The 72,089-nt window shown below is 38.5% G+C and overlaps 1 protein-coding gene across 1 annotated transcript; it reads left to right on the top strand.

Moving 5' to 3' along the window:
- Window positions 1-37,352: 37,352 nt before the first annotated feature.
- Window positions 37,353-46,930, top strand: LOC105209719 (T-box protein H15). The gene is made up of 4 exons (XM_011180292.3): window positions 37,353-38,198; window positions 41,304-41,712; window positions 44,493-44,778; window positions 45,339-46,930. The coding sequence occupies exons 1-4, from the start codon at window positions 37,946-37,948 to the stop codon at window positions 46,143-46,145; spliced, it is 1,755 nt and encodes a 584-aa protein (XP_011178594.1). The 5' UTR covers window positions 37,353-37,945; the 3' UTR covers window positions 46,146-46,930.
- The last annotated feature ends 25,159 nt before the right edge of the window (window positions 46,931-72,089 follow it).

The raw sequence follows: 72,089 nt of genomic DNA, 5'->3' as shown, positions 1-72,089 counted from the left end.
TTTAGGGAGATTTTTTTTTGCATATATCCCATTTCAGAAGACACAAACATCCAAATAATGATTGAAAATCCATCAAAACCTGGAACAAGAGGTTATGTTTCGGCAAAATCGAAAATAAAGTATACGTAAATCATATAGCAAGTGTCGAAATAGAGATCTGTCATCTGGTCATATGCTTAGTTGGGACCGATTGCATTATATTTGATACGGTTTTACCTTAAGGCAGTAGTCTGTTTTAGAAGCCTAAAAAATCGTTTTTTAGCAATTTTTTTTTGGAAGGGAAGGAAATGATTGCGGTAAACGGAATTTTAATACGATAGTGTACTACATTTAAGGCTTAAAAAACAATATGTATTATTAAAAAATATTGAAATTTTTTTAAAGTTGTAAGTATTTTTCTGGAGCGCCTGGAGTCTGCACTTGTAAATCGATGCCGGTGATGGAGGTCGTATGATGTATCTGAAACAGTCGAACCAAATTTTTTTTAATTTTTATAAGTTTATTTTCTTTATGAACTAAAAAAATACCGAAGAAGTTATAAAATTCCAATTTTTTCGAAGTTTGAAATAAAAATTCACTTTTTTAAGAAAAAAAAAATTATTTTAAGTTGCAAAACAAGTAGTTTAAATAATACTTCTGTTCAACTTTTTTAGTTCAAATGGAAGATAATTTAATACTGAAGCACCGTTTTCTAACACTTGTGAAAATGAAAACTCGAGAAAACGCGCTTTAAAGTTATCGGTCCAAAAAAAAAAATATATCGCACCTGCTCGACGCTCGGCCACTAAAACTGCTCTAGCTTCGAAAATATGTCGAATTTTAAAGACATATTCTTGGATAGTTTTGGAAGAGATTTAAAGCAAAACAAAAAAATCGATTTTTTGAAGCCTGTAAAGCAGACTACTGCTTTAAGGAGGTCATCGGATTTTTTTCTTTACATTTCATTTTTCGAAGATCTAATTTTGACTCGTCATAGCATCTTTAATATAAGCTTAACCGAAAAATTTTATAGATTTTATATTAGCTATGTCCTGTAATTAATAATAATTTTTTTTTAAATATTTTTTTCGAACTTCGAAACCAAATATTACGATTTTGGCGGCCAGCTTCACATTTAATTAAATGCATTATATCTAGGCTAAGGTTTATACGGAACCATTCTGATCTATTTTTATGAACACATCTTAGATCGCAATCGAACAGAGATACCGAAATGATTAAATTAAGTTTTTAGGTAATATAGGGCAAATTCGTGCATGTTCGGACCGCATTCGGCATGCCACAGTCGTCGATACGATCGTTTTAATAACTTGTTTACCATTATCTAAATATATGACTCCCAATGATGGTTCAGAACTCGCACCAAATTTAGAAATATTTGTATAGAATATTATTTGAACCAAAATTGTCAAATTTACTTTTCGAATAAAAATTTCCCACATGTATATTTTTAGAAATCTAACATCCTTTAATATGGCAACAAAAACATTAAAGATTTTAAAATTTTTTAGACTTTTTTATTTTGTTCTGTACGTCATTAAATCGCTTTATGTGGTTTCAATAATACCAGCAGCTTGCCAACGAGTTGAACTGCTTAATTTTGTCTATTTTCATATTTTTCCAGTTTTCATAGCCAAAGCGATGGTGATTATGATGCTTATTCATCACATGCCAGCAACAAAATACTCACATTTAAATGCCGTTGTTAAGTAAACTCAGTACAGTTGTTCGATTGCTTAATAAGCAATAAAGACCTCACTTTTATGGGCCACTATAAAATACAATTGGTGTAGTGCATTGGTATTTAGACAATTCCAAACAACTGCGCACTTAGTATCGAAGCCAAGCGCACAACAACAATGGCAGCGAGGTAAACAAAGAGTAAATCCCTTTCGACCGGAATTGAAACATAAAAACGCAAGTAAATCCTGCTGCAACAATAAAAAGTGTCACAATATTACACTTTCACAGCAACAAAGGCAAAATGCCACAAAGAAAATTCCAAAACAAACAAATCATAAAATTTTCGGAGTGAAAGAATATGAAAAGACTGTGAGCAGAAGAAAGCATTGAATAAAAAAATATTGTAAGAAAACTGAACTCAGAACGCACGATATTAAGACATTATGTTTACGAGCGATGCAAACAGATTCCAATCGGTCGCCGTGATTAAGAGTAACATTTGTTGGACAATGCGAAGAAAAGACGACCCAAGAACCAAAGAGAGAAAGAAAGCAGAGGCAATGCATTGCTCGAATCAATGGATCGATTTCGTAGCAGCAGACAATAGGGCGCGTCCAGCACACGGCAGTTAGTATCTGTGCCCACACTACGGGCGTACAACATGCGGGCCTTATCACTTGTGGAAATCTATATCCGATGGCTTAAAGTCACACCTCGAATGCGCGTGCCGCAAGTGTAATGAATATCTGTTGATGGGTGTGTACGGGAGAAGCTGATCGCCGCGATCGCAGGAAGTAGGAAATCATTAGTAAATGTCAGCCGGGTCTTACACTGATTGCACTAGTAGACGAGCGACTAAGCTAATTTCGTTTGCAGAAAAGAACAACTGACAGAGGTTCTCTGAAGAACTGAGTTGAATCAGTATCGATCCAACAGACTCTGCTTATATTTAAGCCATCGCTGTAGCGCTCATTTACGGCTTGAGCTGGTGCTGGTGTTGGTGTTGGTGGCAATGGTGTGTTGAAAAATGTGATGTTTAATTTCGCACATTAAAATCAGAAAATTATCAGACACGACAAGTCATAAAAATCGGTATTGAACAACGGCAACAACACCTTAGCAGGACAATTACAAAGCAGGTCTTGCCCAAGCGCAGCTGAGGCCAAGCAACGACAACACAGACTAACAAGCAGCAGCGGCGAAGATGGGCAGGTGAGCGGCAGCCGGTGTGCGGTGCGGTGCGACTGAGGTGAAATCAGCAATTTAGTGTGTGCAAAACGCATTGATTGCCGAACAAACTGTGAACGTGTAGAAGATTAAAATCTTCTGGGAATTTGCCTGCCAACAAAAACAAGCGCACACATGTGCCACGATGTAGTTGTCTGTGTGGCAGTGGCAGCACACGGTGAGCTGGACAAGTTGGACGGACACGAAAATGAAAATGATCACAATGGATGCGTTGTATGCAAATGACACACAATAAAACGGCAGCAATAACAACAAACAACTGAAAGTGCATCAGACAAAATAGCAACAACAACAATGATCAGCTTAAATGGGCACTCAAGTGAAGCGACTGTGTGTGCAGCTGAATGAATGAGGAGGCAAGGAGTCAAATCGATACAAAACACAAATCGATTTGTTATGTTGATGACACCAGTCAAACACACACACACACACACACACATGTGCATCGATGGCATTTAGTAGCAGCGTTGTATGTGTTATGGCGTGTTATTTAGCGAAACGTCATAAAGTTTATGACTTAAGTCTTTTGTAGCGAGTTAGTCAGTAACCTGCTGCCGAGCAAAGCCGCTGGTGAGTTGGTGAGCAAATGAAGACAGTGTTTAAGAAACGTAAGAAATTTAATTTAATTAATTTCAGAATATTATCAAGGCAGACAATCAGGCTGAGCTGAGTTTTGAGTGAGTTTAATCTTCAAACAGAACCAAATTTTATACTAACAATTTTTAATAATTTTTTATTAATCAATTTTCGGCTCAAAAAAAAATTCTTGAACCGCTTCCATTAACATTCTTGACCAAATTTTTGATCTATCGGACACACTGTGCCATGCCGCGTAGGAGTCGCACTGACAAACGTAGGCCATGCATATCATTATTAACTGTCAATCGTTGTGAACATGATTTTTCTTATCATTTGCAGAAGGTTTGAGCTTGAAATGGCGATTGAGCTTCAACTCACCTCCGCACATTGCTACAAAATCTGGCAGCCAAATTATGCATTTTGTGTTGTTGTGCATTTGGCTTAAGCAGAGAACTCTACGCTTAATGTGCTTGCTATGCGTTGCATTTTGCATTTCGCATTCGTATTTGCATTTGCATTTTAATTCTCGTATTCACACCTTCAAAACTGTCAAACAGCAATGATTTTATACTCGGGCAATTTGAGCTTGTTGTCGCCGTTGTTATTCCCGCATTTTTGCATACTTCGCATTTGTGGAGACAGAGCAACACAAATTTTACGATTAAGACGTGTTAAATTGTTAACAAGCCACTTGAAATTATTGGTAATAAGCTGAAAATTTACGACGATGCTCAGTGTCAGCGTCAACAACGCGCATGCGCACACACATTGTTTTCATCCAAAGATCTTGCCAGTGTTTGTATGTATGTAAATAGACGCAGGTGTGTGTATGTTTGGCCGTTTGTGTGCCATATGAAAAAGAAAAAGTCTAAAAGGCTTAAGTTTGTTTACTAATTCAAATACAGATGAGTCTAGAGACACGTTCGATATCAAGCATGCCAGAATCTTTTCAATTGTTGTTGTATTATTGCCTTGCAATAACATTTACTATTTTTGAGCAACTTTTCTAGTTTTCAGCAAAGTTCAAAACACCAAAATGAGCGGAGTTCATGTTCATTCGAACGAACGGCCGTACAGCCAACCGCTCAACGGCTGGACCATTAAGGAAGCTATTCATTTGGATTAGCATTCTCTAGAAGTCGTTGTGTGCAGTGCAATGGCAACGGCTTAGAGCCCACACTATGATTTTACGATGCGCATTCACCATTTAACCGCCATAAAATGCACCTACCACTGCAGCAAAGTGTCTGCCCATATAAACTGACCACTTGCCACACAAACGCGCCTTCGTTCGGTAGTGGTCTCCAACAATTGCATGCTCATGTTGGTTCAAATGCGCTTCTTGGCCGCCCAGCAACTCGAGCCACAGTGACGCTCAATTGTTGCTGTTATTGTTATTGTTGTTATTTTCATTTACATGAAAATGTGGCTCATTCAACATTTATCGTTTCATTCATCTCCAAATACGCAGCTTTCGCTGTTCTACCACACACCACACGCACTCCCCTCCGCAGCCAGCTACTAGCAACTAAATGCCATCGGTGACACCCAAACACCGAGCAGCGAGTGAAGACAACAAAGCGCGCTTTAGAAGACTCTGTGATTTACATTTTGTTTTGTAAATATTTGGTTGGATTCAAAGAGCAAGAAACTTCCTGTTGCGCTTTTGTATTTATTGTCGTTTAATGAGTCGTCGATGGTGGCTCAGAGCCCAGTATCAATTTTGGTTCATTTCACCAAGCTGTCTTTTTTCTTTCTTTAAATAGTAACTCTATACCAACACACCGATGGCTATATGTGGGTCTTATAGGTATGTAAATAGAACATTATAGCGACTAATGAGTTGCAGGCGCGATCCATTTGTCACACATTTTATGAGCCGCTTCGTCTATTGACGCGCGTTGTTTTGACAATTCGCTTTGTATTCCTACCAGTTTTATTTGAAAAACAACGCTTTTGTCAGCGCTTTGACTCTCAAAGCGAAACAAAAAGCAAATCATAAACTGTTTGTCGATACATTTGTTACGGCTTTTGGAAATCTAAAACTAGTGTAATCCAAGCGCACAATGGGCGCACGATCGACAAATTCATGTTATGGCCCATTCAAACGCTTCCAAATATAGTTATTACAAGCGTTTTGTAAGCGCAGAAAAATGGTTTTATTCAAGATTGTGTAAATAATACTGACTTTGTATAAATAACTAAGTTATGGAATCATAAAGTATGAACAAGTTCAAAGCTTTACATATAATACACACATATCTACCATCTACGCGAATATAAAATCAGATAAAATCGGATTACGCTACATAAACATACACATAAAACTCGCATCTGAGCGTGTTAATGTAATTATTTTCACTAAATTGAGACACATTTAATTCGGCTGCCTATTCAAGGCGGATTCCACATTTGAGATCCGTTAGTAATATTCATGAAACATTTGTACTAATTCCAATGACTTTTTGTTGTACCACACCTTTGGGATATATTTAGAATATATATTTCTTTATTACTAAATTTTTGAAGATGTTCAGCGATGGTGTTCACTTGTAACTTATTTGATTCGTGAAGAAATTGTATTTTATGAAGAATCCTAACTCCGAGCTAACCTTTCGGAGACAGCTCAAGATCTATAGCAACCACCATATGTTGGATAGCATATGAATATATAGTAAGTATTGACCTTACTTCCATTAGAATAAGATTACCGGCAGTTATGTTCCATGAAACCAGAAAAAATACTACTGCCGAATAGCCAAACTTAATTAAAACCCTATGGCACCAAGTCCAACAGTATCGATAATGTGCACGTATGTAAAAACGGCGCATTTGCAAGGCCATTAATCTTGTAACACCAAAACAAACAACTCTATTCGAAAACCGAAATTACAAAATACACACAAATTATGTCCAAATTAGCAAACAACAAGCACTTGCTGTGCCACAAAGCACACCCTTCACCACACACACACACTCACATAGCGATTAGCTTACAAGCGGTACAAGGCACAAGAACTCAATTACACACCAGCAAGTGCTTGCAATCAGAGAATGAGCAATTTTTACGGCTGAATCTGTGTATCTGGGTGTATGACACAATTGTTGGCAATAAATATTAACCGCATAAAGTGCGCTAATCCGCGCCGGCAACAGCGCCACCAAGCTGTGATTGCAACCCCTGAGTGCGGCCAGCCAACAGTGACTGGGTGGGTGCGCAACCCCCTTTCATGAATGCTCGCTCTAGCTGTGTGCTGGTGGCCAATTACTCAACATAATTTCAATACAAATGGCAAACATAAGCGTATTACATAAGTGTAATGGCACAGCGACTCAAAGCAAACAAACAAGCGGAGATACAAAGTTTCGGTTGTAAACATTACACAAACAACACACACAGGCGTAACAATGTTATCAATCTCAATAACAATTCATAATTCATGTTTAACACAATGCGACAACCCCGGTGGCCCACCCCCGGCCGGACGGGAGGTGGAGAGTGAATTGCATGTCATATGGTTGATGTACCCCAAATTGCTTGCCGCTCCGGTGCGATGCGGTGGATGAGCGGCAAGTGTAATGCTTTGTTGACTATATTATCTTTAGTAAAGCGTTATTGTTGTTTGTGTTGTTGTGAAGCACCACCACACCGCACACACACCTTACACACAGCATCCTCAATTGCTTGATTGCTTTTGTTGTTTGCTTAAGGGTGTGAGTAGTGGACCACCCTCGAGTCAGTTCATCTACACTTCTGCGCGCACATAAATTGTTTATTGTTTGCATATCCTGCGCTGCCAATATGCGAGCGTATCCTGGCGAAGCTCAGAAGCTGATCTGGTTGTTGCTTGTTTACTTGCTTGTTTGTTTGTTTGTGGATTTATGACAAGCTGCACTCCATGCCACAGGCGCGCAACAACAATACAATTACAACGGTACAACATATCTCGACGGCGGCGGCAGCAGCAACTCGGCGACTAGAGAAATAAAAAATGACACCCCAGGCGACCCCAGAAGTGGCGATGATCATCCCTAATTGGTGTTGAATTGACTTTTACAACAGCCACCCCCACCCCCTCACCCTCTCTCTAGCTGTACACAGCCCAATGCGACCCACAATGAAGTAATATTTTGTTTTTTTTTCCTGTTTGACTAAATTTATGTTTCCTTCCGCTTATCGTTCAACTTTTCCACACAAATGCTTCTGAACTTTTGTTGTTGTTGTTGTTGGGTTTTAAGAGTGAGGAGGTCCATCACGAAACTGTTTGCCACAGTTGTTGTTGGCGAAGTGCTGCGAAGAAGTGTTTGTTTGTCTGGTGGTGGTTAGGGTGGCTGAGTGCCCCGGCTGGTGGAAGGTGGATATTTGTGTAATTGACTCCGGCAAAGTTTGTTTTCGAAGGGCGTGTGACTTATTAACATAATTGAGCGGTTTTACAATGCGGAACTTTGTTTTTCATTTCGGAATTGATAGACAGCAGGAATAAGCAAACAGACTAATGCAAAATTAGGTAAAATCAATTTATGGGAAGTGGAGCATACGCTTCTCGCACAAATATACACTCTGAAACTGAATAAAAAAAAAAATTTTTCTAAATTTAAGTTTATTATTGTAAACGGTGTAATTTTTGGGGATAAAAAAGTTTAAACCAAATTTTAACATTTATTTAAGTATTATTTTGTAAATTAGGAGACTTTTTAGGAACATTACCAGAAAGACGACACTTGATAGATCATAAAAACAGAACAGAATGCAGTTTCCTAATTTTAACAACTGAATTTCATTATGTAATTAAGAGGCAACAACAACAAACTCTCATAGTTAAAGGTTTCGGATAACAGAAATAAATCTGAACTTCTATCTATGAACTCAAGCAACGCCACTCTCGCCTCCTTTAATGCAGTCCTGCACTCTCAGATATTTCGCGCCTACTAACGCTATTTTCACCTGCCATATGTCAGTGCAAACCTGCCCTTCAATCACTCACGGCACATAAATCTTATGTTGTTCATCAACGAATGCAAAACCAACAGCACATCAATTCCTTTCCAACACTTTCGGCGAAATAGAAAGGTAAGTGTAAAAACAAGAGTACTTTCCTAGATGTTTTTCTTTCGCTCCCCCCCACCAGCCGCCAGCATCTTCGTGCTAACCACAATCGCTCTGTAACGAAGCTGCAGCAAGAGGGCTAGGCGAAGGTTAGATGCGCGTAGCCAAACTTTTTCGTTGGACATGACAAGTTGTTAGTCGGTCTGGTGACAAATCGTCTGCGGATACTGCTGCAGACAGGCGTATTTGACTTGTCGATTGCGCCGCCACACTGACTGCCGCGTTACCTCGAACGGTACAGCAGCTCGTCGAACTAAAGCGCGCTAACCGCAAGCTACAAAACCACAACGCACAAAACCTGTGTGTATTTGCATACAACAACAAACAACAAAAACAAAAAAATGTATTGGAGATTCCATTTTAATTAAAAAAAAAATATTGAAAACTAATGATCGTATATTTTAACTGCTTTGTACGTAAGTAAATGTTTTGTTGAATAGCTGTGAGCTAAGTAAGTCAACGCTATAGCAGTGTTTTTTACTCCCCGCCTCGATTGAAAACCAATCGAACAGAGCACATTTAATCCCCAACCGCTGACAATAAAATGTTCATTTTTACAGCCCATAAACAAAAACGCCTTCAACGCCTGTACCGCGACCTCCGCGCCTCACCACTCGTCTGCCCCTAAGCCCAGCTCAATTATTGTGATGCCCAAGCCGAGTGGCTGCGGCTGCGGTTGTGGAGCGCGCTCATGTGTCATATTTCACGATATTATTAAAAATTCCGATGAGCCAAAAACAAAGCGCCAAGACGAAAACGCGGTTCACACTAGGTCGCAGCGTCGGCCGACAGTGGAACAGGCGCAGTGAATGACAGCGAAAAGCTGCAGAAGATCAATAAATTATAATTAAATTATACCGATTATGCTAATTTTATATCGGTGTGCTTGAATACCCGGCCCGAGCGCGCCGTTGTGGTTGTTGGCGTTGATTGCCTTTGTCACATTGTTGGCTCAGGAATTTCGCTTAATTAGGCGTTGAGATATTGAGAACCCCTGCAGATTCGCCTTAAGCGAGCACATACGAATATATGAATACTCGTATATATTTGTAGTGCTTTGTAATATTGCACAGTTTTATTGTCTGCTCAGCAGATGGAAGTTAAGCTCATACATGAAACTTTAAGTTGAAACAACCAAACTCCTTAGATTCCCAGTGGTGAGACCTAGTTAAGAAAACTGAAGCTAGATAGCTTCTACATAAACTCTACAGTGTCGAAACTAGACAAGAATAACTAAAATTAATATATCTTCAGAAGTCGTATTGGTTCGAGTCTCTCAAAAACTGCCATACATTTCATAACTAATCGAACTTAAGCATCTTAAATATAAAATCTGCTAAGCACGACTAAGAAACGACGTGAAGCCTCGGATGTGGCCAATCACTTCGAACGCCAAATTATTTCTTACTTTTCGACTGCTTTAAGAGATCAAATTTAATGAAAATGTCATTGGCGTCAACTCCGTTCGAGAAGCTTCCATTTAAAAGTGGCATTCATTCGCACTGACATTGCATTTTTCGCAATTATGCAAAGCAGTTAAGCAAAGAGAAAATTGCCAAAAAAAGAACGAAGACCGGGTCTTGTGAAAAAAATAAAGTGCCAACCACTGCCACCCAATTTCCTAACGACATGACAAAACCGCTTCGAGGCAATTATTTACAATTGCAAATTAGGAAAAACCCATAAAGAGACAAAATGCTAAAGCCCCCAGACCCCCCAGTCACCAGCATACAACATACATACCAAGCCACAGCAGCTAGAGAATGTGAAGCATTCGCACAGATATGAAAATGACGGAACGAAAAATGCAAATAAACACCGTCAAATGGTGGAAAAGTAGAAAAATGAAAAAACTTTCGCTGGTGGGTAGCAGAAGCAGCGGCGGACGGAAAGCGGGTCGAAGAAATGCGAAAGCCGTTAAACAAGTCAACGGTAAGTGGCATTTAAGGCCAACGAAGCGCGTAAGCTGTCATTGCCACTGCACCTCACCGCCGCCATTAGTGTTGCCACCAACAGCATCACAATCAACGGCAACCAACTCGCTGCGCAACGCTGTGGCAAATGGCCAAAAGGGCAATGGCAGCGGCAACCAAAATGACGGAGGCGAACAGATTTCGATGCGCGAAAATGTCAGAAAAAATGTGAAAGCCAAAGCACATTACAATATCAGACGCGCTCGTGATCGTTAGATAGACATTATGCAGGGGGGAAGTGAAGAAGGGGCGCACAAAAGCAAAACGAAAAGTAAATTTTTATCTTTAACTGCCATCAACAAGATGGCAACTTCCGTTCGCGGGCCATAAACGCAGAAAGCAGCTGAAAGTGGCAGCAGCAGAAAATATAACCGTTATGCACACATACACACGCGCTCAATATGCGTCTATGTGTCTGTTAGCAAGCGAAGTAAAGCGCAAGAGCGCGCGCAGAAAGCGTGCAAATGGCTTGCCAACGTCTACGCACAACCACAGCCACACGCGCTACATTCCGCAAGCGACACCGCCCACCGAACAATTACCCAAGAGCCTCTGATCCCCTCCAACACACACTGCACCGGGCTGCTGTTGGGCGCAGTTCTCTGCTCAGCGCCGTTGCCATAGCAAATGGTCACCGGGGCGTGTAATTGAGTGCTACAGGACCCTTTTAACATTTTTATTTGCACATTAGCAAGGGTGGAAATGGCCTCGGCCTCGACTCGTCTGTGTAGTGGTAACGCCACCGCTGACAGCAACGCACAAACAACGGAATGACAATGATAACAGCCGGGCGAAGTACCACAAAAATTGGAACGTCAACACGAATAACGGCGAAAAAAAGCGAGGAAAATGTTTGCGAAAAGAATTGGAATGCGGTGGCAATATGGATGCCAAGGACTTTGTGTGCGCACATTTTACCATCGATATCCTGGTAACTGCTCAAATAAAAGCTTTCAGGGAGTTTTTGAGTTTATATTCTAAGTGTGGTGAGTGGAGGTTAGGTATATGAAGCAAAAGTAGGTTTCCTCAATCTCACTTTTTTAAAAATGAGGAAAATACGCTAGATGATTTGCGACCCGGGGTCCAGAAGAAAAAAATCAGGATGTAAATGTCGCTCCAGTGGACTCGGAGTTAGAATTTTTTTATATATAATAAAAGTAAAATTTTTGAAAATTTCATCCATTTTGGAAATAAGTATATACGACTACGATTTTGAATTTATGGCATTAAATTGCATTTGCGCTTCTATCGAAACTAAGCTTTACGACCATATGAAGCTTTAAACTTTAAAATGGCAAATTGTATGTGTCGTGCATGCTGCTGTTGAAGAAAGGCTGCGTGCCGATCCTAAAGTCTCTAAGGAGACATAAATTATCGTGGATTCGGCAAAGCTGTCATCTTGCGTCTAACACTTAAGCGACCAGAAGAACCCAGCGGGACAATTATTGACCACGAAACAGTGTTGGATTTGAATTGAGTATATTTTATAACGTTCTAGACTTTCTTACAATAAAGTAATGTATTAATTAACCCATTAAACAAATAATTTCCGAAAAGCAAGCGTTCATTTCATTGGCCATTTCATTGGCTTCCTCTAAAGCTCAAAAGCATTGCTTTTATAAATTCTCATTTTTCCTAGCGGTATTTAGCTAACTTCAAAGTACCCTTATCTTCAATATGTCAGTATGTTTTTGTATATATATTGCATATAAAATACTTGCACACATAAAACCCCTCCATTCAAAACTTTTCACTTGCTTTCTCCCTCGTGTATCCCTTATCGCCTTCCCTTCACGCTTGCACCTTTTCGCCTCGCCTATAAACCAAATTTTTCTTTTCGCACCACATTCGAAATGTTTTTTGCAAATTTTCAACTAAGCACACAATTTGCTTACAACAACAACCACACAACACCAACAACTAGCATTTGCATAACAGCCGCAGCCGTAATGTCCCTCCGCTCGTTGGCGCCGCCTCTTCGCCCCGCCGCCTTTAGTTAATGCCTTTCAACAAGCGCTCGCACACAGCATTATGCTTCAACACACACATACGTACTAAATATATATATATACAATATATAATGGAGATATGTATATGTATGTGTAGCTTTATGGCAGCCATTACGCACATTTTTCAAGCTGTTGTGCAGTCTGTCGGGAAATGTTCTGCTTACACTGGACTCATAAAAACTTTTCCAACCTCAATAAGTCATCTCTCTCTCGGTTGTGCGCTGAGTGGAGCTGAATTGAGTGTTACGCATCCAAATTTCATGAATAATTTGCGATATGAAATGCGAAGGCAAAGATAAAAGTTTGCCCCAAAATGGTATCTTTGCAACTTTTTTTTATGAGGGGCACCTTTACAATGCATTCAGCATGTATAACGATAGATAATGTATGGTTTGCTTTATAATAACGAAGATGGTTCCAAAAAAATAATACTATCCTTATTATAGGAATATAAATCTATACCGCAGTCGAATATAGTCTCTTCTAAAAATTCACTAGAGAATTGTGAACCGATCAGAAATGGTTTCAAAGACAAGAACTAGCTCATCTCGGAGTATATATCTACCATAAGAAGCCTCTCATGACCACCCTCTATTCTCCCATCAAGAAACACACCAGAATATTGGAGCATCTTTCGAAGCTGCATTTATCAATATACATATGTATATAATAGAAATTAAATATATCTCTGTGTAAACACTTATGAAACTCTTCCGAAAGTACAGCATATTGGTAGGCATTAGAGTACGACACTTTGCTGAAATTGCCCATAATTATCAATGACCACTTTCTCTTTGTGTTTCGCAAGTTTTCGAAGGCGTAAAGTCTGACTTTCATTTAGCTTGTAAATACCTCATTTGTGAAAAGGCATACTCCAGACTCAACACACTCAGAAACAGTAACAAATATGTGGCTGAAGCGCCTCGAGGTATGCAACGTTTGTATCTTGCATGTAATAACTACATTACATAAGAGTATATATGTATATGTGCAACATTGTTTATATATGCAACATAGTTGTAGAGCACCATACACACACATTGTAGCAATTAATCCAAGCGTTTTAACAATTCCACTTCACAGCCCGAACTTTGTACGTAAATTACCGAAACGCGCCAAGTACATACACACCCATACACATGTTTCACAGCTCACAAATATATATATAATCAGCACTCAGCCACTCAGTAGTTGTCCTTAGCGGACACACACATGAGCTTGGTGTAGTACATATACATAGATGTATGTATGTGTGTGTGTATTTATTTAGCATACATTTTTGCACATTACGGTGTTAATGTGCCTCACTGCCGCATTTAAGCCCTCGGTAATTTAGCTACTGTCACAACGATAAACAACGCTACACACATACAAGCACATATGAGACGGTGAGGCAGCCACTAGCACAGTTATACATATATGTATATGTGTACATGTGCCTGTGTGCTTACAAAGATTGTATGCTTAAATAAGTTGCCACCGCTTCACATATTCGCATGTTCAGCACTTGGCTTTGGTGTGGAAATTTTCTCGGCGTTAATGATTTTTCACACACACACACATACATACATACGCGTGCAACTAAAATGCAGGTCTCACACACTCACCAGCAAAATATACGAGCCTTTGTCCTACGACAGCCATTGTGTGTCTGCACTTCGGTTAGTGGCTCCATGGTGTGAATCACTGTGCTGATCGTTGACGTCCATCTCCCCCCTCTCTTCGCCTGCTTGCCGTAGCTCTCTCTTATCACTTGCTTTGTGAAAGTGTAAAACTGAAAGCTTTCGTTACCCGGACTGTTAATGTTAATGGATATTTGTGCGCTTACACACGGTTCCCCTTTCCCGGCTGGTTTTCGGTCCTTTCTCTTGGCATATCAGCATTATTACCTTCGCATACGAGTTGAGCTCTTTGCAGTGCTTCGTCTTCTCGAGTTCTTATTTAAGTAGGTGAGTATGTATTATTTCACACTCAGTAGTTTGTTAAGCAGAGTGCAGAATTTTTAGAAAGTGATTTGTGAGAATCCGAAATTAATTTATTGCTTAAAACCCTGATCCAGCTCTAAGGTGAGGGTTAATTTTTCTGTATGATTTGGAGTCCCTTTATGGTCCCCTTCTGCTATATTGGAGAAAGCAAGTATCAGAAGCAATTATTTATACATACGTCGATTGAAAATATATGTTCCCTCCATTAGATCCCAAGTGTATGCTGTAACTGTTTTATCTTAAGCACAACCGAAGCACTGACTGTGAAACCGGGCATTAAGGCAGTAGTCGGCTTTAGAAGCCGAAAAAATCGTTTTTTTAGCTTTTTTTTTAAGGGAAGGAAATGATTGCGATAAACGGAATTTTAAGACGATAGTGTACTATATTTAAGGCTTAAAAAACAATATTTATTATTAAAGAATATTGAAATTTTTTCAAAGTTGTAAGTATTTTTCTGGAGCCCCTGGAGTCTGCACTTGTAAATCGGTGCCGGTGATGGAGGTCGTGCGATGCATCTGAAACAGTCGAACCAATTTTTTTTTTAATTTTTATAAGTTTCTTTTCTTTATGAACTAAAAAAGTACCGAAGAAGTTATAAAATTTCAGATTTTTTCGAAGTTTGAAAAATAATTCACTTTTTTTAAGAAAAAAATTCTTTTGTCCAACTTTTTTAGTTCAAATACAAGATAATTTAATACTGAAGCTAGATCACTTTGGTTTTTTTCGTTTTCTAACACTTGTAAAAATGAAAACTCAAGAAAACGCGCTTTAAAGGTCTGCCTGAGCATTCGCACCTGCTCGTCGCTCGGCAACTAAAACTGATCTAGCTTCGAAAATATGTCGAATTGGCCTCTGGAATTTTAAAGACATATTATTGGATAGTTTTGGAAGAGATAGTTTGGGAGAGAGAGACAAAACAAAAAAATCGATTTTTTTAAACCTGTAAAGCAAACTACTGCCTTAAACTACATAGAACAAATTTCTACAATTGTTGATATGACTCCGGCAGCCAGCGATCTGCAAGCTTCGTTATACCTTTTGGATCGAATTTATCGAAGTAAAGTCTTTGAAGACCCATCCCACTATCAGAAAACAAAACCGTTAACCCAAAAACACCCGGAATTCATCAACTCATATCTGTAGTATCATCTAGGCATCGCGTGGAATGCAACTTCCTCTCGAATGTGTTAAACAAATGACAAATTCACAATTTGCGACTATGATTGATCCTTGAGCGCCCGAATTCCAGACAGTTACATACACAAAAGGCACGTGCAGTCGAGATCACAACAAGAAGGTGGTGTTCAACGCTTTACAATTGGGTAAAATAATTTATTTCAGCAAATCAGTATGCGTCTGCGTTGGCATTCGTAGATATGCCCGACTATATATATGAGTGTATGATTGAGGTTGATGTATGGAATATACGCTACTGTGAGCCTCCAGCCCACAGCCAGCTTGGGCCATGGCGCCCTGCCGTTCGTTGGAGTTGTGACAGCAGCCGCAAATATTATTATTAATGACAAGCGCACAAACGCAATCGCAAAGTGTTACAAATTATTACATTACAATGTTATTACGGTACATTTTTTTGTTTTTGTGGCTGTTACTTTGCATTTTTTTTCTTTTTTTATTCATAATTTTTGGGCATTGTGCAGGCAGTGTGAACGGGATATCATGTTGCGCCGCATACCGAATGAATGAATTGCAGAACAGCTCGACTTCAGCTGACTGTTGCAAGTTGCGTGGCTTGAGTGGCATGGCATTTGTAGTACATTTTAATTATTATTATTTCTCCTCTACCTTGTTACCAAATTTTCCGCTATTTTCATAAATTATGGAGATAAGTGATTATGTTGTGCGCATTTGCTCGTAATTATTTGTTTCGAGTTGTCAGAAAAATAGCTGTATCATAGTGATGACCCCCCGCGCGCTGTTTTTCAGAGCGCGTTGGCATTGATATCATAATTTCAAATGATGATGTCTGAGTTTACGGTGTATCAACCTGCTGCAAAAGTCTGTAACCTAGAACTGTCAGTTTTAGAGTGAAACTATGAAATTAATTCGCCATGTTTATTAAATAACGGGTCGCTTAGTATAATGGTGAGTGTTTATAACAACATGAAATATGGATTTATAATAATCTACAAAAAATACCTATCTTCATAGTTTTTAAATTAGATATAGTTGATACAAAGTTCTTGAGCTTAATTTTTTCAAGTTTTTAATCAGCTCATTTGATATCCCGATCTATAATAGAGGCAGAACCATTTCATATTCGTGTTTCCTTAATAAACTTGGAGTTGTAGGGACTAGTGGAGGTACTATACGAAATGTTCACAAAATAAAAGGAATTTTGAAATTTCCAATTGTCCAAAAGGACCCCTGTTTTACAAGCAATAGCTATCCCAAGAATCGAATTTGAGAACTGTTTTTCAAAAACGAGAATTCCCGTTATTTTTTGAACAATTACCAATATACCCAATTTTCTAACAGATTATGAAGGCGACTTTGCAACCTTTCTAGAATAATATAAATATAATATCTATATTAAAAACCCAAAATCCAGAGGTTCGTATTTTCATAGATACGCAACATCGTCACGCTCATTTCCGTTCGGCAAGCTTAACTTTTGATTAACCCGATTACGTTAAACATGCTTTTATGCCGAAAATGACGCTGTGACAAAATCGCATTTTGATGAGCTCTTCGCAGGCACTTTCTTAATATGCCAGGAGGTGCAGCGGACGATTGCGAATTTGCCAACTGACAAAGGCGTAAATAAAATTAATTTTATTGGCAAACTTTTACGACATTTTGCGCTCATTACCAACGCCAGAAGCACGTTCGTTCGTATAACGGTACAGCAGCGCTGACATTGATATGCATGAAATGTCAGCTCCTCAGACGTCCACCGCCAACTCGTTCCACTAGCCAGCATACGCTTCATCAAATTAGCTGGGCGTGTAATTAAATGGGCGTTTTTCTAACGAAATAGCGCAATTTTCAATAGCAAAACTTTTACTACTATTTCCACTTAATTTTATTGTTGTCATCTACAATATTTGTTGTTGCTATTATTAGAGCATGAAAACGCTACGGTGTACGTTTGATGTTGCGTTTGAGTTGCCATTTTGTTAGCGGAAAAATGTTTCTGTTAATTTCGGTAATGCGAGTTTCGACTGAGTTTATTACATTTTTGGGCCAACCCAAAATCGAGTTGAACAACACCGCCAGCCAGCCAACGGAGCATACAAAGTAAACGCTGAAATTATGTGTAGCAGTTGTTGTTGTATTGAAGCAGTTATATATGCGTAACAATGATAAGAGTTTAACTGTTTTTGGTTGGAAAAAATTGTCATAAAACTTTGTGTGTTTTCGGCAGTTGTTGATGATGATGATGTCAGTTGTCATGGGTTAATTGACGCTTGGCAACATAATTGCGAAACTCATTTGTAAGGTAATGACATTTTACAAGCTTTTTATTTAGTAGCTACACTGCGAAAAATGTCTATTTTGCGAAGTGAAAACGGTAAACACCGAATTCGGGAGTAGTGTTTAACACGAAACAACGAAAGTCACCATTAAATTGAGTTTGGTGTTATAATAAAATAAAATCACAAGTCCACTTTCTAAGTAGAAACCATTCGATTTTCAAAATGTCCGCTCCTTGAATTCGTACGTTTAACTTTTACCGTTATCATTTGAGAATATGCTTTTAATTCATAGAGATGCCACGAACCAATAAAGAACTTAAAACAAATTATTTTACCTCCACACACACACATGCATCTGGAATCGGTGAACTCGAGAGCCGTCTTTTCATTTGTGTTGGTATATAAATGTGAATTTGTACACACCTCGTATAATGGCCAAGTATGTGTTGACACTTGTCTGGGTTTTGTTGTAAGTAACGGTATTGCAGACACGGTCGTCCTCAGCGTGCTCATAGTGCACAGCGTTTTCTTCGATGTCCACACACACACACAAACACACGCCCAATCTATATAGCGTCCTTTGTATATATACATAAGTACATATTTGAAAGCATACCTGAAGGCGCTCAAACTCATAGCCATGCTTTTACATATATTTTCATGCATTTAACTCGTTGATTTCGAAATTATCCGCCTTATCTCTACGCCCATCTCACTTCACTTCTCCTTCGCTCTGTCGGCAAAGTGGATGGGGCGACAGTGGATGCTGCCTGGCGGCCTGTGCTGGTGTGCAGTGGTGACACGAGCATTGCTTGCGAAAATTCGCCACTTCAACAGCTCCTTTCGAATGCCGTGAGCGTTCGTGTGAACGAGCGTTGAGTATTCTCATTTATTTTCCATCTGTCTCACTTGCTGGCAGCCTTACAAGTTGCTCTGTTTGTGTGTGTGTGTGTTGCATTTATTTTGTTGCTAAACTTCATCGACGTTTTTTCTTATCATCAAGCTTTTCCTTTTTCGCTTTTTCTCGATTTTTGTGTGTGGAACACTTAGAAGTTGGGAAGTTGTGAAACGATGCTAACGGAATTTTAAGCAGGCTGCTGGTTACTCTGCTCGCTCACAACGGCACTGGCTAATATGAGGACAGTTGCGGAAACAAAAACAAAAAACGATTTATGGATGGAATTTAAAACGTTTTGAAAAAGTTGTGGAGTTCGAGATTTACTTAAGCTGTGTGTTAGGTAATACCTTGGTGATATTGGATCTCCTTAATATTATATTACAAAATAAATATAACTGTTTACAAAATTAGAAAAATTCATTGAAATAAAATACTTTAAGCCAAAACTTTTTTAACTTCGAGAAATAATAAATTCTTGGAAAAAATTGCATAACTTATAGGTTAGTTTAGTTAAATTCCAGCTGACTCTTTATAAAGAGCAAACTTTGGAAATCGTCTCCAAAAATAATACCATTTATTTTATTTAGGCTGGCGATTTGAAAACAGTATGGAGTCCGTTATATTTCTCAACTCAAAATTTTGGCACTAACCCCTCGTGGAACAATGTTTAAAGATACTTTAGATAGAGAAACTATCTTAGTATTCTTTTTTCGAGTAAAACCACATGACACAGGCCAAGTTAATCCAAATTCTGCACAAACTCACCTACACTACTGCCGTATAAGTTGATCTCTAAAGCGGAAATTCACGCTAGAAACCCCTCTATCGATAACATCAGAAGTCGCTTGCGCTTAAATCCTTTTCCATCATAAAATCAACTTTAATCCCATTCCGAGCGTGTAAATTATGCCATCAAAATATTTTGATTTCTCTGCAACGCTCTTTAACTCGCTCACTGTGCTCACTTATGGTCGCAAAGCAATCTAATTGAGGCATACAGAGGGGGAAGCGAAGCTTAATAGACCACATCAACGAAATCTAAGTAACCCTAACGAATTTAAACTCAAAACTCAACAAAATCAACCCGCTGCGGCTCATATCGTCGCATATGGCTGCTATACCAGCTGTCAGTTGCCAATTGCCAACGCACTAATTCGGTAAAGCGTTAGCGGCATGTGGGGAGGAAGGTGAAGGTAGATTGAACAGATCATAAACAAACACCCCTTTTTGTTACGAAAGTGTTGTTTATGAAATTTGTAGTCTTGAGTCATTAAATGAGCTCCTTTTAATCGCATCAGCCATGGCAGCTTCTTCAGCGGAGGAGGTGATGTGGTTAGCGGAAGCAGTAAGCGCTTTGATGGCAGTGGAAGCATAAGGTGCACATTACTCATATTTACACACAACAACAAAACAACAAAAGAGCAGAAGAGAGATGTGAATGTCTGGAACACGCGCCAACTGACGTTTCACAGATTCACAGCAGAGCATACATATCCACATATTTGTGCTATGTGGCAACACAAAGCCAATCAAATAAGCCGTCGACTCGTTGAGTTCTCATATATGAAGTCACACTTTAACCTTCCGGACGCTTCCTTTGTGGATCAGCGGCGGCAAATCATATTGGTTGCGGTTAGGGATTACTCCCGCCCGCCGCCACACAATCGGGCGAGGCAATCTCGGCGGCAGTCGGTGGCGCATACGTTATTTTTAGTTGACAAAATATGTTGCCACTTCGTGCCGCCACAACTCACAGTTTATACATATATAGTATATAGTGTATATGTATGAGAAGGTGATTGTGGGTTTGGGACTATAATTCACATATGCCACCGCGTGTAATAAAATATCCATATGACTTTGTTAGCATATTCACCGTTCAGCGTGGTGTTGCGATTATCAGCCGAAAGTGCGTGTGTGGCGTTTAATTGGAAATTTTATGACAATTTTCGTAAGTTTCGCTTTTATTGCAGCCAAATTCCTTTTAATTGCCGCGCACTGAGTTGAGCTGAGGGAATTGCTTTGTTGTTGAATGGGGAAGGAGTTTCCATGGTTTATATGTGTATACATGGGACTCTATATGTTATGGGTTTCTAAAACATATGAAGAAATGATACAGTTTATAAAAAATAGTAATTTTCTTTATTTTTTAAGAAATATTTTAGTAAAAATATTTATATTTAAAAAAATTCATAAAGTGAACTAGAGCATGGAGATATCTTTCTAAAAGTATGACAATAGATGGCAGTTGAATCAAAAAAACTTAAGGGGTTAGGGATAGTCAGGATTTTCAAAAAATCAATTTTTTTTACATTTTCATTAAGAGCAAAATCTTAAAAATATTCTCTGAAAAGTCGATCCGATAATTACTTTTCGAGTTATTCAACAAATAACAAAGAGCGCCCAGGCACTCCAACACACTAGTGTCAAACTTTAAATGCGTTTATCTCAAAACTATGTTTTTTGAACTGGTGACAACTGTAACTCGATAACCGCCCAGTAGATTTGAATGAAATTCATACAGCTTTTAAAATACATAATAAACTCAAGCCTGATCCGAAGGATTTTTTTTTTAATAATTTCGATTTTTTAAGACCAATTAACTGTTGATTTTTTCCAGAAAATCTAAAAAAAAAAATTCCTGAGGCCGCTATTTTGTTAATTTTTGAAAAAAAAGCTTCGGATCAGGCCCAGTATTATCTATTTATAAAACTAATTTTTTTATCCGATTGATTTTAGATGAATCTCCAAGAACTTATGATTGTCACTGCAAGGACCTTTTTCTTGAAACTGGGTCAACACAGACAGCTATAACTTTGGAAATTTTAATTTTTTTTCAAATTTCCGTGACTTTCATTGTCAAAACATTGTATATTATTACTATTGTAAAATAACATGATTTAATAGCAAAAAAAATTACTGAAAATTCTAATTTTTTCGTGTCTCCGACTAACCCTAAACCCTTAAGGGATCTCTATTGCCAGTTTATATACAAAGGAAGAATGGTTCTATCAAGATCAATACCAAATTTTTCAATTTATACGTATCTAAACATAATATAATATTACGTTCCTTACGTAAGATCCTTCTCTTAATTAACATTCCTTATTACTAGACGTTAATCGCTGGATCACTGTTTAGTTTGTTGATTTTGTTTACTGCCACATTAAGAAGACTTAACTCCGATAATCCAAAATGGATGTTGATACTCGGGAACGCCTAAACATTTCATTCACACTGTATATTGTAACAAGAAATCTGACTTCGGCAAATAATATATTTCAACTATAAACCTATTCTTGTACTCAGAAGTATACCAGAGTTAGAAATATATTTTTCTTTTCCACTAATAATCCATTCTCACTGATCCCACACGTTGTTTCAAGCTGCCTTTGATCTTCCTTATAATAGTCAGATTTCTATATGGTTTTCATGGCTGTCAATCGATCATAAATCGCACAATAATAATATGACACATTTTTGTCAAACTGACAAGCATCAAACGAAGAAACAATAAAAAACTGAAATCAAATATAAACAAATAGAAAAGAATGCTGCCATTGTACAGTTTATGGATGCTGTGGTCGAAGATCCTTCTTACATTTGCTTACAAACAATAGAGCGCAAATCAAGCACATTAGACAAATGTATATCTGTTTGTATGAGAGTAGTAACGGTAGATCAATCAGTGTCACTGCGAACGTTTCTCCTTTTCTGTGCGTCCGTCCGTCACTCTGATTTTAATTTAATTAGTTTTTGTGTGAAACTGCACTAAGTGATCTGCTCATGTCATTGTTGTTGCTTTTTTACGGTAGTTAAATACATTGGCGAATCGCAATTAGATCGATCATTGTTTAATTACATATGTACATACATATGTGTGTATATATATTGACAAAGCATATTCGATCTACAAAGAGAGAGGGACGTATGAGTCCGCAGAGTATGCCGCAAAAAATATTTACAAAATATTTGGATATAGATAATTGAAACTGTTATTCCATTTCATGCTTTTATTTATATATCTTTGAGTGTAAAAGATTAGCGTTCATCCAACATGTTGTTTGTGGATTTGTGGTGGTCTGAGCGTGTGTGCGTTGATGAGCGCGTTTATTATGATTGATTGGTGAAATTTACCGAAACAGCAAAACACACATCAGATGCATTGAATTAACGAAAATTGTGTTAGAACAAGAGCAGTTGAGGTTAATTTGAAAATAATCATATTCAGTCTCCTATACTGTACGTGAACCCATTTTGTTGTATTGAAAAATCGAATCGATCGCCGTAGAGCGTCTGCTGACATAAGTTAATGTAATTACAGCAACTTACTTGGCTCGCCATTAGACCGCTGCACATCGCTTAATCATTTTAGTTAATTACGACAACAACAAAATGAGCTAACGGCAGTGGCTAAGTACGCGTACATCACCACCACCAAAACCATCGTCAGCACCAAAAATAGGAATTAAATGAAATGTTCACTCGAGGTGCGTGTACGATAGGTGAACTACTACACCCATGGGAAGAATTAAAACAAAATGAACTCCCCCACACGAGCAAGCGACAAAGCGACGACTAACGAGCCGCATTGAAGTGTTGTAAGAACCGCCAAGCAATTATGCTGATTGTAAACAAATTGCTCACGTTCCATCAGAAAACAATAACCATCATGTCACACACTCACACACACATAGACGTTGTATAACGGTAACAATTTAAGTGTAGAAGAAATTACGAGCGCAAATTAGTAGCGGCGGCTTCACACTCACCATTTGATGGTTTGAGGTTCCACTATTGAAAAGGCGAGTAATGCAGCTAGTCAGGATATTTGCCACTTAGTGTTGGCTTTTCATCAAGTGAGTTTGTGGGAACAGTATTTCACTGATAGAAGAAGTAGCGATTGATCCTTAAATTTGGGAACTTGGATCACAGAATATTACCAAAGCTTGGCAATTAAAATGGAGGCGATTTCTTTCACAGAGAGACAGAGTAAAACAATATCTGATAACTTTACCAATACAATATTAATTTTAAATAATCAAGATATTCAAAACACTTCTAGAGTTACCTTGAAACTAATAGAACCCTAGAAACTTCCAAATTAATCATAGAGAGTCCTCTAAAACTGATTTCTACCGAATGTTAACTTTATCTAGTAACTACTGTATCTCGTTTGCTTTGAAAATTGCACTGAACAACATTCCATTCAGAGTAAAACGAATAACCAACCAATCGCGAGAACTAACAGGAGAGTAATTGGAAACAGAAACAAACAAGGAAGGACGAAAAGATCTAATTACGCTAATAGCATTCGAAAGCCGCACGCTGAAAAACTGGTGGTGAGCCAAACATTCAATACATTTTTTAGTCAAATCGAGCAGCATTTGGTGTGGACGAAATGTTAATTCCTGATTGCAACAAAAAGCACAGAAGGCGGCGGAATATTAGTGGCAAGGCTATGGAATACTTTTTTGAACGGTACTTTGGTACAATTCAATGTTAAATTGCTTTTTTTTTTTCAAAGCGACGCACAATCCAAGGTTTCGTGCCTCATACTCATGCGTTGCATGGAGTGCGTGTTGCTGCAACATAAGGTCAAGAAAGCGAGCAAATTATTGTACAACATCCAAAAGTGCTTCTGGTTGAATTTGATGGATACTGACAAATGTAGCGCGTGCTGTCATCTGGCAAATGAATTGAACACTAACAACAAGCATTTAATGAGTGCCGCAGCAATTACAAGTGAATCGTCTAACCAAATGCCGGAGCTGAGGAAACGCAGAAGTCACGCTATGCCAGTAAACGAGGTTAATGGAAGGAGCTCTCCTTTAATTTAAGAATTGAGTATTCAACTACAAAAAGTATTTAGAAATGCGATGAGGAAGAAAGAGTGAAATGGACACTTTTCGAAAATCCTTTCCGCTCAAGTGACTTTAATATTTCGCCGCAATATGCGCTATATACCGTTAATTAAGCAATACCGCGTCACTCGATCTCATTTCATGTGAGTGTGTTGATGTTGTTGTGGCGCACAGCAGCAACTGCTGCAAAACTGTTATAAGCGGATTTTCACTGTTGACGCCTCAAATTTCCAACGCTTCCTACTTTGTGAGCCCTTATTCCTGCGCCGTCATATCTGCATACTCGACTCTCGGTATGCCCACCAAAATTAAATGCAATATGCAAGTAACCGCTTCGAGCTTATGTTGCAAGGACCACACACATTGCCGCTTTTAGGGTAACACCTTCTCGCCTGCGGCCGGCGTTCATTTCGAATTATGCAATATTACGCAAAGCCAAACGTAACTTAAAACTCGTATACTCACTTCGCTCTCCTCTTTGAGGGCATTTCACGCCACGTAAAGGCGTAACGAAAAGGCGTCACACGTTAGGCTCTCAAGCAAACACACACACAAACACGGCGTAAAGGATAATACCGCAGGATACCGATGCGACCACCCGGCGGTTGTGCGCTCCGCTACATATATACCAACATACGCTCGGATGCTCTCGGATTTGACATTTAAACCGCTTAAATGGCCAATTCATAACTCTTTTACACATTTTCATTCACACACTTCATTTGTTTTCGGCAGATCCTTCAAGCTGCACGTCGAAGATTTTTGCCACATTTCATGGGTGGATCTGCTTTGTTGCTTAAGTGATTTATGTGTCTTCAAACAACGCCCTCACTTTTGGAAATCTAATTTCGGAACGGATCGATAATTCTTGAAATTTAAATAACAAATTTTGCGATTTGGGTTCAAAATGCAGCTTCTGTGGTATTCGAATCTGACTAAAAGAAGATCCATATTGTAGAGTAAATAACAAAAATTCCAGTACTTCATAAAAATCTTAAGAAACCTCTTTTCCAACATAAAACTAAGAATTTTATATTAATAAAAGTACAAGCATACACGTGTCCTGTATGTTCCAACAAATCTAAATACAATCTCACTTATTTCCACGCTGCATTCTCCACAGTTCCTGAGAAAACACATTCCTGCTCGACATTCCTTTGCTGTCAGCCATGCAATGAACATGAAATAAATATGAATTTTTAATGAGCCTGTTGGCAAAACACGTCAGTGCAACACACACAAAGAACAAGGGCATATCTGGACCACCATGGAAATTGTATTGGCATGAAGAATTCAAATTACGAGACTATTGTTGCCAGCCGAATGATCTATCGCATGCAATCAGACGAGTATCAGGGAGGTCCTTCGCCATCAAATAAGAGCTGCTTGATTGCATTATGTGGTTGGCTGATCTGTCATTTGGCAGATGCTACAGTGCCTTAGAGAGCTTACCTGGTGCCATCGAATGGCGGAAGAAAACGTCAAATGTGTATCAAGGAATTTAAATACAATTTAGAGCGAAATGCCGAACACACACAAACACACCACTTTGTCAAGGATGTAGCATTTGAGTGCCTGCATCCGTCATCTTTGGTACGCGCTCACCACAAAGGCAACAAAATGCCAAACAAAAGAAATCCGCTATTGTTCGCATCAGTGTGGCAGTTTGTTGACTTTGTGGCACGAAAAGTCAATTTATGCGGATTAGAAGGATTGGCAGTTGGGCTGCGTGTTTTCGTGTGTGTGTGTGTGTGTAAGGAAGCGCTAGAGGGAGAAAGAGGCTGATGAAGAGTGTGAAAAGTTGCTGAAGGCTGGCATTTTAAGGAAATCATTTTATTCGATTCTTTAAACTAAACTTAATTAATCAAATATCAAGGCGTTCTTGTACCTATGATAGTGTTAGGGATGCTTCTGATGCACGGAAGTCCAAAGAAAATACCCTACAATTGAGGTTACGCCTACACTCTACACTGCAATTAAGGCACCTGTGCTAACACCTCTAAACAACACAACGCACTACGGTGCCACCAAGTCACCAGTGTAAGCGTTATACAATCATGAAAGTGAAATTGTTGTGAAGGCGAGGCAGAGAGATACCAATATTAATTATTTCGTAAAAAAAGGACGAATGCTCGGCTAGGTATTTCACAAGGATTATTTACTTAATTGCTTTCTTAGGTCCGCTTATATTTCGCCTCACCACGCAAGCGAAAAACCAAAGTGACCGCTCGGCGTACGGGTGTCAAAAGGCTGCCGCAATGCCAACACCTCCAATCAGCCAGTGGGCGCTGTTGGTGGCACAACCGAGTTGTAGTTGTTGTATTAGACAGGAAAAGAGAATTTAGTTAAAAACTCAATTCTTCGGCAGACCGCTGAGTTGGGTTTTCGGCAATTTTAATTACAGAGTGCGAAACTGTGCTGTGCAACACATCGAGCTAATTTGACTTTCGCAAGCGGCGGTGGGTGCAACACGTGCGCCACAGGAAGTGCAGGCGGTCCTTAAGATGTTGCACCAAAAAGCGATGGAAAACTGTGAAAGGACGAGAATAATTTGCACATAGCGTTCGTGTTTCTGAAGGGCGTTGCAGCTGCACGTGGATTGCCAGCTTAAAAGGCTGATTGCTGGTGGCACAGGGTGTCCTAATTGACACCTCGCCGACACATTGGGAAACCACACTTTTAAATGGTGGCCAAGTGCAAGCGCGTAGGATCAAAGGATGCCTTTAAACTGTAATATTATCCACATGAAATACCTCAAGGCGAGAAGTCGTGTAATATTACTCTACATTCTTGTAGGTGTTGCCTAAACTTGGCTGGATCGCTTAAAAAATATAGAAATCAAACTAAACTCTGAAACCATGAAAAGAAAAAAATATCAAGTTATAAGAATTTTTGAACAATATTTTGAAATACCTTTAATTCCAACAATTTTTTGCAGAAGTACTTTAGCGCAGCTCAAAGGTCTTCTGGGCTTCCCACAGTTGTGGTTACGGTTACGGGTTCATCAACCACAATAGCGCCAAGCAACAAAGACGAAAATGGCTAATGTGTCCTCCAAAGGACATTGAGAAGTGACTTTTCCGAAACCGCAGTCGGAATGCGAGCGAAAACCGAGTACTTCTAAGTATTGCGGGGCATTAACCGACTTTGTGGTGCATAAATCTTCCAAAGTCATAAACTCTGAATGGGAAAAAAAATAAACGAACAAACAGTAGAGAAGTCAAACAAACAGACAATTGAATGGCGGCGAAGGTATGTAAACCGCAGCGCCCTGCAGCTTTGTCTCACTAGAAGACACTACAAAAGCGAGAAACAACGCGAAAATGTCAAACGCTCGCATACAACAAATGCAACAAATGTCACACCTTTGCACCAAAAGCAGCAGCTCACGCCACTAAAGTCATGCAATCCACTTACAAACGCACATATATACATATATATGTATGTATGTATGTGACTAGGTATGCATTCTTATACAGTCCTCTAATAGCAGGACTCAACAATGCAACCGATCGAAAGCGATGTGTTGCACACGGAGAGGCGCGAAATTGAAATCTGAACTGCAACAGCCGCAGCCTCGAGGGCTCACTGCATATGAAGGTATGTCCGTCCATTTGTCTATGGCACACATTGACTTGTTTCGAACTGTTTTTTTTTTATTTCTTTTTTTTTCAATATACATTTGTAATTTGACTCATTAACAATTTCCTAAATGCGAAGTCAACGAAGGAACTCTTGTTTTTGTCAAATTTTCGGGGGGTTTGAATGTGTTTTGCCGCATAAATCACAACTTAAACGATGCGTGATTTGAAAAATTGAAAATGCTATGGAATTGTTGGTGGGCCTGCAGCAGCACTAGGATTTATGACGACTTGACACATGTTGCAAAGGCGGCCTTTTTCTTTTTTTATAAGGAAATGTTAAAAAATATGTTTAATAATGTGTGGTGGAAGTTATGTCGTGTGTGAGAAATACATTTATGTATGTATATACACATTTATATAATATTTTATAGGCATGAAATAGCATTTCAATTTCAACATATACATATAATTTAATTAAGTACGTTATGTGTTCAAAAAATAACGGGAATTTTAATATTAAAAATATTCGACAGATATGATTCCGTGTGGCTTTTTCCTATTTCCAAAAATAAAGAGAACCTTAAATGACCGTCATTTTACAAACATACGATTCAAAGAGTCAAAGGATATCCCAAAAATCGAATTTGTGAAGAGTTTCGACGATTGGAAGAAGCGCTCAGCAGGCTGAAGTGTATTATATTATATATATATATTTGGCGTAGGAACCGCTTTAAGCGATTATAGCCGAATCCACCAGAGCGCGCCACTCATTCCTCCTTTTTGCTTTTTGGCGCCAACTGGAAACACCAAGTGAAGCCAGGTCACTTTGCACTTGGTCTTTCCACCGGAGTGGAGGTCGTCCTCTTCCGCGGCTTCCTCCAGCGGGTACTGCATCGAATACTTTCAGAGCTGGATTGTTTTCTTCCATCCGTACAACATGACCTAGCCAGCGTAGCCGCTGTCTTTTTATTCGCTGAACTATGTCAATGTCGTCGTATAAATCGTACAGCTCATCGTTCCATCGTCTGCGGTATTCGCCGTTGCCAATGTTTAGAGGACCATAAATCTTGCGCAAAACCTTTCTCTCGAAAACCCCAAGAGTCGTCTCATCGGATGTTGTCATCGTCCACGCTTCAGCGCCATACATCAGGACGGGAATAATGAGCGACTTATAGAGTTTGATTTTGGTTCGTCGAGAGAGGACTTTACTTTTCAATTGCCTACTCAGTCCAAAGTAGCACCTGTTGGCAAGAGTGATTCTGCGTTGGATTTCAAGGCTGACATTGTTGGTGTTGTTAATGCTGGTTCCCAGATAAACGAAATTATCTACAACTTCAAAGTTATGACTGTCAACAGTGACGTGGGAGCCAAGACGCGAGTGCGCTGACTGTTTGTTGTTATTATGTTTGTGTATTATATTGAATGGGAATTATATTGAAGGCGAAAACATTACCGTTTCAAAAGACAAAATTTCTCGATATTTTTTTAACACGACTCGTACAATTACTAATATATGTATATCGGATAAAAAAACTTAAAATTATCCTTGAAACATGTACTCTTACGTAGGCAACTGAAAAATAGTAAATAAAATTACCATTTTAGTTCCTCAAGTCATTCCTTTAGTGATAGAATTAATCTAACCTATTACAAGCGCAGCAATTTCATGTCGCGTTCGCCATAACCTCAATTTCCCGCTGAATGTTGGGCCGAAAGATTAAAATTAATGTCCAGGGAAGGCGTTTACAACGCAGTCGAAAAACGGAAATATTTTGTAAATATTTGCAAAGGCAGATAATAAATTAATATTTGTACAGTGTCATGCCACAACTATAGCAATAACAACACCAACAACAGCAGTAACAATGAAAACCTAGCATTATCAATGCAACGAGCATTGGCGTGCAGCAGCGAAAAAATGTCAAACAATCAGAAGAAAGGACAACTGCTACGAATGACATTTGACAAACATGACAACAACACTAACAGCAACAATAACAGCGTGCAATATGCAGGCACAGGCCAAATGCACATAGGCGTCACATGCGTCGCATTGTACAGCAATCAAACAAAGCCAACACACACACACTCACTGACAGACAGACAGACTGACTGCGCGGTACAACAACGGCAGTGTGGACTCATGCTGCACCGGCTGGCAGGAGGGCTATTTGCTTGATGGCCGCGCCGAAAGGCAACTAAATGGCCAAACAACAAATCAAATGTATCGGTGAAATGGCTTTTCAAAATCGACTTTTAAGGTGATTTACTCAAAATGAGTTTGGCCAAAGCAAACTGAGCGACAGCAGCAGTGCAGCCAAAATGCCAACGCATGATGCAAAAAAATCTAACCAAAAAAATCAATAAATTTTAAATATTGAAAACGTTCCATTTATAGTTATATGTGTGTGTGTATATTATTCACATAAAGCACTGAATTGCATTCATGTCTTCTAAAATAGTAAATTTATCTAGTGAATCATCTACGTTTCTTCCTGCCACGTGCTACTTAACCGCAAAATGCTGCTTAAAATACTCAAACGGAAGTGAATTTTTGTATAGAAAATATACAATTTGGAGTTATCAAAATTGTGTAAATGCAGGCAAGTCTATAAAACACTTCACGCACTTCCGGAGATTTTAACAAGTGCTACGGTACTTGACTCACTTGAAATGGACTACATAGAATCTAGGCATTAATATTATAATAAAGGCAATTGCTTTGTTTTTTTTTTTAATAAATATATCTACATAAGCGTGATCACATATCCAAAAACAATATTATTTTCCTCTCTTTATCAAAGTCAATTATAGCCAAAGCTTTTTATCAAATTTTCTTTTTATTTAAGAACCCAAAAATCAGATATACATCCACATTTTCAGTTTCGAGATTAATGAGTTAATGATGAGAAACTTGAATTTAATCTTTCTCTGAAAGATGACCAATTTTTTTCTTTTATCTGGCTTTCATAATCCCGAAGCTCAAATCTATCCATCTTTCCCGATGGCAATAATTATCATCTAAATAATATGCGAGTCCTTTCATTAAATAAATGCAACGATTATATTCACCTAAAAAAATTACTTAATGGCAATTAACCGTTACAAATGTAACTTTCAAAATATATATGTCACATGTGTCTTTATGTGTGAATAGTAACAATTGACAGCTGTCAGTAATTTACTAACAAATTACATAGAATTTGTTGGCGGTCAGAGAACCGCATCAAAAACCAATATAATAAACACGTCCACTATATACAACAAGCGCATATGCATTATGTTTATGTTATGTTTGAACTAAGTGAATATATTTTGTGTAAAATATAACGGTAAAGATTGACATACATACATACGAACTTGTGACAATCACTCAAATGCTGTCATATGTATATGGATAAACGCGTGTATATAGCCATATGCATATATATGTAAATATATAAGATCATGTTCATATGTACATATGTATGTATGCGCGTGCATGTCTGTCCCAATATATGCATAATGGCGTTTACATGTTGGCATTTTTATTATTTGTTTATTGTGGCGCATTAACAATTATTTTTAAGTACCAACAGCTATTCAACCACAACTACACCAACAGCAACAACACAATTTTAACAGCAATCATAGCACCAACCAACGCATCCAACACGTCCACATGCAACGCCCATTTGCGAGTAATTACCCACCGCAATGCAACATATATACACCGCTCCCCACCCAAAACGCGCCATTTCGCCCACTGTACATACATACACACACTCACATACTACATGCATACACGTGTCTGTGTTTGAAGGAATAGGCGCGCCGCCTCCAGTATAACATGCAAATGCCCGTAATTTTGAATAATTACTAGCGTTTTTTAACGTTCCTAAATGTGGTCACAGCCATTGCATGCATGAAGCCATATACATAGATACATATATGTATACTCGTACATATGTAAAATAAATAAAACGCAACCGAAAAGTAAATGAAATGCAATTTGCCATCCCCGCAAAGCGTTCACGCTCGCATTCAGCTCTCCCATAGTCGAACGAAAAGTTGTCACACGATGTGTGGCAAGCCGCCATACAAGTGTATTTGCGTGTCCACAACAGCGGCTATATGTATCTTATCATGTATGATGATATATATAAGTCATATATGCTTATGTGTGGCACCACACCTGTACAAGAGTATGTGTGTTGCAACATGGCGTGGCAAGCATGTCCAACGTGGCTATCGTGTAGCGAACGGCCTTTGCGTGCTCATTATCAACAACATCCTGCATATGTTTACCTTTTATTTAAATGCAAATACACACAAGCTTTCATATGTTTAAACATTATGATTAGAACATTTGCGTTTATATGGCTGCCGAATACTGTGACGCCTCCTTCTTCGCCTAACACACACTTTAACGCATTCAGCGTGACGAAGCTTGTAATGGCGTCAGATGTCATCATGCCACGTAATAGAAGATCAAAAGTTTTGTAGAAAAAATTCTATATATTATATTAATCCAATAACACCCTAAAACCGCAGAAGCAATATTTCTATAATTCTGAGTTTTTTAAGTTTCTTCCCAAAATATAAGGTTATGCATTATATAATTACAAAAAAACATCACTTGGATATCCTCATTTGATCACAGATCCCATGTTTTTTTACCCACAGCTTTCTCTCTCTCTCTTTCTCTCTGAAGATCCTTATCGAATTCGATTGCAATTGTTGGTCATTGTAAAAAGAATGGGACAGAGTTCGATAATGTTAAGGCTAAGATAAAAAAAATAAGATTTGTCATAAAACATGGAGAGAATAACTGAATAAAGAAGTTTTTACTTGTCAATCTCATGGTTCAATAATTTTGTGAATTATAATCGTTTTTTTTCGACTTCTGCAATAGTCACCTTCGCGAAACCTATGTCACACCAATTAATATAAAGTTTAAGACCCCCAGAAATTAAAAAACCGTTAATCTACTGACAGTTCGTCAAACTCCTCACCCAAGAAGCGTGAACCACAATTCTGCGTTCAAAAATTCAACGTCTTCGCTTGTCAAAAGAGCCAATTTGTGGGGATTTTTGACTTGGGCCATAACCTACGACTTGTCAGTTGGTTTTCTCTCAATTTTTGACCCGTCGGATCAGCGGCATTACTTTCCTCATTTCGCCGTTTTTCTTATATATTCAGTTGTTGTTATTTTTTCATTTTTTCTCCAGCTCTTACGCAGCTCCCTTAAGTGCGTGTGATTTTTGTAATTTGACACTTTTCTCCAATTGATTGCCTCAAATCCGCTTGAGCTGCCACTTCTCGAGTGAGCACAAGCGCGCTTACATACTTACATCTGTACATTCACACATATGCATTTGACTTTCTTTGCAGTCCACCGACTTTCTACACACAATCGCCGAGCATTGCGCTGTTCTTCCCTAACACGTTGCCTTGTGTCAAACGCATAACCCCCCGTTGCCTGTTGGGTGTACAAATGTCACTTTGACACTTCAACGTGTGTGTTCGCGGGCACTCTCCGCCTTGTACGAGTATGTGCGCTTAGACAAGGAGGCTGCCAAAGCAGTGGCGGCGTTTGTCACCAAATGTCACAGCCAAATAATCTCCGGCTGGGAAAAATCTCAAAATCTCGAGGAGCAAAGGTGGAGTGAAGAACCGCGCTGCAGCATAAACGACAATTGGGTCTCAAGTGTCGTGTTAGGCATCAGTGCGATATTTTAATTTATTGCACTTGTTATTCTATTCACTCCAACTGATGCCGCTGTGAAGCACCCAATCAAGTGGCTGACAAGTCCTTGTTGTTGCTTTGTTAAGCAGGAGATTTTTGTTTTCCTACATGAAAGATAAACATTAGCGTTGTTGTTAATTGGAGAATGAAAATATGTCAAAAAGAAAGTGCCGAAACCCACTTGTGCGACTGTTCCTCTGACAGTTCGTAACTCGTGTTCCGGTGACAGTTGACAGTTGTCGGGGAACATTTGATATTTAGCACTGTCAAGTGGTGCGGCGGGAGCGGAGCGGCTGAAACAAAGTGTTATCCATCGATGGTAATTAATAAATTAAGTGCGCTTAGTATTTGTTAAGTGCGTATTGTTTTTATTTTCATTTTCATTTCTGTTTCGGCTTTCTTTTGCCGGAGCGGTACATTAGAGATAGTAGTATATTTATTGAACGGTATTAAATTTGCATTTATGTTGACAAACACAGCGATAGAGGAACTGACAACAAAAACATGGGAGACCACACAACAACTGGCTGCATATTTCAAGCAGGAAATCAAGTATTATATATAATGAATATAAATAAATAAATTAAAATCATATAAAGAATGGCTTTAGATATTTAGATATATTTAGATGAATAATTAAAAATAATTTCAACAAAGGTTATGTACTAAAATTTTGTTTCGAAAATCTACAATGAAATTTAATTATAATAGCAAAACCTCTTTTGAAGATCACGAAAGGCGAAAATGGAAAATGCTTGTTGTATGTTCCATAAATTTTGTAGATAACAAATTCGTAATCATTTGGTGACATTTCAAACACCGACCATAGGCATTACTATATAATTTTTTAATAATAAATTGTTTATTATATATTACGTAGATGATCTCACTTACGACAAGGAAAATAAGGTAGGTGGGTATAGTGAAGATCGGACGACTCACCTTGGCCTTTATGAGGTACCTTGTGAAACCACTTGGACTGGAATCCCCTTACACTACTATGTGCTTTCTGTACCACTCAGAGACCTTGCGAAGTTAATCAATTCAAAAAGTTTTATATTTGCAACTGGTACATCATGGAGAAAACCGCGACCGATAGTATATATTTTCATACAAAAAGTCTTGGATCCGCATTAAAGACGTACCACAGTCTCTTCATCTTCTACTTCTTGCCAGCTTCTACAGTAATCATTGTATGATAACCCCAGTCTGCTAGCGTGTCTACCAATCAGACAATATCCTGTTAGCAATCCCACTAAAATTCTTATATCATTCCTTTAAGTAATCGGCCTATCTTTAAATTGCATTCCTCTTTCTGAAAAGTCTGTCACACACTCTATGAAGTAGCAATAACAACAGATATAAAATGCAAAAATACATTTTAAATATCACCCTAGTCTAAATATACTTCAGAAGTATTATTTCATTAAAATTATAATTGCAATTCCCCAAGTATGCGAAAGAAATGCTTTAATTCCATATCAGAAGAGTCACACGTAAATAAATACGTGCACGTAAGTACGCATATTAACGCTTACATATTGACAACGTCAACAAAGGAGTCAACAGCAACATTTCAACAGCAATAATTGCAATGCAAAAACAATTTGCCACGCACTCGCATATCCACACAGAACACTTTACGCTTCGCTTGCCAGCGACGACAACGCCAGCGGCTGTAATATTTAGTCAGGCATACAACAACGCTACTCATTATAGAGCAAAAGCTACTACAATGGCGCTGTTGGCCTCAGAAAGCACCAACAAATATATTTCCACATTTATATTATAGAAATTGCGCTCAACATATGGCGCGAGTGGAAATAACAACAATCTTTCAGAAACCGCTATGTATTGCTGCATAGGAACATGTTGGAAACACAGTGGAACACCGAAAACTCAGAGCTGCAAGAAAATGCGAAATTTGAGTGAAATATTGTTTCAGAGGTTTGAGAAGAAAAGAGCGCTGAAATAATATTCAAAAACCGCAACCGAAACGTTTACACTTCATAAATGCACGACTTTTTTCAGCAAACACCAAAAAAAGTTTAAAAAATCTACATCACTCGCTCACTCCATTCACTCACACTCGCTGGCTTTCTCTGCACACCGCGAAACGAGTCGATCGCTTGGAAAAAATATGTCTGCTGCCGTGCGGACGAATGAGAGGCCAACAATCGTTAAAATGCGCCGACATTTTTAATTGTGAATGAATTATGACGAACAGGCAAGCAATCACCACCCGTTTGCACACCATGCTCCCCACCTTCCCCCCTTCAAACAAAAATGTTGCGCCATTACTTCAGGCAGCGACACTGAAAACTCATCGCTCATGCGGCCGAACTGCAGAGAGCCAGCAATCAACGCATAATCATACGGCAATGTGTTGTACATTGAAGCTTACGCGAGACGTCTTCAATTGCGTAGACTCTTTTATTGTTGTTTTGTTGTATGGTACAGCCCACTCACGCGCCAACAACACTTGCCATTTCGGAGCTCCGCTCTCAGCGGCTTGTTGGAAAAGGAATAAAACCTCGGATAAAAATGTAGGATGAAGATACAACACTAACAACAAACATTCCTATTTCAATGTCCCCTATATAGCTATAGCACGCTCTCACTCTGTCTTACGGGCTAAGCAGCTCGACATTTTCCACTCTTTTTCCTGGACTTTTTACTCACTCTCATGCTTCCAGTGCGGCAAGTAAACAACTTCCGTAGCACAAAAATTCGAATTGGATTTCGTTCAACTCAGAGCGCCCTTTAGTTATGTTCTCTCCTATTTGGCTCTCGTTTGTTGTCACGCCTGCCTTTGTCTCGGCAACCACACTGCTCGCACCAACAGCCACTTACGGCCAACTACCTACCCCTCGACGCAAGCAACACACATTGTTGCTACACAACCACTTGAGTTGTTGTTGTCGGCGTATGTGCTCTAACCTTCCTTGCGCACATACAACTTACCTCTTCTCACACATCACTTTTCTCAGCCCATTTTTGTAAGCAATGTTCCGTTTTTTCTAACCACTGTGCTGGCAATGCCGCTGAGCAGCACAGTGTTTGTTGTTGTTGCCGCATTTTTCTTGTTATTGCTACCTAAGCACACATGCGTTCGTGTGCGTGTGTAATTCAATGCTCAACCTACCAGATACATTGCTCATACTGGTTTACACACAGCGGCTGCCACCATTCGCCAACAGCAACAACAACAACGGCGCACCGTACCGTGGTGGCTGACGGCCTGTCTGACTGCTGCTGAGTGCTGGCGAGTTGTGCACCTTTCCTTGCCGCAACAAGCAAGTCAGTTCGTCGTCGTTTGCCTTTCATTGTGCACACACCCGTTTTCGTCGCTCCACATACACCGTGCATTCGCCGTCGCCGTTGACACAGCGATTCTCAAGTCTGCTTCCTACCGCTTTCGCTCTTGTCGCTTGTAGGAAAACTGTAAATTGTTGTGCGCTTAAACGTTAAGTAGTTGCGTAGAAAACCGTCTCCGGAGCAGTCGAACGCGTCTCAAAGTGTGAACTCAGGGATCACGAGATTATGTTAAACACAAGCAAATAATACAAGAACAAACTGTGACAAAACAACAGTTCGAAAATAAAAATAAGAATATTTACAAAGTGCAGTGAAGAAGTGTAAAATAATTGAATAGTTTTACTAATAAAGATGTGCTGATATCCACAAAAACAAGTGTGCTCCAGTAGTGTTATACACCGTTAGTATTTGAAAAACTAACAAATCTATCACAAAAACAAAAAACGAAAAAACTTCTAATCCGGCAGCCGCTTTTAAGCGCTACTTCATCAAAATTAATTTTTCTCACACATCATACGCCCAGGCTGCCAAAATGCTTGTTGGCTCACATCCATACCTATGCAACGGTGTATTGCCGCCAACGGTACCCAATGCGGCTGCTGCTGCTGCTGCCGCCGCCGCTGCGGCTGCCGCGGCCGTGGCTAATTCGAATGCCAACAGTCCCAGCCAGACCCAAACTACGGCTGGTAGTAAAAATGCCGCCGGTTCAGCGACCGACTTCTCCATAGCCGCGATAATGGCCAGGGAAGACGCCTCCAGCCGGGAGTCTTCCGTGCGCAGTGCAAGTAAGTAATGAAGAATATAAAAATTTACAAAAAAATAAGGGAAATAAATATATTAGCAAGAAAAGTGTCTATATTAGCCAAGACAGTCGAAGTATGATAGGTTTAGAATCTTTTTTAAACTTAACAGGCTTTATAATGCTCGCTAAGGTCTCAATCGTTATCGATCCGATTACTATAAAAATCTGAGCTAATAGATATATACAAATATGTAATTGGAGCCTTTTTATTGGCGCTATTAAAGTCCTTGAGTACCTGCCCCATGAGTTCATATAAGTAATCATAAGAATTATGAAGATTTATTGAACTTAATCAGTGAATTGCCGACGGCGATTTCTCAAATTAATAAAAAATCGTGCCTGATTTCCACTTGGTTAATACCAGGTTCAAGTACCCCACGAGACTACTTCCTAAATAACAGAAATTTCAACTAATCAGGGTCTCTTCCAATCCAAGAGTCTATCAGATGACATGTCAGATTCTAGAACTTTTTTCGAACGAAGGACCTATAACTATTAGGGTACTAAATACTCAAGCTAACCACTCTTCAACACCAAACATCATTAGCATTAAACACAGACAAAAAATTTAAATTCAAATCCTCCTTGATTAAATCCGGAGATTTAATTCCATCAAAGTCCACCAGTCACCACTTCATTCACTGTTACAGAAACAGTAACTTGTAAAATCAATATTTACTCAATGCATTTTAATAATTTGCCTCGCCAATGCACATATTGCCACATTTAATCATTGGCATTGGAAATATTTAATGGCAAAAAGCATTTATTGAAATCAAATGCACATTTTACACGCTGCAAAGTGTTAATATCCGCCAGTCAATCACACATCTAAAATCAACAATAACAACAACAAAAAGTGGCTAACCTGCACGGTCAGTGGCTGCAATTGAGCCGCTGCGACTCGCCGTTGCACTTTTTTGTAGTTGTTGCATAGGCAAGTGGCATTAGATCTTGCTTCTTAGATGAACGGCTAGAGTGGTGTATGGCTCAGAATCAGTAGTTAAATGCTGGACAAAAACGCTGCGGTTTTTAACGCTCAACTTTGAAAGAGTTTTGCATTTTTTCAATTAAAATATTTTTTTTTATTTTTTTCATTATTTATTATTAGTTCAGCAGCGACACATGCTCGTATATACAACAAAATGCGCCATAAACAAGCAGCTGACAAAAGTCCATAATTATGCTAATCATCTCAGCAAATACATTTTGATTTCATCAAGTTTACTATCGGCGAATGATCTTCTGTGCTTTTATGTGTGTATGTGTCTGCGTATAATTTATTTGTTATACAAACATTTAAACAAAAATTTATGCATATAGTATTCTGTTAATGTTTGCGTTAATTTGTGGCATATGCTTTGGTGGAAGCGCTCAACGCTGAACTCTTGAGTTGCGCTGTAGCTGCCGGTTTTGGCAGCGTTTTGTTTATATTCCCAATAAAATATGCATATTGTACATGTGTTTAAAGTTGCTCGTATATTATATATGCAAGCGCTTGATTAGCTTCATAATTAATAATATTATTGTATAATTTATGCGAATTACTTGCAAACAGACTTGGCTAATTGCAGCGCGCAAGCTCATTTAGCATTTTAACACCTTTTGATTAAAAGTTAAAATCAAATCGGCAATAAATTTCAAATAATGCGTTAAACATTCGAAAAGCTGAAATTGAGTCGAAGATAATCAAGTTAGTTAAGATAAAGTGGGCCAATAAAAAGTTATGATTATGAATATCTAAATTAAATGAATATCAGAATTAAAAGAGGAAAAATGAAATATTCTTATATAGAAACATTTAGCACCACATGTGTGTGAATGGTATCAAAAATATTTAATTTTGCGTTTATTGCTCAGACATAATAATATGTGCGTTCTGAACCCAATAACTAGTCCGCTAATTATAGCAAATTTGAGGCGCCAAGCAAGAGACATCAAATGATTTGAAAGCAGAATTAGAATTGTATAATAATGTGTAAAATGTGAGCATTTTTTAATTTGTAATTTAAATTTCTTAAATTTGCTTATGAAATCTCATAATTTTATTAGTTGAAATACAAGCTTAAGAATAAAACTTAAAAGACAATAAAAATTAATGTAATAAAAATTAATTAAGAATATAAAAATATTAAAGATTTGGGGAATTTCGAAATATTTTTTACATAATTTTATTTAGTTCGAGACCTTAAATCTTCAATTGAGAAACAGAATTATTTTTTCTGAAAAAAATTATTTGCATAAAAACATAAATAAATTATAAACCGGATGATATTAAGATTAAAATATGAATACAATGTTAACGTAATATTTATACAATATTTATGACAACAACAACAAGCAAAATATTGAAATCACTTGTATTGATAAAGAAAAAACTGAAATGCCTTTCATTGAACATAATTTAATCATGTCTCCAGTTTTTTGCGCTCTAATGAACTTCACACCTTCTATTATAATATTAGCAAAAACATTATGCATTTACGCAACGCGGACAATATCTTCATGCAATTGCGTCTACAAACTTGAAACACATTTAACTCACTCGCACACATACAAACACATTCAACTTTGCAGCAAGCAAAAACAAAATGCAAACAATAATTATCATACACAATTTTTGTTGTATTTGTTGTTGTTGTCATATTATTTTTACTGCTGCTGTTGTTGACGCTGGTTTTTACTGCTATAATTAATGTTATTTCATTTCTATGCAGTTGTTGTGTTTTTTATTGTTTTTATTGTTGTTTTTGTGTTGGCCGTTGCCGCTGCATTTAGCACAATTATAAATAATTGAAATTTGTATGACAGCAACAAGTGCAGTTTGGCTTGAAATGTTGCTACACTTGACAATTTACCAAGTAATTAAATGCGAGTAATCATTACTTAACGCTGCATTGATTTTGAACACATACAACTCGGCATGTGTGAGTGTGCACGTGTGTATGTGAGAGAAAAATATAATTTACCTGGTGTGTCTCAATGCTTCAATTTTCAAGTGTTATGAAAATAAATAAATTTATTTTTAACTGCTTACCATTTTATCGTCATCCACTTATTTCTAATTTTTCTACCTTCCCCTTTCCAGGTCCCATCTCCGTCGAGGATGAAGTGGATGTTGATGTAGTTGATTGCAGCGACTCCGAGGAGGCACCACCAGCGAAAGTGCGTCGCCTACACCACAACAACAGTCATAGTAATAGCCACAACCACAATAACAACAACAGCAATAGCCACAATCACAATAACAGCAGTTCATCCCAACATCATCTGAACAGCAGCACAACCAGCAGTCAAGGACGCTCCACACCGCCACAATCGCCTGGCTCCGACACGGAGGAGCGCCTCACACCCGAACCCGTACAGAAAACGCCAAAAATCGTCGGCTCCTGCAACTGTGATGAACTGAAGCCGGTGCAATGTCACTTGGAGACAAAAGAATTGTGGGATCGCTTCCATGAGTTGGGCACCGAGATGATTATCACTAAAACCGGCAGGTAGGTTCACCAGAAGAATTGTTTAAAAGCATAATTTTATGAAAAACTGAACTAGTGTAGTTGGTACATGGAGGCATGTATACAGGTTGTCTAAAGTCCAAGCCATTTACATATGTTCTTATACAAACATACATACATACATACATACTTACATATATATTTAATATACAAAAATTGTTGCACTGGCGTTCGTTGCTGTGGCATGTACTATTTGAGTAAACATGCAAATGCTGCATTAGTGCGGTTTACAGCCGCAACACAGGGGCACCATCACCGTTGCAACGCTGACAATTGCTGTAAAGCTGCAAACGGGCGACAATTCAGTCAACTCGCCACTCGCCAGCGTCATGTTGCGTTTGTGGCAATAAACACTCCACTAGTTGTGTTTTTGTTGTATGCGGCAAATGGTTCCTAATTCCGGGGGGAAATAAACTCTTTCTCATTTCATTTCGTTTGCTGCATTTTCAATTCACCTATTTGCTTTATTTTATAACAAATTGCCTTGTAATGTGAGTAGATTAACGGCAACGGATAACAGGAAAAATACAATAAGAAATGCGCGGCGTTGCATGTGGCAACACATTTTAATCCTTTTCTCTTTCAAATTAATACACGAGCGCAAATAACAGCGGCTAACGGCGGGAAAGTTATCGAAAGGACCCACCGCTGTGTGGTAAATGGTGCGCTAAAAGCATATTTCTTGTACAACTTTTGCGCGGTGGGAAGAAAGCCATGTCTCAGAGTAAGAAACCGCTTCGCAACCGTCACCTTTAATTGTAAGCCTGTAGAGAAACAGTAAATTATGCATAATTAGGTGATAGCTAGTGCGGCAATTAATGTGTTGGCGCTGTAATGAACTTGCAACATTTCTCTTTTCAAAACTCCAGACAAAAATATTGGTAGACATATTTCTAACTGCTACTTCTTGCAACAATTTATACTTCTGCCACAATTAAAGAAATGTTTCCGAGTAATTTGGAATCGAAAACCCAATTCTTTGCAATTTTCCACTAATAAAAACAACAAAAGACAATTAAAGGTTGCAAACACCAGCAAATAATGTTTCCTAGAAAATGTGTGTGGTTCTACTACACAAAGGACTCTCAGTCTAGTCTAAAAAGGTGATAACAGTTGGTGTGACACACAAACGTCAGAATGTGGAACAAGCCGAGCTGTCGGCTCTGGCTCCTACATGTCTCAAACAATCAATCTTCCGAACAAATAATTGGCCAGTATGCGCTGAGCCTCTTAGTGGAATGCGTAGGGCGTTGCAATTGTCAACAACAACAACAGCAAACACACCAGCATTAAGGCCATAATATTTGCGCATTATTTTCCTTTACATTTTCACTTTGCTCCTTTTGTTTTTGGTTTTGCTTTATTCGTGTGTTTTGCATTTTGATTTCCCGAAGACAGCAAATGACGCTAGGGGGTCGGTCGTGCGATTTTTATAGGTCCAAGTAGTTGTGTGCTGTCATAAAATGGAACTCTCTTTTTACTTTGCTGACCACACACACGCAATGCATAAACCAGTTACACGTACACAACAACAACAACGTTTTTTTTTGTGTGGCAAGTAGGAGCGTTAAGCAGGAAGCGAAAATCAACGCAACTTGCTCTGCTCTGCTCTGCTTCAGCGGCCAGCGGAGCATGTGATAACCGCAGCCGCGCAGGAATGAAACTCTATGAGGCAACCACCACCAGCCACTTTCGGCAGGCGCACACTGCGACGCAACTTGTTTATTGGCAACACGCAGTTCGAGGCACACTCACACACACTCATACACGAGAGTCATGCAAATGTGTTGGCTCTGTTTCCTGCGTTTACACATTTAATGATATTGTAAAAATCACACCTAACAATCAGGGCGGTCCCGTAACGAATTCACCCATTCAATTCACTGCTTCATCCCCTGTGCCACACCTCGCTTGCCGTATATCTCTCGCTGTTATTGTAGTTTTAGTTATGTCATCTAGTGCAGAGACACACACACACTCATACACTGGCAGCAAATCAGCTCAACCGTGTTGTCATATTTGTTGGTTTTGTTGTTGTTATCTTTCTCTGCTGTGCAGCTAAGTGTTTGTATGCGGTATTAGGACCATTAAAACCGCAGGATACTTGCTAGTTGTCATTGACTTCGTGGCGTGAAGGCAGACAAAACGACACAAACAAATACAAATCGTGCACAAAGAACGTACAACAACAACAATAAAAAAGTGGCTGGTAGAAAAAATGCTTCAATTGAGTTTGTTTACAGCAAACAAAGGTGTAATGCCAAATGAAAACACAAACAGGGCCAAGCAGCCATGGAGAATGGAGAAAATCCAAATAAGATAGCTGCGACTAAAACGCGAACAAAGCCAAGTGTAGAAGCGTTTGTGTAGCTGTGCGTAGGGGGAAAGGATTTAAGGCATAAATTAAGGATTTTCGCGCAGACAAACAGGCACAGACCAGACCAATAGTGGTTTAGACCTTTCACAGACAGCATGGCAACCTGCGGTGCCGGCGACTTGGGCGACTTTGCCCACACATTTCGATTTTATCGCCTCGGCACCTAAGCTAGGTGTAGCGCTCAATACTCATACATTACTCGGTAATAAAAATCACAGCACTTCACTGCTATAAAACATAGTCATATATTTTGTGTGAATTTGTATGTGTATGTATATATGTATGTCTGTATGTATATCATATTCTCTACACAAAACCGATTTTTCATAATTGTGCATGTTTCATTAATTCTTTACTTATTTATTTTGTTTGTTGTTTTTTCTAGGCGGATGTTCCCCACTGTACGCGTTAGCTTCTCCGGTCCATTGCGACAAATCCAACCTGCCGACCGTTACGCCGTGCTACTCGATATCATACCGATGGACTCGAAACGTTATCGCTATGCGTACCATCGCTCGGCTTGGCTGGTCGCCGGCAAGGCTGATCCCGCACCGCCAGCTCGTCTCTACGCGCATCCGGATAGCCCGTTCAGCTGTGAGGCGTTGCGCAAACAGGTTATCTCCTTCGAGAAGGTGAAACTGACTAATAATGAAATGGATAAGAATGGACAGGTGAGGTTTTGTTGTGGTGAATCACATCGAAATATATATATATATATATACCTATGAATAGTTGTTGTTGCGCTGTTACGGTGTAATAAGAATGCTATCGTTGAACTAAAAACTGCAATTAAAGAAATAGCTGAATAATGATATAATTTCTCTGAAGAACTCAATAAATCGCAATTTAAATTCAAATTAATTAACATTTCATTAAGGCATTGTGAGCGAATGAAGACATGCTTTAATATTTACTGAACTTCAGCACGAGAATTCCAAAATCTATTACACTCAGTAAATAAAGCGCCATTGCTGTCTTAAGCGATGACTGCAACCCCCATTCAACTAACGACCATTTTATTTGCTTTATTTATTTGCTAGTGAGCGTTTCTGCAACAAGCGCTTTCAGCTCTACACACGCCACAGAGTCTTGTTTAACGCGCATGCGCGCTCTCAAGCAACTGAAAATAGTAAAACCGCACAACAACCATTTCACTCTTATAAAAGTCTACAGTTTTTCTCTGCTCAAATACAATACTAACTCTCCATTATTTTTTTGATTTTCCTTCCAGATTGTTTTGAACTCAATGCACCGCTATCAACCACGCATTCACTTGGTGCGCCTCAGTCATGGCCAAAGCATTCCCACAAATCCCAAGGAATTGCAGGAACTCGACCACAAAACCTACGTGTTTCCCGAGACCGTCTTCACCGCCGTCACCGCATACCAAAATCAGCTCATCACCAAACTGAAAATCGACTCGAATCCCTTCGCCAAAGGTTTCCGCGATTCGTCACGTCTCACCGACTTCGATCGCGATCCCATGGAAGCTCTGTTGCTCGAACAGCAACTACGCTCACCGCTGCGTCTCTTCCCCGACCCGCTGATGCAGCAATTCGCCGCACAGCAAGGTGTCGATCCCACCTCGATGGCGATTTTCGAGAAGGCCCGCCAGCATCTGCAAATGTTCGGCGGGAACTCGCCGTACGCTCAGCTGATGATGCCACAAATGTATGCACAGCAGGCGCCACCACCGCCCGGACTCGGCGCATTCCACATGTTCCAACAGCAATGGCCCCAATTGACGGCAGGCTTTCTGGCCAGCGCCAATCAGCAAGCGGCCGCCGCTCAAGCTGCCGCCGTGCAGGCGCAAGCACAAGCGCAGGCACAAGCTCAGGCAGCCGCTGCAGCGGCGGCAGCCAACCGCACGCCACCACCACCACCGACGGCATCGACACCATCATCCACCTCGTCGGGCGGTTCGCCATCGCCCGATATGCGACCACGCCAGTTCCAACGCTTCAGCCCCTATCAAGTGCCCCAACAACAACAACAGGCGATGTCGATGCCACCGCAAACACGCAGTCCACACAATTAAAGTGGCACAAGAAATCCGATTTTTTTGTTGTTTGTTGTTATTGACATTGGTGTGCCGAAATCAGTATTATGGGGAAATCAACGGTGCAAGCCGCGGAATACGCAAACTAGTAAAGGCGTTCGTTAAATTATTGTATTGTAATTTATTATTAGCATTGTTTAAGTAGTTAATTAGAATTGAAAAATTCGGTTTTTGTTGCTTTTGTGAGGGCGTGGCGGAGAAACTGTTTTTTATGCGAATGCAACACAACAACTTTCCGTGAGTTATAACTGACATTCAGCTGTAACTGTTATAAATCTGCCTCGTTGAATCGGCTTTTGTAAATTTTGTTTTTCAAATCATATCAAGTCTCGGTCCACATACAGTTCAGATGGATGGACGTGCTACCTTGTAAATTATAATTTCCTTTTTATTATTGTCTAAGGCTATTTGTAAGTTTGTGCAGAATATGTTGTTCGTTCAAAAACGTATCTCAGTGTGTTTAGAAATATTTCAATTAGTTGTATTCAAAGAAATATTTAACAAAAATGTATAACTGATTTACAGCTGCTTAACGGTATTGTAACTACTACAAGTATAGAGGTATTGAGAGCTACTAATTAAGTAAATTAAATTTAATTGCTTAATTGCAAGAAATACAACAACAAAAAGTAAGCAAAGTGTTTATGTGTAAATTATGTAAGCTTCTAAGTAAATTAAAATTAATAATAATAGTAATTCCTTATAGAAAAAATACAAAAACATATTTAATTAAATGTGGATTAAAGCCCATTCAAAACCAAATCAAATCGAATAAAAATCACAAATACATTCAAAATAAGTTTAAAAAATTTATAGTGTGTTATTTAAATCAAGGTGTTCTATGAAGGGTATATAGAAATGTTTCGTAGAAAATTTTACAAAAAAAACTCAAAAGAATTTTTCAAAATTTTTATAATTTTTTAGAATGCTTCAATTTTCCTAGTTTGCTTCAAGAGATCTACATCGACTTGTAGAAAATACGGTCTCTAACTTTTGACTGACCAATGAAGTAACTACTGGAATGAAAATTTATTAAAAAAAAATCAGAAATTCCTCACTGGGCATTCCCTAAACTCCATTCAATACACACTTCCAAATTCTTCCGCAACCAACTTCTACTGAAATTGAATACCATACACATGTGTGTGTATGTGTGATTATACAATGTCTTGATCTCGAAGCCATCCATCAACACATCGTAAAAATCTGATATCTGTGAAAGAGCTGCAGAGAGTTGGCGCACAGAAGGCAACCACACAGCCACCGACGGCACCACTTGCCACTATGGACACTCTACAAAGGGGATACTGCACTACCAATGCTGATTAGCGTGTCGTACTTTAATTGCCGGCAAAGCCGTCGGCTACATAATTTCACAACAACAACAAGCACATTTATTTAAAAGTGTATGTGTACTTAACACATTGGAATGCCACATTTTACAAGCGCGCTTATTTATTCAATCCCCTAAATGCAGCGGGAATTGCAATAACAATAACAAAGCGAGGCCTGGCGAAGAAAGTACTTAACAATTTTTCAATTTCATTTTTGAGTGACCATGAAAATGAATTCGTTACTGGCATTGCACTCAAGTGCGTCTCAGCGCCTAGATGAATGCAACCGAGCGCGTTGATGGAGGTTAACGCTGGGGCCACGCATATGCGCTTTCTAGCCGGCGGTTGCTTGGCATTGTTGTTGCTGCGTTGAGCGTTGAGCGAGTGCATGTCCATCGAATTGGGGAATAGTTAGCTGTCAGTGTCAGCGAGGCAGTGGCAAATGAATTTGTGCTCAGAGTTCCAAAGCGGCATCGCGCATGACTACGATGCAGTGCTAGTGAAGGGTGTGGTGGCCAAACGATGAAAGCGATATGTTACCAATTTGTTATGCACACACAAACTGCCTTAAAGGAGTGCGTAAGTGCGTGTGTGAATAGTGAAATATATCTATATATATATACGCATTCTTTGTATGGGAATCTAAAATTGTCTGCTGAATTGTCACGCACTTTTGGCCACTTATATGTCAAATGGCGTATTCCTTCATTAGTATTTGGTTTATCGTCACGAACATTTCTTTCTTTTTGGTATTGAGTTTCAATGTGTTGGAAATGTTTATAAAGATTTTACGATGCGCTAACGGCTCTTGGATATTTGGCTTGATTTGGCTTGATTTATTTACTCTTTATGAATGTGCGTGTATGTGAATGCTACTTGCAGTTATTGGTCACGCATTGATTAGGAAGAGGCTTCAATACTCCATATCGAAGGCGATTTGTTGAAAAGTGTAGCCAAGTGATGAATGGAAAGAAGAGACAGCAAAACAAATTGTGAAATTGCTTTTCACAGAGAATGTGGACCTGGTTCATAATAGAAAATTACATAGTAATCTATTTCTAAAAATCATACTCCAACTTTTACGGTTCTGGAGTATGGTGTATTCAAATAATTACAGTAATTTTCGTTGTTTGAAAAAAATATATATATTAATGTTGTCGCCTTTAAAATAGTCCCCATACGACATAATTCACTTCTGCCAGCGTTTCTCCCAATCATTGAAACACTTCTCAAACTCGATTTTTGGGATTGCCTTTGACTCATTCGGCGGTTTCTCGTATGCTTTTAAAATGATGGACCCTTGAAGTTCTCTTTAATTTTGGAAATAAGAATATGGAGGCTGGGGCATAGTTACAGTATTGTTTTTGGCCAAGAATTCACGAACAAGCAAGGAAGTGTTGACTTAAGCGTTTAACAAACGAAAATCGCCAACCCCATAAAACCACGTCAAATTTTAGCCGCTGCTACAGACAATCAGACAAAGAGAACTATGAATACTGCTGCACATTTTATCGTACTTCAAGGGACAATTGGAGTGTTGGACAATTCGAAATTATAAAATTCCCGTTATTTTTTGAACACATCTCGTATATTTATATGAACCATTCCGAGTGTTTCCAACTTTTAAATTATGAATTTGAATATTTTCAATGGATAAAAAAATATTCTTAAATTCAAATTTTCATAAATTATTTAATCTTATTTTCATGAAACCCACGAGATTTGTAATGTAAATTTAGATCTCACTCATTACTAATAGAAATTTCCCTGAATCTCCGAATTCCCTTGCGTCATAACCTCAATTTTATTTCAGTTTGTTTTTTGTAATACATTACATGGATGGCTGCGTCGCGTTTAAAGCCAAGCACAAATTATTTCGGGAGGGTTGGCCGATTAGAAAGTGATTAACTTCCTGAATGTGCGTACATAACATCACACCCGTACACACAACAGCACTGCTACCAGCTACCAAATACGATTCAACTGATTTAAATGCAGATAAGACTAAATTATGCCGCCACCTCGTATTGCGACCTTTTTTCACTCGTTGTAATGACACCTGGCCAAAGAGGCGCACACAATTCTCAACGCGTTGCAAGAAAGTAGTCAGCTCGACGCAATAAGATAGCAATAAAAAAGACAAACCTGCGACTGTCGCCCGTGTCGGCAAGTGAGGAGTATGTTCGTGTGTGTGCGTGTAGTTAGCTGGGCAATTACAAGCATTCTAATAGAGATAAGAAGGCGCGCAGGTAAATATTTTACGCGCCACCGATGTTATCCTGCGTATGCGCTTATTTGTTTAACATTAAAGTTAATTGTTTTATAATTACTTGTACAAGCGATAAATTTCGTCGGGTACGGCATGCGTGGGTGCACGTTATACGCTACGAAGGCGAAAATATTTGAGAACAAAAAATACAGCGCATCTCAGAGGAAATGAGTTATTTATACTCCATATAAAATATTCTATAGTATTTTCACAAAACATTCGTTAATACTTAGTAGCGTGATGCTACTCACTTGTCATTGTTGTTGCCGCAGCTTTCACATTGTCCGCCCCTTTCCGCACATACGCCCCCAAATCTCGCCACCTAATTTCACCAACACTTGTATGCGCATTAATTACTGCCACCATTTTACTGCCAAGCCACGCATGCCAGCAGCAATTGCTGTGCAAAAACCAATCGGAGAGTCATCATCGTGTCACTGCACTTGCAACAGCTACTGTGCCACGCAGCCACAGTGCAATTCTTTGCTTGCAATCGGCAACAGTCATTAGTGGCGCACGTGTTGAGCACATACCCCATCCTTATGTATGTATTGTTGTGTAGGTGTTTGGTGTTTTATTGCGGCATCCACACATTCCAACGGCACTTGGCGCAGCGCCTCAAGTGGGCAATGAATGACGGCGTTGGCCGAAGTGAAAATCATTCGATGCCACTAACATGACACGCGGCACAGCGCAAAGCACCGTTACAACAAATGACAACACTGATTGTCACATTACGCAGCGCATTGCTGCGGCTGACGGGGCGTAGCTGGTAACAGTACAATCAACGCGCCGCATCATGCGACAGCTCAGCAATTGAAAAGTTGCACTCATGAGCCAACACACACACACACGCATGCACCGTCCCTACGCATATGCGGTCAAGTTGCACCATGCAATTGTCGACGCGCTTGCAACACAAATGGCATCGAGCGCACAACAAAACACCTTTGGGACTACATATTCCACTCGCAGCGCTGGTTAAGTGAAAATGTGCACAAATTAATATGCGCCATTTTTTGCAGTGTAATTAAAAGATAATGCAACGAACGAGGCACCAGAAGCGGCGCAGCAGACAAATGGTCGACGCAATGCGACGGCAAATCAATAAGTTTTGTGGCAAATTGAATTTACAATGACTACTGTATTTCGCCGCATACACTCTGCAAAGGTAGTTGCATTGTTTTTATTGTTGTTGTTGTTTTGTTTTATTCTTGTTGCAAAGTGAAAGAAATTCAATTTATTAAATTACTCAATGAATTATTTATGTGTTGACGATGACCGGTGGCTGAAGAATGATTGGGTGTGTCAGTCGCTTTGGCTTTGGCATTAGTTGCCTCGTTACTTGGCTGCCTTGCTGCCGCTGATTCGACTTTGATGGCATATCTAATGAATGCCGCATGCCACACATCAGTCGCATCAACAGTTTATTGGCCTGCGGATTTTCACAAGTCATTCAAGCTACGCCAATCGGCGAATACATGGTATGTGGGATGAGTTATATGTATATATGATATACAGATAGAGGACATATGCTTTATATATATAAGTTATATAGAGTTCGCTATGCTATGGTTTTCTATTGATTTGCTAAAAATAAAAAAAATATATACACAAGACTATCACGCTGGTCTTCGAAAGGAAAAATTTGCCATTAGAAGCCCTTACTTGAAGACACCCGAGTGTTTTCAAATTTTGCGAGTCCTTTCGAAGCTTTTATCTAGTGATTCCAAAGATTTGGTTTATGTAGACAACAAATTCTATAATTTCTTGTATTCACTTCTCAAAAGAATATGAAGTCACTCTGCAACTGCTTCCTTTGCAATCAATATCCTTCACTTGTCACAATATATCGCACATTTATCATTTATCACTTAGACAATTTACTCACAGCAAAAGGAAGTTGCCGTCAGCTTTTTGAGGAAAAATATGTTCAATTCCCAAAAAGTTGTCAATTCAAATCAAACTCAAACAAAATAACACCCGCCCAGCAATTACGACAAATTGGGCCAGCGCCCCACAAGCCTCACACTCACAGAAATAATGCTAAGAAGAGGCGTAGAATTGGTAAATGGTGCTTGAGTACCCACACGTACACATACATATTCAGGATGTACCGTTAGCTGTCTTTGTTTCAATGGTCAGTTAATAAATTATAGAAAGTCTTCTTTTACAAATAAGCTGCTATACGAAACTTATTTACACCAACAAAACTGAACTAAGTCATCCCCCCACAACAATTCACAAAAGACAACAACAAATTGATTATTCACGCCCATCAAAGTGTGTAAACTGACGAGCGCACTCGCCTCCTTGCTGGACTAGCAAAACACTATTATTACGATATCATACAGTGCCTCCTTGGCATTATTCTCTCCAACCCCACCCCTCGCTTCACATTGCCACTCTGATAGTTACTTGTTTGTGTAATTGATTTTTCAACCACAACTGACCGAAGAAGAGACAAACAATACCAAAGAAACCACTAAGTGTGCAGCCCCCCAAAATCTAAACATTTATATGTACATATGTATTGTAACGGTATTTACAATAATTGTGCATAGACCCACAACAAGCAATAAGGATGATGATGTATGAAATGACCGGTCAACGTTTACAACAACAACAAGTTCGTTTCTTTCTGGGGTTACTTAGTCTGTCTAGTGGTTGCAACTGACAATTTGGGGGAATCTGACATTTACGGATGTAAGTGATTACCAGGCTCAAAACTATGCATTATGCGCACTAACTCGTCAATGGTGTTCATAAGTGTGGGCAGTGCGCCAAGCGTTCGTAACCTTTTGGGTAGACAAATTATGTTTCCGCAATTTAAAGCTAATAACTGTGGTTGTTGCACCCCTGAAGAGCTTCGACAGAGGGATATTGAGACCACTGCGCATAGAAGGAGGTCAACGTTTTATTGTATTTAGACGGGTCGCAAGGTTACAAAGGTTGTTTTACATTTATTGTAACCTCAATAGTGTTCTCTATTCAACCTCTCTTGAAAACAGTTTGGGTGTTCTCAAACGCCTAACAAATATTTATTGGAAGTTGCTATCCTCAGTCGAATTAGTTCGACGAATATGTTTGATTCTCAAAAATTTTCGTTGTTGATGATAGTGTTCTTGTTCAAATTTTGTGTTTGACGTTTTGTTCGAGAAACTAAATTTTTTTTATTTTGATTTTAAAATTCTAAATCTAAATTCTATTCTAATATTATTATACTCTCGCAACCTGTTGCACAGAGTATCATAGTTTTGTTCACATAACGGTTGTTTGTGTCACCAAGAAATATAAGAGTTAGATATGGGGTTATATATACATAAATGATCAGGATGACGAGTAGATTTGAAATCCGGATGTCTGTCCGTCCGTCTGTCCGCCTGTCCGTCTGTCCGTGCAAGCGATAACTTGAGTAAAAATTAAGATATCTTAATGAAACTTGGAACACATGTTCCTTGGCACCCTGAGGAGGTTGCTTTCGAAAATGGGCAAAATCGGTCCACTGCCACGCCCACAAAATGGAGGAAACCGAAAACCTATACAGTGTCATAACTAAGCCATAAATAAAGTTATGAAAATGAAATTTGGAACATAGGATCCCATTAGGGAGAGGCACATTTGGATGTAATTTTTTTGAAAAAGTGGGCGTGACCCCGCCCCCAAATAGGTTTTTTGTATATAACTCGCAAACCAATAAAGCTATATAAGCCAAACTTTCTGCAGTCGTTTCTTTTAGCCATTTCCTTATACAGTCCAAAAATGAAAGAAATCGGATAATAACCACGCCCACCTCCCATACAAAGGTTAGGTTGAAAATTTCGTTTAAACGAAAAACGTCAGAAACACCAAATTTTACATAAAAAAAGGCAGAAGAAAGCTGTTCTGAGATTTTTTTACAAAATGGAAAATGGGCGTGGCGTCGCCCACTTATGGGTCAAAAACCATATCTCAAGAACTATTCGACCGATTTCAATGAAATTCGGTACATAACACTTTCTTGACACCCTGATGACACGGGTGGAGTATGGGCGAAATCGGTTCACAACTTCGTCTACTTCCCATATAACCCAATTTTGAATTCCATCTCATTCGTTCACTTTATAATGTATTCATAAGGAACCAATGAAGCTAGCGGAATAAAACTTTACACAAATACTGTATTTGAGCTGTGACATCACTTGTGGAAAAATTGTCAAAATCGAACCATGACTTTTCAAGGCCCCTGATATCAAACATGAAGAACTCAGTGCCTAAGGTTAATTTTTCACCGAAAATATAGGTAAATCCCTCAGATATTTTAATGTAATTCATTCCCTCTGAATTTTTTTCTTATAACAGTTTCTCTCTGTACCTGAAATGGTAAAAATTGGGTCATAACTTCCCCCAGATCCCATATACCTAATTATAAGTAATATTAAATTAAGTGAGCGTATAGTCTTCGATACGTTGTATCTTGGTGGTGAAAACGAGTGAAATCGGTTTAGGAATTACCTCAGTCCCCATATACTATTTATGATGATTTTCGTTATTCTATTGAACTTTATGCCGAATATATGGGTCGAATTGTGTTGTCTTTATAAAATTACATCAATAAATTGCGAGAGTATAAAATGTTCGGTTACACCCGAACTTAGCCCTTCCTTACTTGTTTTTATGTAAAGATCGTCGAATAATATCGACTGTGAATGGCCTGCTTAATTTGAAAATTCATTATTTTTAAATTATTAATGAGAATATATACCATATATTTACTGCATGATTCTTTAATAAATTTTGTATGGCTTGTGTCCTGATTGGAATTCACACTTATATAAAAAAATTTCTATTTAACAAAATAATATTATTAAATACCGCTTGATTCCCATGAGTTCTCGAAAAACCACACATACTTAGATTCACCGAAGCGCTCCGAGTACTAAACCCTTTGAAATGCGAAGCTTCGAAAATTGTGGTCGACCAAATTTAAAGTTAATCCTGCGGAATTGAAGTAACCGAAACGAAGCGCTACAAATACAATCCCAACAGAGCATATGAAGTAAGAATACACAAAGAGAAGCGCTCCTGGAAGGCAACTAAAACCAGGAATTCTATAATAATCAACTATACAACTAAGTATGTGCGCTTATACATATAAAACAACTAAAAACCAAAGTATTTTTGTTGTTGTTGTATTAAATAGGAGAATATAAGCTGGGATATCACTTTGGCGAGGAAGTTTGGCAATTGAAATGGCATATAGTCCATGCGGAAGGAAATGCATCAGAGTTAAAAATTTAGCCACACATACTGCTGTAAGCTAACTCGGTTAGCCTTAAACTGTTTGGAATTGCGGAATGTTGTTGTTTTTCTAAAACAATCAATTTTTATTTATACAAGTAAGATGCAATTTAAAACTTTACCAAAAATACTCTAAATCTCAAGTGAAGTGTATATATATACATACATACATATGTATGTTGTCAGTATCTGAAACATTTTGTATAAAAGGAATTATCACTTTTTGATATATAAATACGAAATTTGTAATATTTTCTTGCTTGTCATCTTAAGGGGTTATATACAGTTATGATTTTCAAAAAATCGATTTTTTTGCGTTTTCCTAATATATATATGTATATCTGAGAATACACACACAAAATATTTTCGAAATTATAGACACATTGGTAAAAAAAAAATAACTACATGTAAACTGCTTTCAAAACTTTAAACCCTTTTTTCTCGAAACGGTATTTTCAAAGTCGGTGAGCAAAATTTCTCAGAAACGGCTGAACCGATCGGTCTGAAATTTTTACACAAGCTTCTTAACTACATATATTTTTTAGTAATTAATCGAAGGATTTCCCCATCTAATTTATTATTTTTATAAATAATTAAAGACCCGAAATTGGTCGAAATCGAACCGTTTGCTTTGAGGATCCACCATTTTGTCAAACAAATTTTTTTTGCTAATTCCTTCGATCAATCACTAGATTATTTAGTATTTTATGAAATTTATGTTGTTTTTGCATTTTAGATGATCCAGTCCAAAGATATCGTGCTCACCGCAAGAGGCCTTTTTTTGCGGACCTCTGCAAAATTGGCAATATAAACGTTCCCGATAATTATTTTTGGCAATAAAAAATATTTGAAAATAGTTTAAGGTTGTCATAATATACCTACCAAGTTTCAAATCAATAAACCAAATAGTTTGCTTAGAAAAAATTCTTGAAAAATTCCTTTTTTTTGACCTCCTAACTTTATATAAACCCTTAAGCTCGCTGAAAAGAAAATCTCTGATACTTAGTTCAGCGTTGGCTACCCATGACACCCAATCCGATACTTGGCAAATTAACTGGTTTATGCTTAAAACTGAAATTTCCAATCAAATCACTGACTAATTTATTCGTTAAAACGCATAAAACGTTTCACGGTCGTAAATGTTTTTAAACCGATATTTTTATTGATGTGTATTTTTAAGACTGAAATATTAGAGATTATATCGCCGGAATCGCTGGCCATCATTTACGGTCTGAGTGTATATTTTACGCTTCGATAAGATCTGCGTCGCAATGAAGCACAAGCTGGCATATGTAGATAACTGTACAGATTGCATATGTTTGTATATAAATATATAAATGCCATAACTATAGAGATATACTTTAATCATTTACTTAAAAATCAATTAATCCAAGCACAAGGTCACGCCTAGTCACATCCCTATTCCATCCAAACCGCAAGAGCAGTTGATAAGTTACTTATTGCCGAATGAAAAATAAACGCGTAAAAATTTATAATTTTTTTTTTAAATAATTACAGTAGATAAATTACGGTAATTTCGTTGTGTTTTAAGTAAACTTTGTCAATATGTGTAACTTGAATGGCTCGCTAAATAAATGATGTTTTCGGTTGCTGATTTAATTTATGCAAACAACAAAAGATTAATGATGCTCAACGCCTTCTCTATTAGCCGCAATGCATAGACACACACACTCACACGCTCATGCGCATTTGAACACATTTGCTGTATGTTGTATAAATAGCTGGAAACACGTTTCTATGTTAATAATGTCTTAATATTCGCGAAATGGAAGTAAAATCAAATAAGAAACGCACAAAAAACTGAAAGTGGTAATAACAGCAACTTAACAATGTTATAAAACACTTGGCATGCGTTTGAGTGTGTGTGCGTGTGTGTGTTGCTAAATGTATTAAATAAGAAGATTTACTTCGTATAGCAAAACAATTTTTTTATTTTTTTTACAAAAATAAAAGGATTTGTTACCTCCCACACAAGCTGACATATGGATGTGAAGTTAGAGAGAATATATATATTTATAAGTGCATATTAAACTCATTTTTATTATTATTCTTTTTTTTAATATTGCTTTCAAGCATTTTAAAATTTTAGCGTGTTGCGAAACATCCCCACACTAAGCCTACAGCTATTGGCTCATGAGTATTTGCCAACGAGGCGAGCTGTCACCCCGCCCACCCGTCGCCGCACGCACACGCTCATCCTAAGTCACCCACACAGTATCGCTCATGCCGTTTCCACACACGGACACAAATAATTCACAAAATTCACCACCTTTTGAGGCAGAAATTTTGACTTTACCGACGAACTGGCGCAGCCATTCTAATGAGTTACATTCATATGTATGTATGTACATATATGTATGAATATATGTGATTGTACATGAACTCATAACTTAGAGGCCTGCATCTGCTGAGCTATAATTATGTGGGTTGTCTCTGGAGCATTGCGCAATTTTCCATGAGAAAAACCGCACATATAAATTTTGGCAAAATAAATATGTTTTTTTTGCGTCGTCGTGAGTGTGGTGTCAAAATTTTCTAGTCAGCGTATTGCTAATGCACCTACCCTCATATGTATGTCTCAACAAGCTCACAAGCATCATAATTTCATACTCACCTCTATAGTATATATCTATGCATGTTCACATGTGTGTACGTATGTATTGACAACGCTTTTCCGTTTGACAAACGTGACTTCTGGTGTCATCGTAAATGTTCACCGACATCAGCCAACGGCAACGGTTATTGGCACTTACCACATTTATTGCCAAAAACGCCATTAACATTGCAAGTGCGAAACGTGAGAAATATTATGATCGTGCGCTCGATGAGAACGAGTTTAAATTTTCATTTGAAATGCGGAAATTTTTAAAGTTTTCCATAATTTTTGCTCAGTGTGGGCGCTTTATGCATTAATATCGATTATTTGGACCAGTGAGTTATTCATCGCTCAGGAGTCGTAGTTGTATATACCTCAAGACGTCCGAGCTTGGTTCTAAATAAAAGAATAAAGATATAAAAACACAAAAAAAGAATAAAATCAAAATTATTTCCAATTTGTACTTTATTTAATAACAATACCACCTACATTTCTTCCAGCCATTTGACGTCAATAATAATCACTTTTCAACAACTTTTATTTTTAAATGCATATTAAAGTAAAAACACACATTTCAAATGTTTCCATTTGTCGTCATTGGGCGGTCAATTAACTAAATTACCATTCCGTACCACCTACTCGGCAGTCATCATCGCTCGCATAATGAGCACCGCACGAGTCACAGCGAGTTTTGGCGGTGTTTCCAGCGATCTATCAGTTGGTGATTACCGACCTTCTAATCTATTTAAACCCAATCGCCCAATTGGCCTTTCCTCCTACCATGGTGCGAATTCAAGGTTCGTGCACTCCTTGACCTTCGAACTCTCAACTTGCCTCAACTAAATATTTACTGCCAACTAATTAACCGCGTGTGGCACTTCATTGTTTCCACCTTAAATGCCATTATTGCTTTATTACACACGCACGGCGAAGACGCTGACAAAATCTACCTTACACTCACGCTCGAAGGCGTTCACTGTCTTCAAGATTCATAATCACTTGCAGGCCCGAAATATTAGTTTTAAAGTTGGTCGCCTGTTAAGGAGAGAGTGTCCTTGATGGCATACAATACATATGCATACACACACACAGTTTGCTCACTATTGACTTGTAATATTGCCGTTACATTGTTAGCCGTTATTTGCTCAGCTGACGATTGCCTGCAACACGCGTATTCACATTCAGTGTTAGTAAGTATGAGTATACTTAGTGACTTAGTGCCGCGAGTTGCCTTGAAAAAAGTAAATGTATTAATACTCATTTTAGGAAGATTAGCTCTCTTTGTGCCTCATTGTCCGCCAGAGTCGGTAATACAAAAACCAGCGATTTTCGCTTCCCATTTGACACGGATGTTGCCATTAGCGAGCCGCACGCGTACAAATGCCAAATTGTTGCTAAGATTTTAAAATGACTTTATTTCACTGACAAAAGTCAGTCGCATAAAAGTCCTTTCTCTGTTTATGTCGGACAATTAGTGGCACAATCCGAAAAGTTTATTTTTGATACACCGTAAAAGTTGACGTGCTGTTTGAGCAAAGGACACGCGACAGGAGCTGTGTCACGAATCTCCATTATATGGTTGTACTATGGCAGGAATTGAATTCTTAATGACTGACCCTGAGGATAAGATGCTAACTTATACTAGTTAATACAATACATATATACAATGTATGCAGTAGGAGCCAGTAAAGCAAAAAGTCAAAAATCAATCTATTAAACAATAACCGAATTAGGCAAAGACGCGACGCCAAATTTGACATTGAAATCCATAACTGACATCAAAAATGAACTATTAAGAAAGATAAGCGCCTAGTTTGAATTGTGTTTCAGGAAACAACGGTATAATTTAAGCGATCGTACATTTCGAAGATTTGCGTAATCTCGAACCATAAATAAACTGAAATCAACATGTCTAACTTGTCATATTGTAAGACAAAAAAATAATGTTTCATTAGTATTATCGACGGATGTTATGACTCCAAAACTTACGAGTATATTTGAATTCAGACAAGGCCCTGGCAAGTGACGGCGCTATGTCAAAACATGAAACGTTTTCTTTATTAAACTTTACATAAGAATCAGATCCATAAATTTGCCTCAAAACCTCCTCTCAAATCCCAAATAGTCTCTTATTATCTGTAATCAACCTGTTCTGTTCTCTGTAATATATATTGAGACAGGCATAAAAAGGGACTTACGGTATAAAGTCTCGAAGGAGAATAATACTATAAACATATTTTCGCCAGACTCAATCTATAGCGTTTTCCAATTCTCTCGCAGTATTTTTTTTACATTTGCAGCATAAATTCACGACTGGATTCCGGTATTAAGGAACCAATGATTATATATAAATTTCGTACCACCGCTTATTGAACATTTCAGAACTTGAAACACTTTCTTTTCCGGAAAAATAATCGTATTCTCAACTGAGTTTCGTTGTTGAATTCTGAATTGGTTGAAAACAGCTATGAAATAGTAGATTTTTAGGAGTTAGAGAAAATGCTATCCTCAGAAGAGGAGGTTTTGTTCTGTGCTTTGAGAGATGTCATTATAAGTGGCCAGTCTAGTCAACTAGTTAATAATAATGACCATGAAATTGATGCAATCTCCAAGAATGCGCATATAGTCTCCACAATCGTGGACTGTGACTGTCCGCTGACATGCAACCAAATTACCAGTGCAATTGTGGCAGAAAATGACGCATGTCAAACATAATGCCACTCGAGTACGCAAGGCGGAAATGCGTAAAAGTGCGTTGAATACCTAATAATAAAAAGGGGCCAATTATTAAATGTGTCTACATATGCATAGGTATGTACATATGTGCAATGAATGGTTGAGTTTTTGCAAATTTGCACCGAGCCATGCGACAGTCGACGGTAAAAAGTGCGTAGAGACACGCAATGTCAATTTAAAGAATTTGAAGTGCAATTGGATTTGTGAAAAATTATGCGGAAAATTAGTGCGTAACGCATAAATGCGAGTGAATAAAAACGGGGGGGCGGATGAATACATACACAGACAAGGGACAGCAAAGGGTGCGTCGAACGTTGATGTTGAAATTGCCACATGAAGCACTGAGGTAATATTGCTTTACATACACATATATATTTATATATATTCACCTATGTGCTCATATGTGTGTCGTTCTAACGCGTTTGAAAAATTGCCGCAAATTTATGAAAATGCGTGGAAAAGCAAATTGCACACAACTTTGTTATGCACTTTATTATGTAATTAATCTAATGGAATGCGATTAAAGGTCAACTTATTAGTTGTTGATATGCTATGAATTATGATGCAACATAAATAAAAATGATTGCACGCAAATATACATGAGTACGGAGTGTGTTCAAAAAATAACGGGAATTTTCGTTTTTTGAAAAAAAATATTTGTCTTATTCGTCTACATTAATGTTGCCGATTTGAAGATAGTCCCCATTCGATATTATGCCAGCGCTTCTACCGTATCGTCGAACTCCTCGAACTCAATTTTCGGTCCATACATATATGGTTTCATCAGTTCATTTCATTATAAAATTATATGCATTATAATAGAACCTTCTGATATAGAACCTCTGAAGGATTGAATATTCTAAAAAAAAAAAATGTATAAACTATATTTTTATTCTGTAGAGCACAGAAGGAAAATTCAACAGTTTTGAACTTACTTAAGGAGTTATATAAAGTTTGCTTAATATACACATATCTGAGTATACACACACAAAAATTCAAGTCGATCCGAAGAATATTTTCGAAATAATAGACACATTAGTGCAGGCGCGCCGATTACATGTAAAGTCTGAAATTTTACACAAGCTTCTTAACTATATTTTTTAGTAATTAATCGAAGGATTTCCCCATCCGATGAAAATTTTTTATTTTTATAAATAATTAAAGACCCGAATTTTGGTCGAAAATCGAACCTTTTGCTTTGAGTAGCAGCCATTTTGTCAACATTTTTTTTTTTTGCTAATTCCTTCGATCAATCACTAGATTATTTATTATATTAATGCAATTTATTTGGTTTCTTCATTTTAGATGGTCCAGTCCAGAGATATCGTGCTCACCGCAAAAGGCCTTTTTTTTTTTGCGGACATCTGCAAAATTGGCAATATCAACGTTCCCGATAATTATTTTTGGCAACAAAATATATGTGAATATAGTTTAAGGTTGTCATAATATACCTGCCAAGTTTCAAATCAATAAACCAAATAGTTTGCTTAGAAAATATTCTTGAAAAATGCCTTTTTCGACCTCCTAACTGCATATAACCCCTTAAAATATTGCAAAATATACTACATTTATACGAAACTCCACTATAGAGCAACATTAACTTTGATTTGTAAAATCATTCATAGCTCAAAGTAGTTCACAAACCCGCAAACTATTCACCACTACATTGGTTTTGTTGTATTTGTTTTGTTGTTGTTCATCATTATTCATTAGCTAACAACATACAAAGCGGCAACTTTGTAGTTGCCACACTTTATGGCGCAAGCATTCAAATAAATAGGAACATCCTTTTGTCATAAGTCATTGCCAGCAATGCAGAGTCTTCCCCAACGTCCGCATTGCATCAAACAGAAGATCACAGCTCAGCCCCATGCGCCCGCTGCCTCTGATGTGGTTTCGGCGCAGGTTGTGTTTATGTTCAGTACCAACAAACTAGCAAACAAACAACATTTTTTAATGACAGTTTTAATTACTCCACCAAGTAATGCGCAGCAACATGAATGTGAACTGCACAGCAATGCTGGGCCATCAAACAACAGCGAGGAAGCGCGCGGCTGGTAGCCAGCGTGTCTACTGTGTGGCAGCAGCAGCAAGGGGCGGAGCGTTTGTTGTGGCATCGTAAAAATTGCAAGTAACCACTGCCAGCAACAACAACAAGTTCCAATAATAATAGCTAATAGTGGGAAACACACACACTCGCACACTCGTCTAAACATGCCGGCATTTGAACCAAATAAAATGTTTATAAACAATGTTTACAACATTTGTTGCCGCTCTAGTACTCTGATCTTTTGTGGTGGCGAGCGCGCCGCGCTGTCTACGCCGGCGATGCTGGCAAATTTCCTTTACTAAATATTCATATTTTTCAATATTCATGCAACGGTGTTTTCCAAAAAAAATAAAAAATTAAAAATAACTAACAAAACACGTTTTGTTTCTCTGGCATAAAGGCGGGAGTTTCGGAAAATTCTACAGCAGCCACAACAATTACAACAGCAACATCATCGCTATCAACACACACTGTGTGTTGGCACTTTCTTTAGTCATGCACACACGCACACCGAGGCGTCTTCGACTGCTTTGGTTGCTTTGGCTTCGCCCAATTGACGTTTGATTAATGATGCGAAAACGTGCACCAATTGTTGTCGAGTCGAAAATATCTACGAATCGACACAAAAAGGCAACGTTTTATGGTCTAACAATCGCGCCAATACTGCTCGCAATGGTATGTGTGAAAACGCCGAACAATGAAGTCCAACACAATTACAAGGGTCAGCACAATTCGGCCCACACAGCAGCTATCACGCCGCACAGCCCGAATTCGTGGAAGATCGAGCCAATGCACGGCCACAGCAAGCATTTTGTAATTCTACAATCGAAATTATCAAAACATGTGTATTATTAAATGGGTCTTCCATCGTGTCTACAACAACTTCTATTTCTAAATAGCCAAAGCGCGCAAATAAACATAACCACAATAACAACAATATTAAGTGCTCTTGCGCTTGCCCCGTTGCAGCGTACGAAGATTATTAATTACATTTCTTGATTGTTGTTCAATGCGAAGATTTCCGTGTAATTTCGTATAATCTAACGATTTCTCCTGAACCGTTTAAGCGTGCATTGACAGTTGGCTGGCTGGCTGGGAGGGGTGATGCATGCTATTGTTGCAACAAGTGATGCAATCATTAACATTTGGCATGCAGGCGCCGCTGTTGATGGATACCCATCAATATTTTTGTCACCTGCTGTGTGATAAGTGTATTGGAGGTTAGGTGCACTTACATGCAGACAAAAATATATACATACAGACGTGTGAACGTAAGTAGTTACAGCACAAGGCGAGCATATACTTATATATTCACTCATATGTATAGATTTGGATGGATCTCGGGCAAAAACAAACCGCTAACGAAATCTGTGTAATATTCAACAACAACAATAACAATGTACAACAAACATGCATATCATTTTTTTTATTAAAATTAGAAGCAAGAAAAGTAGCGTTTTACTAACTTGTTTGCTCATCAAAAACTCTCCAAACTCTCTTATTAAACGACTCTCAATTCTGCTTGGAATTAACTTCCAATTTAATAACTTCCAAGTCGCCTCGGAAGCAGCTCTTACTCTCTGTACAGTAACTACAAAAGCAAGCAAGTAACACTGCTCATCCTGTTTCTCTAAAAAATAGCGAACCCCAACAAACCCATCCTCCAGTGCCTGCCTTCGAAAATATTTTTTTGCCTCTCCACCGCCAGCGTTCAGCTGAAAATTGCAAACTTGTTTTGCCAGTTCACTTTCTGTTCCAGTTGCCCCACAGCCATACACACATACACACACACAATACACACGAGCAACAACACTTGCAGTCGAAAACACAAAAAAGGCTGAAAAGGCTTCGGTGTGCTTGCGTGTTTCTTCTATTTCTTCTTTCCTTGCGAATTTCCTTGCAGATTTGCCAATTGCTTTTCGCTCCATTCCATTCGTCAGTGCGTTTTTGCTTTTTATATATAACACGCTGGTGACTCCGACTCTGTCCCTGGCGCTGGCGCTGGGTATGGCTGGGACTCGATGCTTTTGCAGTTTTTCGTTTCAGTTAGTTGTTGTTGCTCTGTGCAGTTATACACCACAGCGGATTAAATGAGTTTTGTCTGCAATAAAATGGATTTTTCGTTGTGTTTCCATCAAAACAAAAATCGGTTTAAATTACACCTAAATTGTTGTTGTAGTTTTTAATACAAAAATAATAATTTTGTGACTTGTGCAATAAATCAAAAATATTATAAGATTTGCAGAAGACAATTTAAACTTGAAGCCTATGTACCGTCGGTAAATTGATGATTTCTAAAAGTGCCTAAAGAAAATGAAAAACTTTATTGAATACTAGGTGAGTTCTATGAATATTTGCTGTAAAAAGCCACGACTGTCGGTGTTCTAGATGTTTTCTTCATAGAATGACCAGTGATTTACTGTAGTACTGGATCTTAATAAAGTTTGTGGAGAGCGAAATTTAACAAGAGTCTTTACATCTTGGTTTGCTAGTTTTTGCTGAAAAAATGTTTGATAACAAAACTCGCTTTTAAAAAACCAGCGAAGAGAACTAACAGAAATATAGACACTACTAATTCGGTTATAGTTGCCTAGAAGATATAAGAACCTGTGAATTTCTTAATTGATTTCGTGTTAAAATTTTGTTTTCTTATCCTGAAGTGATAAGATGTCAAATAGGAGGAAGAAAGTATTCAATAAGTGCATAGATCACAATTTTCAGTTTTCTGTTTATAAAGGTCATACTAAGAGGAATCGAAGTCTCGGTGGGTAATCATTTCGATAAATACTAAAGTAGGATCTAACAATAAAAGGGATATAAAATTATTCAATTTTAAACTATAATATTCATTGCCGCTAGGTTTCTTAGTGTTCTTCAATATAAAGCATTGTGGTTAGAATATCTAGTTTCATTACTATCTTTTCAAGTAAAAATGTTTATAAAGCTGTTTTAAGCGACTCCAACAATAATTAAAAATTTATGTTATTCGGGATCGCGTTAAATGTTGGTAAACACACACCAGTAGATTGTGGGATTAGATGTACGCCTATCTAATCCCACAATCTACTGGTGTACAACACACAAAACATGCAAAACACAACAAAAACAAGCACTTAACGCACAACCACGCAATCATTTGACACGTGCCCTTTTTAACGCGTAACTTAATGACGAATTACATTTCAATCTGGGTTTGAAGCGCTTTGAAGACTGTCTCGATTATGGCGCGATTGGTCAATTGAGGGGTTTAAGTGTTTTTCTGCTACATTTTATCAAGTCATTGTTGCAACATTAGCAGCAACGCGAGCGAGCGCCGAAAAAAAACTAAACAAAACATTTAACAACAAAAGCAACAAGAACAACAAGAGTGGTCCAAACAATAAGCTAAAAATGTAAGTGAACACGGCTAATAATGACACAGGCGTTGAAGCGGCCAAATGTGGACGCACGAATAGACAGACGGAGGGCCGACCGAGAGACGTAGAGAGGCAATCGATTGAGTGGAACAACAAAGCACGGGCTGACACTTGAGCTAATCGCTTTGCTGTTAGACATACAGGCGGGCGCAGCAACCACCAAATATTTCGGCAACAACAACAACACAACAGCAGAGCAAAGCTAATAAACGTGGCTCATAACTGCCTTCGAAACAACAACTCGAAATATTTGAAACCAATCAATATTTGTTGTTGTTGTTGTTGTGCATGACAAGCGCAAATACTGCACACACCGCCACACCATACCACATCCTTGTGGCATGAGTTGACAAAATTCCCCAGCAATTATTGTTGTTGCCCCTTCTGCCCATGCACTGAGGCAAGAGAGATCGATATCAGGCGATGTTGGCAGTCGGTGCGCTCATTGCGGAATTGATCGTGGCGATTAATTTGTCTTCCACACTCGCCTGTCAGTGCCTCTAAGCTGCTGTACACACACAGCATAACACCGTGTTTGTAGGGCGCGAGCTAAAGCGTGAGCATGAGTGTGCAACATATTGCTTGGCGCGCGGAGAATCTAAGCAACAACAGCATCGGCTGTGTGGCAACAAATGGAATGCACTTAATCACGATTAGCTGTAATCGATAAAGCGCTAAGAAAAGATGAGTGGCAAAGCACAATGCCAACAACAAAAACGCACAGATGCAACGGGAGATAGGCGAGCAGCAGCGTTAGCAAAGCGAGCGATTTTAGTGACGATGACGCGCTTAAACAAGCAGATGGGGAGCAGATTTGGAGAGATGTGCAAAAATAACAGCAAAAGTATTAAAGAAGTTCAACAGAAGGGCATTGCAACTCACGTGATTGGTTGAAGGGCGGCAGGCAAATTAAATTAACAATAGCTAAAATATAATTTCGCTGTAGAGGGAATATTGTTTGGATGAGATTTTGCTTTAATCACGGTTAAGGCAGTAGCCTGCTTTAGAAGTCGAAAGCGTTTATTTAGCAATTTTTTTATAAAGGGAAGGAAATGATTGCGGCAAACGGAATTTTAAGACGATTTAAGGCTTAAAAAGCAATATTTATTATTAAAAAATATTGAAATTTTTTCAAAGTTGTAAGTACTTTTCTGGAGCGCCTGGAGTCTGCACTTTTAAATCGGTGCCGTTGATGGAGGTCGTGCGATGCATCTGAAACAGTCGAACCAATTTTTTTTTTTAATTTTTATAAGTTTATTTTCTTTATGAACTAAAAAAATACCGAAGAAGTTATAAAATTCGAAGTTTGAAAAAAAAAATTCAATTAAGAAAGAAATTGACTTTAAGTTGCAAAACAAGTAGTTTAAATAATACTTTTGTCCAACTTTTTTAGTTCAAATAGAAGATAATTTAATACTGAAGCTAGATCACTTTGGTTTTTTTTTTGCTATCGCTGGCACCGTTTTCTAACACTTGTGAAAATGAAAACTCGGGAAAACGCAATTTAAAGCTCTGTCTGAGCATTCGCACCTGCTCGACGCTGGGCCACTAAAACTGCTCTAGCTTCGAAAATATGTCGAATTGGCCTCTGGAATTTTAAAGACATATTCTAGGATAGTTTTGGAAGAGATTTATAAAACAAAACAAAAAATCTATTTTTTGAAGCCTGTAAAGCAGACTGCCTTAACTTGATATTTTCATCAAAATAATAAAATTTTCAAAATAATATCTATCATTTTGTTAGTGGAGCCCAAGATTCTCTAAAGACTGAATTTTCTAAAAACCCTTTTTTATTTAAAGAGATTAAAGTACTTTTCCCAACTCTTTTCTTTTTGCAAGGATTTCTAAAAAGTAAATATTTTTGTTGATAAATAGTTGGTAGGCAAAATTATTTAAAAATCTGAATTTTATTAAGAATTTAATAATTTTTTAATATGGAGTATGATTTTTCAATAATTTTGCGTTATAGTATATAAACAAGTGTGGTCACCTTCACCAACAGGTATTACTCACTCATTGTGACTAAATGTGTCCCCACGATGGCTGCTGCTGGCCACATGCTGCGCCTCAATTCAGCACATTCTAAGCTTAATCACGACAACTACGCACACACACATACACGTGAGCATGTTTACAAACGCTGCTCATACTTTTTTGTGAATGAATTTAGTTTTTTTTCCTTTTAATTTTTTTTTCTTTTTTAGTTTTTCGGTTCTTTTTTTCGATTTTTAACCGCCGACTAATTCATTTACTCCATTCATAATCATTTGTGTGCGGATGCTGATAAATTGAAAAGTATTATTAATGGCGATTTTTTATTCAACGCCATCTCTCTCTGTTTGCTGTGTTTGTGTATATTATGGTGGGAAAGGGTACAGCGCGCCTTCTGACCATTCACTAAGTAGGTTCGGTCATTGTTGATTTGAAATAAATGGCCATCATAATTCAAGCGACTTGAACAATCGCTCACATATGCGATGTTGACACCATTCGTGAGCATTTAGCATCTCTGACTGTTTGTTATACAAATTTTTCAATCAAAACACAGGCGAGCAGTGAAAATGAAAAGGGTTAAATTAAATGGTGAACAATTGGAAAACCCGTGCTGAAAATGTTGGAGATAAGCGTGGTTTTGGGTGGTCCCTGTACGGGAGATAAATGTCAGCGGAAACGTTGAGGAAGTTGTGGCCTCTATGGTCTATGCGTGTATGTGTAACTGTACTTTGAGTTTAGTATGAAGTTATTAGATGCATGAATTTGCATTGACTTACTTTACGGAGCAGCTTGTTGCATGCATAGCAATGCTTTTTATTTGCACTTTCATCGTTCGACAGGTTTTTACTGTCACTGCAATTAGCCAACAACGTGCTACATTAATTGCCGCAACTCTAACACCTGGGTGCGTACAAGTGGCGCTAAAATGCGCGCTAATTTTCCACTACGCAACATGCAACATGCTTGTACGACGTACAACGCGTAGAAAAAAATCTCACAGCGCTATGGCAAAACTTGATTTATCACGCTTGTTGTTTGTTATCATTATTGTTGTTGTAGCGGTTATTGTTGTTGAGCACACATGTAAGACAACGCAAACGGCTTTCGCTAGAGCTTTCCACACCTGTGTACAATGCATTTCCATTGCAAATATCGAATTTGCGCCAATGTTGCCGCCACTTTGCACACACCGCACACTCCTCTCAGCGTTCAGCTCCGCGCAGCGCTCCGAGCAACTCATCATATTTTTTCCCACTTCAATGCTTATTTAACGCAAATTAAAATAATTTGCGGTTCCGTTTCAGATAAAAACAAAGAGTGCAAGCGAAGCAACAACAAAAAGACGCGTGTGAGCAGAAACAACGCAAAAACGCCGCTTGCCGACCGCGCATTAAGAGCTGCCGCCTTGCAACACGGGTAAGACAAGGCCTGCGCGTCAAACGGGGGAAAACAGGTTACGCATGCGCAATGCAATACGTTTGTAAGTGTTTGCGCAACTAAGAGTGGGAGCTGCGCGTTGGGTGCTGCGGCGCAAATATGGAATTGTTGTAATTTTGCAAATTTTAGCTTCGCACCAACCACCACTGTACTAACGGCAGCAGCACAACGCGGCGCAACACTTGCGGCAATTCATTGCTTGCTTATTAATTGAAGCGAAAAAGCCGCAAAGGCAAATGCAAATTTACCACTATGCTGCAACGCGATTATGACAGGTGGCAACACTTGAATGCCAACTTGATACACAAGTCAAGTGACTGCTGTCAAATTGCGCTCACTGCAATCACACGTGCAACAACACAACGGCAAGTAGCAAGTGCAACAAGTACTGCTGCAACATGTGGTATGTAAGTGTATGCAAGAAGTGGCACAAGAAATGAGCAAAGAAATTATTGCAGCACTTAATAAAAAGCCAACAGTCAACTGACGCCGGCAGTCGACAGTGGTTGCGGCAAGTGGACAATGTACGTTGTAATAGGGAAAACGACGACATGCAACATGTAAGTATCCAATTAAATATGCAAAAATTATGGCAAACACACACCGACACACACACACATCGCAAGCTGCTGTATATGTTGTCAATTGTGTTAATTATGCGGGTTGACAATGGTGAGGAAATGCTGTTCCGGCCATGAAGTATTACATTGAGGAAATGTACTGAGATGATTAAATATTGTGTGAACACACTTCATTAAAATGACAGCAGAGATAACAGTTTGCCATAAGTGTATGATTAAACATCATGTTTATGTGGTTGCTTAGTTACCGAGTTGTATGTGAATGAACCGATGAAGACATTGTTCAAGAAGTCACTTGAAGACTTTTACACTCAGAAATCACTAAAATTACAGTATTATTCTGTGCAACTGCTGAGAAATATTGAATTGAATTGTTTATATGGGTTACCCTGTAGTGAAACCAACTAGTTATAAACTACTCTGAAACTAGTCTGTTTATGAGCTAAAGGTCTACAAAATGGACCAAACTGAATCTCTACAACTGTATTTTTATTATGAAGCAGTGATTTTGGTCTTTTTTTCTACTTTGGACTGAGTAGGCAATTGAACAGTAAAGTCCTCTCTCGACGAACCAAAATCAAACTCTACAAGTCGCTTATCATTCCCGTCCTGCTTTATGGTGCAGAAGCTTGAGTTTTCGAGAGGAAAATTTTGCGCAAGATTTATGGACCTCAGAACATTGGCAACGGCGAATACCGCAGACGATGGAACGATGAGCTGTACGAGTTATACGACAACATTGACATAGTTCAGCGAATAAAAAGACAGCGGCTACGCTGGCTAGGTCATGTTGTCCGAATGGCCGAAAACACCCCAGCTCTGAAAGTGTTCGATGCAGTACCCACAGGAGGAAGCCGAGGAAGGGGAAGGCCTTCGCTCCGTTGGAGAGACCAAGTGGAGAGCGACCTGGTTACACTTGGAATCTCCAACTGGCGCCGAACTGCGAAGGAAAGAGAGGAGTGGCGCGCTGTCATCGATTCGGCTATAACCGTCTAAACGGTTGAACGCCAATCACATACATACATACAGTGATTTTGGTCTAATAAAAAAATCATTAGAAACTCATTCTACAACTGGTTTAAATCTAGTATTTTTCGGACTAGTTGGATTTTATACTGGAATTTTTAATTTTGTTCCTACCAAGTATTGAATAATGCTGAATATTCAATACTTAGTAACAATGTACTCTCCTTTCATTATTATTTTTTTTGTCTATTTTGTATATCCAACTCAATACTTTCATTGCTTCCAATCGATACAGCAATCTTCACTTTGATATACACACACCTCTACGCGTACAAATGTGCTTTCGCCACTTGTCGCCAACTTCTGCGAACAAAGAAAGTAAAACAACAGCAATTTTTTTATAAAGGCATACACGTTGTCAACATGCGAATATCGCATTAATTCATGCAACAATGGAAATATGTATCCCCGAAAATAAAAAAACACACTTTTCGACAATCAACATTTCCCACTAATTTTCCCTACTAATAACTGTTTTACTTGCGATAAACTCGGAATAACGAAAACCTGCTGTGTATCCCATAAACAAATAAACACATTTAACCCTTTCTCGACGCAACACCTGCGCCCTAAACACACACACAAACAACCGAAACAATTATAAGGTGCATGATAGACACACAAACAACACCAACTACACAACGAACGTTTGGTATTTGCCACATTCGCCGTTGTTAGCCTTGGTAATGGGTAATGATAATGGCAGTGGGGATGGCACACGCGCTATAAAAACGCATTAACAAATTCACTCCTTCCATATGATCGCATTGTCCTTTGATGTGCTCCGTCCGTGCGTCCGCGCCAAGCCACAATGAATTGTTGCTAATATTCAGGTTATTATAATATATTATTTTACAACAAAAGCTAGCGTTTGGTTTAGGTCGATGAAGCTATTTTGAATAAAGGGTGTAAATGCTTTTCAAAAATTTCGAATTTAGTATTAATCCTGAAATGAATTCAACTGAAATACGAGGATATCAAGTTCAAATACCAAACTAATTTCCATAATTTATATTCCTACGAATCCTCCTCCTAAGAATAAAGCAAGCGGAAGCCGTGGGATTACTACTCGATGGGTAATGCTGGTTTGAAACCTGAGTCATCCTGAGGCCGTTCAAAAACTGTAGAAGTATTGTGAATGAGAATATCTCTTAAATATAGATAAAAAAATCTAAGCAGCAA

This window comes from Zeugodacus cucurbitae, chromosome 3 (assembly GCF_028554725.1).
Source record: "Zeugodacus cucurbitae isolate PBARC_wt_2022May chromosome 3, idZeuCucr1.2, whole genome shotgun sequence".
Lineage (NCBI taxonomy): Eukaryota > Metazoa > Arthropoda > Insecta > Diptera > Tephritidae > Zeugodacus > Zeugodacus cucurbitae.
The sequence above is the reverse complement of the archived record's forward strand: the minus strand, read 5'-3'. Positions and strand labels throughout refer to the sequence as shown.

What these genes read in the sequence shown, in the direction of transcription:
- LOC105209719 (XM_011180292.3), top strand. Translation starts at nt 37,946, where the DNA reads ATGCTTGTTGGCTCACATCCATACCTATGCAACGGTGTATTGCCGCCA. An exon ending in GTCTTCCGTGCGCAGTGCAA is followed by an intron (nt 38,199 to 41,303) that starts GTAAGTAATGAA and finishes TCCCCTTTCCAG; the next exon opens with GTCCCATCTCCGTCGAGGAT. An exon ending in AAATGGATAAGAATGGACAG is followed by an intron (nt 44,779 to 45,338) that starts GTGAGGTTTTGT and finishes TTTTCCTTCCAG; the next exon opens with ATTGTTTTGAACTCAATGCA.